This window comes from Ranitomeya imitator, chromosome 5 (assembly GCF_032444005.1).
Source record: "Ranitomeya imitator isolate aRanImi1 chromosome 5, aRanImi1.pri, whole genome shotgun sequence".
NCBI classification, from domain to species: Eukaryota; Metazoa; Chordata; class Amphibia; order Anura; family Dendrobatidae; genus Ranitomeya; species Ranitomeya imitator.
Window position 1 is genome coordinate 707,118,625 of NC_091286.1, and position 60,948 is coordinate 707,179,572.

Sequence of the window (60,948 nt, forward strand, 5' to 3'; positions counted from 1 at the left end):
AATTAGTTAGTATCACAAATAACATTTACATCCAGGTACCTTATAGATGGCGTTGACTCTGGAGCCGTTCTTCTTTTCTTCATCTTGTCCAGACCCCATGATGAGTTTTCTCAGCCACAGCCGTCTCTGCAGACTTCCATCTTTTCTGCTCTTTTGCAGAAAGTCTCCACATGACGCCCTTAAAGATACAAGTGTCATTATAATGCTCTGGAATAAAAAATTGCCCCTCACTATATTGTCTGCACAAAATATGACCCCCACACTGTCCCTCTTATGGTATATGCTCTTCACACTGACCTCTCCTTTCTATACCGGCCCCCTCTTCACACTGTCCTCTCACACTGTGTCCCCCCTATAGGGCCTAGTATTTATACTCCATATTTATACTCCATCCTCCCACCCTGTGTGCATGGCTCCCCCATCCTTCTCCCCTGCGTTCACGGCTCCCGTAATTCCTTCTCCCCTGCGTTCACGGCTCCCCCATCCTTCTCCCCTGCGTTCACAGCTCCCCCATCCTTCTCCCCTGCGTTCACAGCTCCCCCATCCTTCTCCCCTGCGTTCACGGCTCCCCCATCCTTCTCCCCTGCGTTCACAGCTCCCCCATCCTTCTCCCCTGCGTTCACGGCTCCCGTAATTCCTTCTCCCCTGCGTTCACGGCTCCCCCATCCTTCTCCCCTGCGTTCAAAGCTCCCCCATCCTTCTCCCCTGCGTGCTGGGCTCCCCCATCCTTCTCCCCTGCGTTCACGGCTCCCCCCATCCTTCTCCCCTGCGTTCATGGCTCCCCCATCCTTCTCCCCTGCGTGCTGGGCTCCCCCATCCTCCCCTGCGTTCACGGCTCCCCCATCCTTCTCCCCTGCGTTCACAGCTCCCCCATCCTTCTCCCCTGCGTTCACGGCTCCCCCATCCTTCTCCCCTGCGTTCACGGCTCCCCCATCCTTCTCCCCTGCGTTCACAGCTACCCCATCCTTCTCCCCTGCGTGATGGGCTCCCCCATCCTTCTCCCCTGCGTTCACGGCTCCCCCATCCTTCTCCCCTGCGTTCACGGCTCCCCCATCCTTCTCCCCTGCGTGCTGGGCTCCCCCATCCTTCTCCCCTGCGTGCTGGGCTCCCCCATCCTTCTCCCCTGCGTTCACGGCTCCCCCATCCTTCTCCCCTGCGTTCATGGTTCCCCCATCCTTTTCCCCTGCGTGCTGGGCTCCCCCATCCTTCTCCCCTGCGTTCACGGCTCCCCCATCCTTCTCCCCTGCGTTCACGGCTCCCCCATCCTTCTTCCCTGCGTTCACGGCTCCCCATCTTTCTCCCTTGCGTTCACGGCTCCCCCATCCTTCTCCCCTGCGTGCATGCCTCCCCTATCCTCCCACCCTGCGTGCATGGCTCCCCCATCCTTCTCCCCTGTGTGCATGGCTCCCCCATCCTTCTCCCCTGTGTGCATGGCTCCCCCATCCTTCTCCCCTGTGTGCATGGCTCCCCATCCTTTTTCCCTGTGTGCATGGCTCCCCATCCTTCTCCCCTGTGTGCATGGCTCCCCATCCTTCTCCCCTGTGTGCATGGCTCCCCATCCTTCTCCCCTGTGTGCATGGCTCCCCATCCTTTTTCCCTGTCATACTTACCTCTCACCGCGCGGCACAGAACAGAACTTCCTGGCATCTCTTCTGCAGCGTCTTCCTTCCTGTCTTCAGCGGTCACATGATAGCGCTAATTAAGGTCATGAATATACGCATATTCATGACCTTAAATGAGCGGTACCATGTGACCGCTGAAGACAGGACGCGCTGCCGGCACTGAGACGCAGTTGCAGCCACCGCTGGAGGAAGGTGAGTATTACGTCTTCAGGGAGGGGGGGCGGGAAGGAGGGAGGGAGGAGGGGGGGCAGGCAGGAGGGAGGGAGGAGGGGGGGTGGGCAGGAGGGAGGAGGGGAGGAGGGGGGGCGGGCAGGAGGGGGGGCGGGCACTTGACCCCGGAGTTTTATGAAAAAAAAAAACCTAGCAGCGCAAATCCAGTAGTCTGCCGCCCTCTCTCTTCTGCCTCCTGAGCCAAAGGGCTCAAATAGTCAAATCGCCAAATCGTAGCAGCGTCCCTGGCCGCCCTGCAGGGGCCCCCCAGAGCCTCCGGGCCCCGGTGCAGCTGCACCGGTTGAACCGGCGGTATGTCCGCCCATGCTCATAGGGCCATGGTCCGGGTCGGGCCACCGTGACATCCCAGCTGAGGGAACTGAAGGACCCGGTACCGAGTACCCCATTGCCCTTACGTGGGGGCGACCCATTTCTGGCGTCATGAACAGGATCTACTTAAGCCTGAGAATTCGGGTCATGTGTGCCTTAGGACTGTGTCAGAATCGTATTTGAACTGTTTGTGCTGAAAGAACTGTGTATTGCCATTTACCGCCAAAAATTCCTGCCAAAACCGCCGCCATTACAGCAGCATGCGGTGTGCAGGAGGAGTGGGGCGTGTCATCGTGGGCGTAGCCTGGAAGAACGGCGCGAAAGTGGAGCCAGCCCCTCACAGATACTACTACGTCAGAAAAATATGCCCATCAACCAAAGGAATCCACCTCCTAATCTGGGATGGTGGAGGAAGAAGAAACCGCCCTCCAGAAGAGGAGGAGGGGGAAAATACCTGCAGTGCTGTTCGCCAATCGGAAGCTGAAGAGGGCCCGCTGCCATGTATGAACCCGGAGGTCCTCGATGCGGAAGTCGAGGAGCTGTGCCGCCCACTCCAGAAATCCTGGTACCGCGCAGCTGCCAGCGTCCAGGAGCAGAAGCACAGCCAGCCGACGGAGCCGCCGCCTGCGGTGGAGGAGACTGGCACTGGAGACGCCGTGGCAGCTGGTAAGCGATCCGAATCTGCCCCGGCCACCGACGAGACCCTCCTAGGGCCCATCGACTCCCTGCTATCGCCACCTAGAGACTTGGAGCCCTTGTCACCAGAGGCTCCACATTGCCCAACAGCGCCCTCGTCTGGCCAGGTGAGGGAAACAACAACAGCCGCCATTCCTGAAAGAGCATCTGTTGTTCTGTGCTCTAGATGTGCTGGTGCCTTAGTGGAGCAAAGAACTGTGAGCACCCAGACCCCAATCCGGAGTGAAGACGCACTCTATGTAGTACCCGATGGTAGCCGCCAGTACTCAACAGGGCTACTCCCACCGGTACTACCGCCAGAACTTCAATAAACCTCGGAAACCCGAAAAATGTACATAGTTAACTGTTTCCTGCTTTTGCTGCTTTAAACCCAGTTAGGGTTAATTCTTAAAGGGATCCCTTAGTTTACCCGGGATCCCTATCTTGTTCCAGTTCATCATGATTTTAAAGGAACATTGGAATCATGGATGGTGAATGGTTCCGGAACTGTCCTCTGTAAATAGTTTGCACCTTCTTAAGGGTGCTCTCTACTTGTTTTACAAGCGAGAAGACTTTGCGAAGATACTGTTCCTCTGTTCCTGATGACGACGTGAAAGTTTCTCTTGTCTTAAAAATTATAACTGACTTGTTGGTTATTTGCACTACCTCAGAAAAGACTGATTTTTCCTCTTAAAGGGAATGTTTACTTGTTGCACTTTGATAATGTTTACATAGTAGATAGTATGTATCTAGATAGTGATAGAATGTTAATGACGTACTTTAGATAAAAGTAAGGTTTTAGGAAGAAAAATGCAGTAGGCCCGTAGGGGTAGACAGATAGTCCTGCATGTTAAGAAGAATAAAGAAAAGGTTAAAAAAAATTGCACATTAAGGGTTAATGATAGTATACCCTTAGAGGGTACTTGCACTTAGTAAGATAGAATACCTGTATGGGTAATTGTATTTCATAGTAAGTTAGTAACTGTTCTCTTTTATAATATGCATAATGTGAATATGTTCTTGTTTGTAACGTTCAAGTGTTCTCACCTCCCATAAAGGGAAGTACTGTTAATTTATTTGTTTAAAGCATTCCAAAATTTTGCATGTCTTTTGCTAACCTGTAATTGTTGTGTTCTTTTCCCAACCCGGGAGTGCTGGATTTAACGGGGGGGAGTGCAGCGCCCCAGAGTCCTGGTCGTTGCAGTAATGTCGTTCTTCCACCAGGGGGAGCGATGTTACGTCTGATGGCACCAAAGGAGTTCACCCTGCCAGGTATCACAGCCACACACACACTTCACACGCCAGCCACCGGGGGGAGCAAAAGGTTCTATCTACTAGGCCACTCCTCACACTTGGGTAAAACTGGGGGTTTGGTTAGGAAGTGAGTTCAGTTGGAGGTGAGTAGGAGTTCTGACTGGAGGGAGAAGGAGGAGAGGAGCAGACTGGACTCGGCCCAGGAAGGAAAGAAGGTCACGGAGCTGCGCCTGCACCTGATTGCGGCAGCCTCCAAGGAGAGGACAAGAAAGGAAGTGTGTCATAGTGAGTGAGCACCGAAGTCATGGCAACAGGAGAATAACACCAGTGGGAGACCAGCTAGAAGCAGGCTGCCTCCCACTGAGCGCAGATCCGGTAGCTGGAACACCGAGGGAGTAATAGACTCTATGCTTTACTTCAGAGACCGGCCGGACAGTCATCTTCAAGTTGGCTGCCCAACTTAAGAACCTAAGCAGACAAGGTGGCAACGTGGAGGAGGGGCGACGCTAGGGTCCCTATAAAATAGCCTCAGGCCACCACCGTCATACGGGTTGGTCCTATCCATCTGGGGGACCGAGAGAAGGTAACAAGAGTGAGGACCCTATGGGAGCTAATGCATGTAGGGACCTACTACGTTACTGTGCGCAAGGGGTAGGCTACTGATTTCCACCTGGATAAGGGGACTCTGGAATTGCCATCAGACCGGCTGGACTCTGCCTACCCTGTGATCCGGCACCCTGGACTGTGGATGCTGAAGCCTTCAGTAAAGGTAAAGAGACTGCACCCATTGTGTCCTCGTTATTCACCGCGCCTTGCACCATCCACCATCAACATCTACACTTTTGGGAAGCCCTGGGGATATACTTCACCTGTGGGAAAGTATACATCTAGCTGCCATTCCATCACCCCAGCGGACCCCTAAGCAGCGTCGGTCACCGTGACCAAATACCACAGGTGGCGTCACGAACACTACCGGGTCGGGCCACCGTGACATCCCAGCTGAGGGAACTGAAGGACCCGGTACCGAGTACCCCATTGCCCTTACGTGGAGGCGACCCATCAACATTAACAGAAATAAACACTTGAAATAGATCACTCTGTAATAACTCTATATAATATAGGAGTTTCACTTTTTGTATTGAAGAACTGAAATAAATTCACTTTTTGATGATATTTTAACTTTGTGAGAAGCCCCTGTATACACAGGGAGGGCCATTTATATGGATACACCTAAATAAAATGGGAATGGTTGGTGAGATCAGTATATGGGAGGGGGAAAACTTTTCAAGATGGGTGGTGACCATGGCGGCCATTTTGAAGTTGGGCATTTTGGATCCAAATTTATTTTTTTCAATGAGGTTCATGTGACACATCAAACTTATTGAGAATTTCACAAGAAAAACAATGGTGTGCTTGGTTGTAACGTAACTTTATTCTTTCATGAGTTATTTACAAGTTTATGACCACTTATAAAATGTGTTCAGAGTGCTGCCCATTGTGTTGCAACCCTCTTCTCCCACTCTTGACATACTGATAGCAACACCACAGAAGAAATGCTAGCACAGGCTTAAAGTATCCATTGTTTCAGATGCTGCACATCTTGCATCTTCACATCATAGACAATTGCCTTCAGATGACCCCAAAGATAAAAGTCTAAGGGGGTCAGATTAGGAGACCTTGGTGGCCATTCAATTGGTCCATGACAACCAATCCACTTTCCAGGTAACTGTCCATGTAGAAATGCTCAGACCTGACACCCATAATGTGGTGGTGCACGATCTTGGGTGTCAGGTCCATGCATTCCTACGTGAACAGTTTCTTGGAAAGTGGATTGGTTATTGTGGGCTAGTTGAATGGCCACCAAGGTCTCCTGACATGACCCCCTTTGACTTTTATCTTTGTCATCTGAAGGCAATTGTCTATGCTCTGAAGATGCGAGATGTGCAGCATCTGAAACAACGGATACTGGAAGCCTGGTGGAAGTCAAGCTCACCAGGACTGACCAATTTTGGACCCATGATGAGGGCAAATTTACTTGAAAGAGAGATACTACTTGGAATAGTCAATGGTCAAATGAATCAGGAGATCGATATCCGGTTGCCTGAACACCATCAAGACGTTATAATGAACATCAAGCATTTCAAAGAAGCTGTAAAACAAGGAAGCAGGTGTAAGGGGTTACAGAGAATGACCTATGCCCCAAACACTTCCCTGTTATCTAAGGTTCTAATTTGTATATAAATATATTGTAATGTACCTGATGCTGCTATATATGTTGTGTATATAGGGAGACTGCAGTACCAAGTTGGCCCACTATAGGGGGCACAATAGGATTAAATAGTAGAAGGATAGGAATAGAAGCTTAGTATAATAAATAGTTAACGTAGGAGGGGCCTACTGTGAGTAAGACAGGAATATTTCCTGATAGTAGCCAGTATGGCCAGAGCCCCAGACTGCTCAGGAGGGCCAGAGAGCCCAGACATTCCTGTAGGGCCCTAAAGCCCGGGGCAGCACAGTGGGCCCCATAAAGTTTGCAAGATAGGAGCCCAGTCGTCCAAGGCCAGAAGTTACAGCCAAAGTCACAGGAGCTCAGGTGGCTCTATCATGTGGCAGCTTACTACGTGGGCAGATGCCCTCATGACTGGTGTGAAGCAGACAGGGTAATCCTAAGAGTAGTGAAGATGGACATGAAGGATGCTGCGGTACCGGTCAAGACAGTACGATCCGGGAACTTGCTGAAGGACATGAGGGACAGCACAGGGGAAGTGAAGGATATAAGCTGTGTGGAACCCTATGTCGATGCTTCGAAAGCATCACCAAACCAGGGATTCAAGCTTCAGGAGGCTAATTTGCATATTCCAGGTGCCTTCTGGGAGAAGCGAAGTCTCCCTAAGCTAGAAGATCGTTGGGTACAGCCGGGACCAGCTGCTTCGAAAGCATCACCAAACCAGGGATTCAAGCTTCAGGAGGCTAATTTGCATATTCCAGGTGCCTTCTGGGAGAAGCGAAGTCTCCCTAAGCTAGAAGATCGTTGGGTACAGCCGGGACCAGCTGCTTCGAAAGCATCACCAAACCGAATTTTTGCCTGTAGGACATTATTGCAAGAGAGCTTGGCTGAGTAGATTACACAAGAAGGAAAACACACAGCAAGTCAGCAGGATCTAGGAGCAACATGGCAGATGTGACAACCTACATGGGGAGCTGCAGCATGTGCTACATGTTCACAGATCGACCAGAAGAAGAATCCAATTTCACCTTTATCTAAAAAACTAATTAAAGCTGCCAAAAAGGAAACAGAGAAGCACATTGCTAAGGAGAGTAAAACTAATCCCAAACTGTTCTTCAACTATATCAATAGTAAAAGAATAAAAACTGAAAATGTAGGCCCCTTAAAAAATAGTGAGGAAAGAATGGTTGTAGATGACGAGGAAAAAGCTAACATATTAAACACCTTCTTCTCCACGGTATTCACGGTGGAAAATGAAATGCTAGGTGAAATCCCAAGAAACAATGAAAACCCTATATTAAGGGTCACCAATCTAACCCAAGAAGAGGTGCGAAACCGGCTAAATAAGATTAAAATAGATAAATCTCCGGGTCCGGATGGCATACACCCACGAGTACTAAGAGAACTAAGTAATGTAATAGATAAACCATTATTTCTTATTTTTAGTGACTCTATAGCGACAGGGTCTGTTCCGCAGGACTGGCGCATAGCAAATGTGGTGCCAATATTCAAAAAGGGCTCTAAAAGTGAACCTGGAAATTTTAGGCCAGTAAGTCTAACCTCTATTGTTGGTAAAATATTTGAAGGGTTTCTGAGGGATGTTATTCTGGATTATCTCAATGAGAATAACTGTTTAACTCCATATCAGCATGGGTTTATGAGAAATCGCTCCTGTGAAACCAATCTAATCAGTTTTTATGAAGAGGTAAGCTATAGACTGGACCACGGTGAGTCATTGGACGTGGTATATCTCGATTTTTCCAAAGCGTTTGATACCGTGCCGCACAAGAGGTTGGTACACAAAATGAGAATGCTTGGTCTGGGGGAAAATGTGTGTAAATGGGTTAGTAACTGGCTTAGTGATAGAAAGCAGAGGGTGGTTATAAATGGTATAGTCTCTAACTGGGTCGCTGTGACCAGTGGGGTACCGCAGGGGTCAGTATTGGGACCTGTTCTCTTCAACATATTCATTAATGATCTGGTAGAAGGTTTACACAGTAAAATATCGATATTTGCAGATGATACAAAACTATGTAAAGCAGTTAATACAAGAGAAGATAGTATTCTGCTACAGATGGATCTGGATAAGTTGGAAACTTGGGCTGAAAGGTGGCAGATGAGGTTTAACAATGATAAATGTAAGGTTATACACATGGGAAGAGGGAATCAATATCACCATTACACACTGAACGGGAAACCACTGGGTAAATCTGACAGGGAGAAGGACTTGGGGATCCTAGTTAATGATAAACTTACCTGGAGCAGCCAGTGCCAGGCAGCAGCTGCCAAGGCAAACAGGATCATGGGGTGCATTAAAAGAGGTCTGGATACACATGATGAGAGCATTATACTGCCTCTGTACAAATCCCTAGTTAGACCGCACATGGAGTACTGTGTCCAGTTTTGGGCACCGGTGCTCAGGAAGGATATAATGGAACTAGAGAGAGTACAAAGGAGGGCAACAAAATTAATAAAGGGGATGGGAGAACTACAATACCCAGATAGATTAGCGAAATTAGGATTATTTAGTCTAGAAAAAAGACGACTGAGGGGCGATCTAATAACCATGTATAAGTATATAAGGGGACAATACAAATATCTCGCTGAGGATCTGTTTATACCAGGGAAGGTGACGGGCACAAGAGGGCATTCTTTGCGTCTGGAGGAGAGAAGGTTTTTCCACCAACATAGAAGAGGATTCTTTACTGTTAGGGCAGTGAGAATCTGGAATTGCTTGCCTGAGGAGGTGGTGATGGCGAACTCAGTCGAGGGGTTCAAGAGAGGCCTGGATGTCTTCCTGGAGCAGAACAATATTGTATCATACAATTATTAGGTTCTGTAGAAGGACGTAGATCTGGGTATTTATTATAATGGAATATAGGCTGAACTGGATGGACAAATGTCTTTTTTCGGCCTTACTAACTATGTTACTATGTTACTATGTTACCTGTCAGAAGTGTAGACTAGTGGCCCTTTTAGAAGAAAAGGTGCGGGGTCTGGAAGAAAGAATAGCAACTTTGAAACTCATCAAAGAGAATGAAGACTTTCTAGACAGAACAGAAGCATCTCTACTGGTCACAGAAGGTGCAAAAAGTGTCAGAGAACCTCCAAAAGCAGATGAGTGGAAGCATGTGACCAAAAGAAGCAAGAAGACCATGGAGAAATCACCAACCACACAACTGAAGAACCGATATCAAATCTTTGTAGAGGATGAAGATGGCACACCTAAGAATGAAGCAATACCAGCAAGCAAAAAAGAAAAGGGCACACAGCAACAAGTGACAGCAAAAAGTACAGCCAAGAAGCAACGAAGAGTGGTGGTGGTGGGAGACTCACTACTGAGAGGCACCGAAGCAGCCATCTGCAGACCGGACATAACTGCAAGAGAAGTATGCTGCCTTCCAGGTGCGATGATCAAGGATGTGACCGATAGGATACCAAAGCTCTTCAGCTCCAAGGACGTCCACCCATTTCTTCTGATACATGTTGGCACCAATGACACGGCAAGGAAGGACCTACCGACAATCTGCAAGGACTTTGAAGAGTTGGGGAAGAAAGTAAAGGAACTGGATGCACAGGTAGTTTTTTCTTCTATCCTTCCAGTAGACGGGCATGGCACCAGGAGATGGAACAGGATCCTTGATGCAAACAACTGGCTAAGACGATGGTGCAGACAACAAGGATTTGGATTCCTGGACCACGGTGTGAATTACTGGTATGATGGACTCCTCGCCAGAGACGGACTACACCTCAACAAACCTGGGAAACACACATTCGCCAGAAGACTCGCTACACTCATCAGGAGGGCGTTAAACTAGAAGAAGAGGGGACGGGAAGAAAAACATTAGACTCGAACAAAGACGACCCAGGAAAACATACTCAGAAGGGAGGTAAGAACATTTCTAAAACAATCCACAGTGAGGAGATTGGAACAAAACAAAATCCTCTAAACTGCATGCTCGCAAACGCCAGAAGCCTGACAAACAAGATGGAAGAACTAGAAGCAGAAATATCTACAGGTAACTTTGACATAGTGGGAATAACCGAGACATGGTTAGATGAAAGCTATGACTGGGCAGTTAACTTACAGGGTTACAGTCTGTTTAGAAAGGATCGTAAAAATCGGAGAGGAGGAGGGGTTTGTCTCTATGTAAAGTCTTGTCTAAAGTCCACTTTAAGGGAGGATATTAGCGAAGGGAATGAGGATGTCGAGTCCATATGGGTTGAAATTCATGGAGGGAAAAATGGTAACAAAATTCTCATTGGGGTCTGTTACAAACCCCCAAATATAACAGAAAGCATGGAAAGTCTACTTCTAAAGCAGATAGATGAAGCTGCAACCCATAATGAGGTCCTGGTTATGGGGGACTTTAACTACCCGGATATTAACTGGGAAACAGAAACCTGTGAAACCCATAAAGGCAACAGGTTTCTGTTAATAACCAAGAAAAATTATCTTTCACAATTGGTGCAGAATCCAACCAGAGGAGCAGCACTTTTAGACCTAATACTATCTAATAGACCTGACAGAATAACAAATCTGCAGGTGGTTGGGCATTTAGGAAATAGCGACCACAATATTGTGCAGTTTCACCTGTCTTTCACTAGGGGGACTTGTCAGGGAGTCACAAAAACATTGAACTTTAGGAAGGCAAAGTTTGAACAGCTTAGAGATGCCCTTAATCTGCTAGACTGGGACAATATCCTCAGAAATGAGAATACAGATAATAAATGGGAAATGTTTAAGAACATCCTAAATAGGCAGTGTAAGCGGTTTATACCTTGTGGGAATAAAAGGACTAGAAATAGGAAAAACCCAATGTGGCTAAACAAAGAAGTAAGACAGGCAATTAACAGTAAAAAGAAAGCATTTGCACTACTAAAGCAGGATGGCACCATTGAAGCTCTAAAAAACTATAGGGAGAAAAATACTTTATCTAAAAAACTAATTAAAGCTGCCAAAAAGGAAACAGAGAAGCACATTGCTAAGGAGAGTAAAACTAATCCCAAACTGTTCTTCAACTATATCAATAGTAAAAGAATAAAAACTGAAAATGTAGGCCCCTTAAAAAATAGTGAGGAAAGAATGGTTGTAGATGACGAGGAAAAAGCTAACATATTAAACACCTTCTTCTCCACGGTATTCACGGTGGAAAATGAAATGCTAGGTGAAATCCCAAGAAACAATGAAAACCCTATATTAAGGGTCACCAATCTAACCCAAGAAGAGGTGCGAAACCGGCTAAATAAGATTAAAATAGATAAATCTCCGGGTCCGGATGGCATACACCCACGAGTACTAAGAGAACTAAGTAATGTAATAGATAAACCATTATTTCTTATTTTTAGTGACTCTATAGCGACAGGGTCTGTTCCGCAGGACTGGCGCATAGCAAATGTGGTGCCAATATTCAAAAAGGGCTCTAAAAGTGAACCTGGAAATTATAGGCCAGTAAGTCTAACCTCTATTGTTGGTAAAATATTTGAAGGGTTTCTGAGGGATGTTATTCTGGATTATCTCAATGAGAATAACTGTTTAACTCCATATAAGCATGGGTTTATGAGAAATCGCTCCTGTCAAACCAATCTAATCAGTTTTTATGAAGAGGTAAGCTATAGACTGGACCACGGTGAGTCATTGGACGTGGTATATCTCGATTTTTCCAAAGCGTTTGATACCGTGCCGCACAAGAGGTTGGTACACAAAATGAGAATGCTTGGTCTGGGGGAAAATGTGTGTAAATGGGTTAGTAACTGGCTTAGTGATAGAAAGCAGAGGGTGGTTATAAATGGTATAGTCTCTAACTGGGTCGCTGTGACCAGTGGGGACCGCAGGGGTCAGTATTGGGACCTGTTCTCTTCAACATATTCATTAATGATCTGGTAGAAGGTTTACACAGTAAAATATCGATATTTGCAGATGATACAAAACTATGTAAAGCAGTTAATACAAGAGAAGATAGTATTCTGCTACAGATGGATCTGGATAAGTTGGAAACTTGGGCTGAAAGGTGGCAGATGAGGTTTAACAATGATAAATGTAAGGTTATACACATGGGAAGAGGGAATCAATATCACCATTACACACTGAACGGGAAACCACTGGGTAAATCTGACAGGGAGAAGGACTTGGGGATCCTAGTTAATGATAAACTTACCTGGAGCAGCCAGTGCCAGGCAGCAGCTGCCAAGGCAAACAGGATCATGGGGTGCATTAAAAGAGGTCTGGATACACATGATGAGAGCATTATACTGCCTCTGTACAAATCCCTAGTTAGACCGCACATGGAGTACTGTGTCCAGTTTTGGGCACCGGTGCTCAGGAAGGATATAATGGAACTAGAGAGAGTACAAAGGAGGGCAACAAAATTAATAAAGGGGATGGGAGAACTACAATACCCAGATAGATTAGCGAAATTAGGATTATTTAGTCTAGAAAAAAGACGACTGAGGGGCGATCTAATAACCATGTATAAGTATATAAGGGGACAATACAAATATCTCGCTGAGGATCTGTTTATACCAAGGAAGGTGACGGGCACAAGGGGGCATTCTTTGCGTCTGGAGGAGAGAAGGTTTTTCCACCAACATAGAAGAGGATTCTTTACTGTTAGGGCAGTGAGAATCTGGAATTGCTTGCCTGAGGAGGTGGTGATGGCGAACTCAGTCGAGGGGTTCAAGAGAGGCCTGGATGTCTTCCTGGAGCAGAACAATATTGTATCATACAATTATTAGGTTCTGTAGAAGGACGTAGATCTGGGTATTTATTATGATGGAATATAGGCTGAACTGGATGGACAAATGTCTTTTTTCGGCCTTACTAACTATGTTACTATGTTACTATGTTACTATGATGCTGTAATAAATTTGGACTTGCTGAGGAAGAAATCCAGTAAAGTTAATCATTTAAAGCTGGAACTGGATTCTATCTTTATTTGTGTGCAATCGTTGGGAGTGAGCCTGCAACAGACCAGAAGTGACCCTGATGGCTCGGAGAATAGAGAGACAGGTACGCTGACAAAGGGACACTGTTTTCATGTGGTGGGGGATCAGGGCGTGATTGAGAAATATATGTCAGCCATGATTACGGCCCTGGCACCCCTCACACAGGCATGAAACGGTCTATGGAGTGTCCAATGGTCGGACACGACGGAAAGGATACAATCAATTTGTTTGGTCAGTTTGCATCTTGCTAATTGATGAACAAACTATTAACACTTCTATATTTCAAAACTTTCTTCCTTTGCAGAACATTTTCAACACCTGACTAAACATTTGGATAATTCTGTATTTCTCTGTTACTTTTAGAAATAAATTAGACAGGAGCTAATTACTGCTCTCTGGAATTATCTCTTAACTTAAGACCAGAAGGAACAGCTGAGCCTCGACCTAAATCCAGACCACACTGAGATGTATGGAGCCGCGATGTATAAAAGGAGGGCAGATGTGATCTCTGATATTCGTCCTCCACCATGCTTCATGACCACGAGCTCTGCAGCCACCTGCTCCTGCTTTGTGTTACATTGGGGTGTATCGCCTTATCTGGGGGATCCATGCACAGACCTCTGCTCTCACCACACGCCAGGACAGCGCTGATACTTGTACTCATTCTGAGTGTCAAGCCATGTAGGTCCCGGAGTCCACCGTCAGCCTGTAAGCTGGACATGGTCACCACTATTGAGGACTATGAATATTTTCAGGATGGAGACATCATCATCGGAGGAGTTTTTACTGTCAATTTTTTCATGACTGCAATTGCCAAATATGAGATTATTCGTAATTATATCTGTTTGAGGTAAGAATTAATGTGTTGGGGTCGGTGATGAGGAGCTCGAAGGTCCACATATTCAGCATCGTCTGCATCATGTCTTTACGGTATGGTCAAAATTTAGATCCCTGCTCACCCGGTGCTTGTCCATGGAGCTTACCGGTCATGTCATCATCTACATCTGGAATTCTCTCCTTAGTGGGTTCCATGCAATGACGGATGCTGTCCACTGTCCATAGTCTTGGGGGGTCCTCATATTCTCAGCGTGGAGAACGAATAGTGGGTGCAAACAGCAGCTATCTGCTCATAGATCTCAGTCCAACCAGATAATGTGCTATTACTGTGACTCTGGGAATATTGGCCTCCTGGATAACGAGATCCAGCTTCATTTATGGTAATGGTCCCTTTTTAATTATTCCGTGAACTCAGCTCAGTGGATTGTAATTTATAGGCAACAATTTCTACAATGTTATGGCTAGGCATGACAATATGACTTCACTTCCACATCTTGTCTGCAGCAAAATTCAGATTAAATGTTGAATTTGCTGCAGGTTTTTCTTCAGATTTGCCACAGATTTTGCCTGAAGTACTGCAAAGAGTGAAAAATGCATAAAGATTTAGAAATATGCACCGCTGGTCAATTGCTGTGCAAAAAAAAAGGCAAGCAGATCGTTTGAAACTTTATTTCGTCGCTGGATCTCCCGCTGACATCGCTGAATCGGCGTGTGTGACGCCGATTCAGCGATGGCTTCACTGGTAACCAGGGTAAATATCGGGTTACTAAGCGCAGGGCCGCGCTTAGTAACCCAATGTTTACCCTGGTTACCAATGTAAAAGTTAAAAAAAAACACACTACATACTTACATTCCTGTCGCGTCCCCCGGCCTCAGCTTCCCTGCCCTGTGTAAGCGCGCTTGCCGGAAAGCAGAGCGGTGACGTCACCGCTGTGCTCTGCTTTACGGCCGGCCGGCGCTGACACTGGGGGACACAGGGAAGCTGACGCTGAGTAACGTAACAGGAATGTAAGTATGTAGTGGTTTTTTTTTACTTTTACATTGGTAACCAGGGTAAACATTGGGTTACTAAGCACGGCCCTGCGCTTAGTAACCCGATATTTACCCTGGTTACCAGTGAAGACATCGCTGGATCGGTGTCACACACGCCGATTCAGCGATGTCAGCGGGAGATCCAGCGACGAAATAAAGTTCTGGACTTTCCCCAGCGACCAATGATCTCCCAGCAGGGGCCTGATCGTTGGTCGCTGTCACACATAACGATTTCGTTAACAATATCGTTGCTACGTTACAAAAAGCAACAATATCGTTATGTGTGACGGTACATTAACTGTTGTAGGCCACAAAGTAGATAATATAGCATAGAACACAGGTCAATGCATTATAAGAACACAAGGTCTTCAGAAGGGGAGCCGACAGCGTTCCAGTCCTTACATGACCACAAACTGATCCGCGCTTAATTTCTGCTAAGTATTGTATGCCATTACTCCATGCATCACATTTATAACTCACATCATCCTCTCTCCTCTCCTCAGACCCGTGCCCCTGTATTACAGGTATCTTCTCACTTTCTTTTTCGCCATTGAGGAAATTAATCAAGATCAGACAATTTTACCCAATGTCTCACTGGGATATCACGTCTACGACTCGTGTGCTGATAACAAGAAAGCTGTGAAAAGTGTCCTACAGATTCTATCAGGACCCAAGATGACCGTCCCAAATTACTCCTGCACCGGACGGAGGAACGTAGCTGGTTTTATCGGAGATCAGGGCTCCTCAACTACAGTGTCCATGGCTCAGATCCTGGCATTGTACCGATACTCACAAGTAGGTGAAGTCCTTGTGTCCTTAACCTCACTGGAAAGCCAAGTTAGGATGCCTCTTTAGGTTTCAAGTGAGGCCGTACTGGGCCACCGGCCCTTCAAGAGGAGGCCGACATGACAAGGAGACGTGGGATAATAAGGAGCGTTTTGTGCAGAGGGTAAATAGGGGGTTAATGTGAATGCAGGGGTGATGAGGTCACTGATGGGGAGGGGACAGAGGGATTTGAAAAAGGCAGGCTTATAAAGGGGGGTAGCCATATCGGTGAGTCAACCAGTCAGGTACTCACCAGACAGAAACAGCTCCTAGCTCCTTCTTAGATGGCAGAAAGGAAGATAGAAGCCTTGCTTCAGACTCTGAGGGAGGCTGCGAGCACCCAGGGATCAGCATGGCTGAAAACCTCCATCAGCAGCCTACTTCAGGGGGCGGCGGCAGGAAGCTCTCAGGCTTCATCTGAAGGCAGACGGCCGGGGAGATCCAGGCCTCTGGCGCGCCTTAGCCCAGATGCCATCCACAGGGTCCAGCGCTGAATAAGGAGCCCCTTCGGAGACCCTCCGGTTCCTGATTCTGGCCACAGGCAGCTCGCGCCGCGCCAGAGAACCGGGAGGAATCCTGACAGACGGCGGGACCTGCAGCGGGGGGAAGCGTCCGCTTCCCCTACGGCGGTGAGTGCACCACAGCGGGAGTCGGGACCAGGGTCGGTGGGCACTTGTGTGGCGGCAAGGCCTGCTCAGCGAGGACGTGAGCAGGAGACTGGGAGGAGGTGGCCTTACCAATCAGCCCCTCAGCGTGGGAGCCATAGCGGGCGGCAGCCGGCCGGCCCAGGCAGGAGAGCGTGGTCAGCGACGGTGCCTCATGGCAGACAGCGGTACAGCGCAGGCCGTGGTGGGGTCGGCTCCCATGGCCTTCCTGAGAGGCGCACAGCAAGCAGCAGACGCGGGCAATGGTCTGGAATCACCTGCACAAGCACGGGGAGGCTCACACACGCCAGCACACAGGGTGACAGAAGTCACTAGCAGCGCAGCATCAGCCACATGGGTCCCTGGTCAGGCAGCCACAGCACCAGCTGAAAACGTCCGGCAGCCGGGATTTAAGGTTGACCCAGTGGCTACAGCAGGAGCAGAAGACCAATCCACGAGTGTGACTGGACGGCTACAACAGGATGCAGGATCTACGGCTGGTGGGGTCACAGCACCCAGGCAGCCAGGTGTGTTGTGAATTCCGCTCTTGGGCTCCCTCCGGTGGTTGTAAGTGGCATTTTTGTGAGTTCTGCTCTTGGGCTCCCTCCTGTGGTTTCAAGTGGTATGGCTGCTCCTTGGAGTTAGCTGTCAGCAGCTGCTTTCACTGATCGTCTTTTCGGCTCGGCTATTTATGCCTGGCTCTTTCTTCAGCCAGTGCCACTTGTAAATGGTTCTTGGTTGGATTCACATCTCTTTGGATTTCCCTGATATCCTGACCAGTTCAGCAAAGCTAAGTTCTTGCTTGCTCTTTTCTGTTCACAGATTGTGGACTTATCCGTTCTGTGCTTTCTATGTTTGTCCAGCGTTATCAGTATGAATTAATTCTTTCTTGCTGGAAGCTCTGGGAAGCAGATTTACCCTCCACACCTTTAGTCAGGTGTGGAGATTTTTAGTAAACTCTGCGTGGATTTTTGTAGTGTTTTATACTGACCGCACAGTATTCCATCCTTTCCTATCTATCAAGCTAGACTGGCCTCCTGTGCTCATCCTGGTTTCATTCTGTGTATGTCTTTTCCCTCTCCACTCACAGTCATTATTTGTGGGGGGCTAATCTATCCTTTGGGGATTTTCTCTGAGGCAAGATAGTTTTCCTGCTTCTATCTTTAGGGGTAGTTAGCTCTTAGGCGGTGACGAGATGCCTAGGGAGAGTTAGGAGCATCCCACGGCTACTTCTAGTGTTGTGTTGAGCTTAGGGACTGCGGTCAGTACAGTTACCACTTCCTTCAGAGCTCGCTCCATGTTGCTCCTAAACCACCGTATCATAACACAGGTGAGAGTGAGCATAATTTTCCTATTAATCCATGCTTTCCGGTAATTGAGAGTACGGGGCGCGAGTTGGTGTCTGGGGGGGTGAGCGGGGGCATGGGTTTATTGTTACACGGCCTTAGGGACTTAGTCTTTTTACTGGGGTCTGGGGGAGGTGCGAGGGTAGCTCCTCCGGTGGCAGCTTGGCTGGGGAATTCAGGGCTGTGATGCAATGTGGCTTGTGATGCTGGCAGGGCCCAGTCCATGACAGGAGGGGGAGGGGTAAGCATCAAAGAAAAATAGTAGGGCCGCACCCTATAGTTACATCGTCTCTATGACATCGGGGCGCACGTCCTCACCAGGGGGTCCATCCCAGATACGAGGTCCAGATCAAATTAAAGAAAGGGACAGCGCCACACCAGGAAGTGAAAAAGCAGCTCACATTTTATTCTGCCTACTGCGGCAACGTTTTGGTCCAAAGACCTTTTTCACTTCCTGGTGTGGCGCTGTCCCTTTCTTTAATTTGGATCAGGAGGGGGAGGGGTGTCCGGAGGCAACATAGTTATGGATGACGCGGCCAGTACTAGTTGTAGTACAGGGGCGGGTGGCGAAAAAGAAAAAGAGGACACGGTGCGCCTAGACGATGTTGCAAAAGGCGAAGTATATTTATGCTTCGAAGGGCCATTAAGGGCTCATTTAAAAAATGAAGTGAGAAAAAATATGGAAAGGGGAATATATAGAGATTTTTTCCTTGTTGCCGTTAGAGCGTTTCAACGTGGATAGGGTGAGGAGGGAAGATAATAAAAAAGAAGATGAAGAAAGGAGGAGGTACCGGTTAATCCCGAGAACTTTCTCAAATTGGTTGCAAGCATTCGCCATTTTGGCAAGTGTAATTGGTGAGAAGGCGCCCGAAAATTGTTCAGGCCTGTTTTGTTATATGGATGCAATTGGTGAGGCGTACAGGGTTTATGGGGGGCAAGGCTGGTTAAGATACGACGAACAGTTTCGTCAACAGAAAGCAGTGAGACCTAGCATTAGATGGGACCATAATGACATTGCATTATGGATGAGGGTGATGATTCCTTCTAGGTCAGGTCAGCCTTTTCAGGGGGGGCACTGAGGGTTCGAGACAGTCAGGACACTCAGTAGCTATGCAAAAAGGACTGTGTTTCTCTTTTAATGAAGGGAACTGTAGATTTGGGGGAAAATGTAAGTTCAGGCACGAATGCTCATCTTGTGGAGGAACGCGTGGGGCCTCAAAATGTTTTCGGGGAAACAAGCAGAAGGGAAGTGATACTTTTGAAAAAAAGGGGTGACTCCGGTTCGACTGGAAGAGATGGAACCTTATCTAAATAGGTACCCTGATTTAACGGTGGCACGGTTGTTGAGGGATGGTTTTAAGGACGGCTTTAGGATCCCATTTCTTGATCAAGAAGTTAGGTTGTCAAACAAGAATTTAAAATCGGCTCTGCAGTTTTCGGATGTGGTTTCAGAGAAGTTAAAAAAGGAGGTCAGCTTGGGCAGGAGGCCGGCCCCTTCAAATCGCCCCCCTTCAGTAACCTGAGGGTCTCACCACTTGGGGTTGTTCCGAAAAAAATGAGCCCAATAAATTTAGACTCATTCACCATTTATCATTCCCAAAAGGATCATCAGTGAATGACGGGATTGATCCTCAGATTTGTTGGGTTTTGTACACGTCATTCGACGCGGCTGTAGACTGGGTGAGACTGTGTGGAAAAGGAGCATTGCAAGCTAAAACAGACATTGGAGCAGCAATTCGTTTATTACCAGTGCACCCTGAGAGCATGCATTTGTTGGGTTGTTTTTGGGATAAGGGATATTTTGTTGACCGTTGTCTTCCCATGGATTGTTCACTTTCGTGTGCATACTTCGAGACTTTTAGTACGTTCTTAGAATGGGTGGTTAAAGATGTTTCGTGTTTGAATTCTTGTATCCATTATCTCGACGACTTCCTATTTATTGGTCCAGCTCAGGCAGCTGACTGTTCGATTTTACTGCATACCAGGGAAAGAATGGCTCAGAAATTTGGGATTCCCCTAGCGGCTGACAAGACCGTTGGGCCGGTGGTTTCACTCAGTTTTTTAGGGATCGAGATTGACACAATGGCCATGGAGTGCAGATTGCACGAAGAAAAGGTGACGGCCTTGAAGGCCGAAGTGGAGAGAGCAGCGAGTGCACGAAAATTAACTTTGAAGGAGGTACAGTCGTTATTAGGCAAACTAAATTTTGCGTGCAGGATTTTGCCGATGGGTCGTGTTTTTTGTCGACGGCTATCGTTGGCGACGTCGGGGGTAAAGTCCCCTATGCATTTTATCAGTTTGAAAAAGGAGATGAGAGATTATTTAAAAGTGTGGGAATGGTTTTTGGAGAATTATAATGGTCTTTCAATCTGGATTCGCCCAATTGTGGATGCTGACGTTTTGGGTCTGTTCATTAAGGTTGACAAAAGCCGCGGTTTTGGTTTGTATTTTCGCGGTGATTCAATGGTGACTATGTGGCCTCAGTCATGGACTGATCTGGGTTTGGCATCAAACGGCATTTTGATTCAGTTGTTTCCATTAATGGTAGCACTGGTTCGGTGGGGAGAAATGGTTCAAAACAGAAAAATCTGTTTTCTTTGTGAGCATGCAGGTGCAGTTGTGGCAATAAATACTCTGTCGGCGGCATCACCGCCAGTCGTGAGAGTACTGCGGCACATGGTGTTCTTAGGTTTGAAATTTCACTTATGGATCGTAGCGGACGTTGGTTGTGGCTCTTCTAACTCTGTTGCTGATCTTTTTTATTCACAGTGGGAACGACATTCGGAGTCGGACTCGCGGGGCACGGAGTGTCCAGCGGAATTATGGAACCTGCCTTGCGGACCGTGAGGCATCTTTTTTTCTAAGTCACTGTCAGACAGGTCTTGGAGGCAGTACGGCTAAGCATGGAATATTTGGGAGGCTTGGAGGGCATCAATCAGCACTGATATTGAGGATGAGAGTAAATTGTTGTTGTTGGGTCATGGCTGGGAGTCCAGCTGGTCAGGGTCAAAAGTGGAAAAGTTTGTGGCGGGGTTATCGTTTGGCTTTAAAGTCAGAGAAGTGTCAGATGTAACCAAATCCTTTTTGGTGCAGCAAGTGGTAAGAGGTATAAAGAGAGGTAAGAGGTCAGTAGACGACAGGCGGCCTGTTTCGTATGAAGTGTTGCTAGTTATTGGACAAAAATTATCGGTCATATGCTCTTCTGCTTGGGAAATCAATTTGTTTAATGCCGCATTTTCTTTGGCGTTTTTTGGCGCTTTCCGCTTAGGAGAGCTAATTAGTCCATCCTGGTCCATAAATGGGGGCTTGTTGAGAGAAGACGTGGATGTCTACGATGTTAGGTTGGTAGTGTTCTTTCGCTCCTCAAAAACAAATGTGAGTGGTAGAGGTTGTAAGGTGGTATTGTTCGAGGTTCGTGGTTCCCCTTATGTCCGGTGTTTTGTTTAAAACATTTTATGAAGCGCGGGAGGTCATTAAGCGAACCGTTGTTGGTTCATGACGACGGTTCTTTTTTGTCTAGGTTTCAATTTATAATGGTTTTCAGATGTTGTTTGAAGGAGGGGGGTTTACCAGCCACTGAATATAATGGCCATTCTTTCAGGATCGGGGCAGCAACAGAAGCTGCTAGGTTGGGTTTACAGGAGGATGTGATAAAGAAAATTGGATGCTGGGAATCTGAGAGATTCAGGTCTTATGTCTGGCCAAACCTGATTTGAGTTGTTTGCCTTCCCTCCCTTTTCTGTTTCAGACCATCATCAACGGTTAATTTGGATTATGGGACACTCGTTCGTCTTCTGGGCAGCACTGAGGGCAGCGGTGCGCCCGTCGGGACGCCAATTGGGCTTTCTGCAGGAATCGGCAACCTTACGGTGGATTGGTAAAAGAGAGATGGTTTGGGGTCAGTTTTTTGCCCGAATTTCACCGTTTTGTTCGTTTGGATCGGGTTCCTGACATAATTGTCATGCATTTAGGAGGGAATGATCTAGCTAAGAGGCCTTGCAGAGAGTTGATAAGAGAAATCAAGTTTGACATGCTGAGGTTGTGGGCGATGTTTACTAGAGTGGTGGTAGTTTGGTCCGATATTATCCCGAGGAAGGTCTGGCGTGGTGCAAGATCAGTTGCGGGGGTGAAAAAAGCGAGGATTAAGTTGAATAAAGCGGTTTCTCATTATATGGGAAGGAATGGCGCGGTGGTAGTTAGGCATGTGGATCTGGAATCCGGCGAGGGAGATTATTGGAGAGCGGACGGCGTACATTTGAATGCAGTGGGCATGGATATGTGGTGCTTGGCCATTCAGGAAGGCATCGAGACAGCTTTAAAAGTGTGGGGGGACATGAATGTTTAAGAGGTCAGAACATTCATGTTGGTGGCATAGGGGGAAGGTCCTCGAAGTTGATGGAAATGGTGGATTGGTAGGGGGGGGACCTCACGAGGTCCTGGACTCCCCTAAGGAATTTCGGTTGGACAGGGTCTGTTCAATCCTATGGAAGGGTTAATCAAGGGACCCGTCAATTGTTTAGTGGTTCGGACAGGTTGGTTATCATCTGCCCCCGAGCTGGTGCTTAACGGCTGGGGGTAAGACTTTCCTGGGGCCACGGTGGGCTGTTGGATACTTACGATTAGGCGTTTGGGGCTTCGAGGACCACGCCCCCCCTTTTGGACTTTATTGTTAAATCGTTTTGTTAAATGTTAATAAAATTTAATCCAATTTCAGTGTAAAGTTTTTTATTCAACAATGGTCACCGCAACAGGTACTTGAAAAAGAGTTTGGAGAAAGGGGGTTGGTTGGCGAGAAGGTTAAGTTAACATCTAAGCTACTGTGACTCACGGATACCCTAATGTCATGTAATGTGGTACAGGGAGGTATCTGTGGTTGAGGTACTTGTTTTTCACGCCCAGTGCGCTAGATGAAGATGGGGATCCTGGCTGGGTGTGTGGACTTTGTCAATGGGGGTACTATGCCCTTGCAAGCCACATGATGCCTGTGATTTGGGTTGTCCAGGACCAGATGGTGAGAAGTTCAATGAGTGAGACCACCAGTGAATAATAAGCAGTTTTTACTGAACAGTAACTTGGAGGGAATTATGCACAATTGATAGCTGGTGCGTAATCTTCACAAACATCTTTTACAACTTGGAACAGCTTCACACATGGTCTCTCTACCTCTTCCAGGCTTACTTGCTTCTGTCCTCAGATTTTTCAGCCTTCACCACAACCCAGCATGGTACTACAGTTCAGTAAGTGAGAGTCCTGTCCTAAACCCACGGTTACCTCTCTAATTTGAAAGCTCAGGGCCTTACTGCTAGGGGTCCAGTCCCAGAACCCACCTCCAGTGCATCACTCTGTCTTCGTGTCATTATCCCCTTAACCCCCAAGGGTGGTTTGCACGGTAATGACTGGGCCAATTTTTACAATTCTGACCACTGTCCTTTTATGAGGTTATAACTCTGGAACGCTTTAATGGATCCTGATGATTCTGACTTTGCTTTCTCGTGATATATTGTACTTCATGAAAGTGGTAAAATTTCTTTGATATAACCTGCGTTTAATTGTGAAAAAAACGGAAATTTGGCAAAAATTTTGCAAATGTTGTAATTTTCCAACTTTGAATTTTTATGCCCTTAAATCACAGAGATATGTCACACAAAATACTTAATAAGTAACATTTCCCACATGTCTACTTTACATCAGCACAATTTTGGAACCACATTTTTTTGTGTTAGGGAGTTATAAGGGTTAAAAGTTGACCAGCAATTTCTCATTTTTACAACACCATTTTTTTTTTAGGGACCACATCAAATTTGAAGTCACTTTGAGGTCTATATGATAGAAAATACCCATGTGTGACACCATTCTAAAAACTGCACCCCTCAAGGTGCTCAAAACCATATTCAAGAAGTTTATTAACCCTTCAGGTGTATCACAGGAATTTTTGGAATGTTTAAAAAAAATGAACATTTAACTTTTTTTCACAAAAAATTTAATTCAGCTCCAATTTGCTTTATTTTACCAAGGGTAACAGGAGAAATTGGACCCCAAAGGTTGTTGTACAATTTGTCACCGATACCCCATATGTGGGGGTAAACCACTGTTTGGGCGCATGGCAGAGCTCGGAAGGGAAGGAGCGCCATTTGACTTTTCAATGCAAAATTGAACTGAAATTGAGATAAGACCGCATGTTGCATTTGGAGAGACACTGATGTGCCTAAACAGTGAAAAAAAACAAAAATGACAGCATTTTGGAAAGTAGACCCCCTAAGAAACTTATCTAGAGGTGTGGTGAGCACTTTGACCCACCGAGAGCTTCACAGAAGTTTATAATGCCGTGCCGTAAAAATAAAAAATCATATTTTTTCACAAAATTATATTTCACCCCCAATTTTTTATTTTCCCAAGGGTAACAGAAGAAATTGGACCCCAAAGGTTGTTGTGCAATTTGTCCTGAGTACGCTGATACCCCATATGTGGGGGTAAACCACTGTTTGGGCGCATGACAGAGCTCGGAAGGGAAGGAGCGCCATTTGACTTTTCAATGCAAAATTGACTGGAATTGAGATAGGACACCATGTCGCGTTTGGAGAGCCCCTGATGTGCCTAAACATTGACACCCCCCACAAGTGACAGCATTTTGGAAAGAAGACCCCCTAAGGAACTTATCTAGATGTGTTGTGAGAACTTTGAACCTCCATTTGCTTCACTACAGTTTATAAGGCAGAGCCGTGAAAATAAAAATTCTTTTTTTTTCAACAAAAATTATTTTTAGCCCCCAGTTTAGTATTTTTTCAAGGGTAACAGGAAAAATTTGACCCCAAAAGTTGTTGTCCAATTTGTCCTGAGTACGCTGATACCCCATATGTGGGGGGGAACCACCGTTTGGGCACATGGGAGGGCTCGGAAGGGAAGGAGCGCCGTTTGGAATGCAGACTTAGATGCATTGGTCTGCAGGCATCACGTTGCATTTGCAGAGCCTCTGATGTACCTAAACAGTAGAAACCCCCCACAAGTGACCCCATTTTAGAAACTTGATCCCCCAAGGAACTTATCTAGATGTGTTGTGAGAACTTTGAACCCCCAAGTGTTTCACTACAGTTTATAACGCAGAGCCGTGAAAATAAAACAATCCTTTTTTTCCACAAAAACTATATTTTAGCCCCCAGTTTTGTATTTTCCCAAGGGTAAAATGAGAAATTGAACCCCAAAAGTTGTTGTCCAATTTGTCCTGAGTACGCTGATACCCCACATTATGGTGTAAACCCCTGTTTGGGCACACGGGAGAGCTCGGAAGGGAAGGAGCACTGTTTTACTTTTTCAACGCAGAATTGGCTGGAATTGAGATCGGACACCATGTCGCATTTGGAGAGCCCCTGATGTGCCTAAACAGTGGAAACCCCCCAATTCTAACTGAAACCCTAATCCAAACACACCCCTAACCCTAATCCCAAACCTAACCATAACCCTAACTACACCCCTTACCCTAATCCCAACCGTAAATGTAGCCCAAACCCTAACTGTAGCCCCAACCTAACCCTAACCCTAATGGGAAAATGGAAATAAATAATTTTTTTTAATTTTATTATTTTTCCCTAATTAAAGGGTGATGAAGGGCGGTTTGATTTACTTTTATAGCGGGTTTTTTGGCGGATTTTTATGATTGGCAGCTATCACACACTAAAAGACGCTTTTTATTGCAAAAAATAGTTTTTGCGTCTCCACATTTTGAGAGCTATAACTTTTCCATATTTTGGTCCAGAGTCATGTGAGGTCTTGTTTTTTGCGGGATGAGTTGACATTTTTATTGGTAACATTTTTCGGGCAAGTGACATTTTTTGATCGCTTTTTATTCCGATTTTTGTGAGGCAGAATGACCAAAAACCAGCTATTCATGAATTTCTTTTGGGGGAGGCGTTTATACCATTCCGCGTTTGGTAAAATGGATAAAGCACTTTTATTCTTCGGGTCAGTACGATTACAGCGATACCTCATTTATATCATTTTTTTATGTTTTGGTGCTCTTATACGATGAAAACTATTTTATATAAAAATAATTATTTTTGCATCGCTTTATTCTGAGGACTATAACTTTTTTATTTTTCACTGATGTTGCTGTATGGCAGCTCGTTTTTTGCGGGACAAGATGACGTTTTCAGCGGTACCATGGTTATTTATATCCGTCTTTTTGATCACGTGTTATTCCACTTTTTGTTTGGCAGTATGATAATAAAGCGTTGTTTTTTGCCTTGCTTTTTTTTACGGTGTTCACTGAAGGGGTTAACTAGTGGGACAGTTTTATAGGTCGGGTCATTACGATACGGCGATACTAATTTTGTGTACTATTATTGTTTTTTGTTTTTTTTTATTTAGGTAAAGAAATGTATTTATTGGAGCAATATTTTTTTTTCTTTATTTAGGATTTTTTTTTTTTTACACATGTAAATATATATTTTTTTAACTTTATAACATTGCTCCGGGGGGTGGGGGTGGGGAGGGGGATCACTATATATTATCAGATCACTGATCAGACACTTTGCAGTGCACTGTGTCGGATCAGCAATCTGACAGGCACTGCAGGGAGGCTTGCTGGCACCTGCTCTGAGCAGGCGCTTGCAAGCCACCTCCCTGCAGGACCCGAAAGGAGCCCCGTGGCCATTTTGGATCCGGGGCCTGCAGGGAGGAGGATGTAGGAGACCCTCTGAACAACGCGTTTTTCCGAGTGTCTCAGGGAAACACGCAGGGAGCCCCATCCCTGTGCGATGCTTCCCTATGCCGGAGGAACACTGCGATCATGCTTGATCGCAGTGTTCCGAGGGTTAATGTGCTGGGAGCGGTCCGCGACCGCTCCTGGTACATAGTGACGGATGTCAACTGTAATATTCCACTGACACCCGGTGGCGATCGGCCGCGTTCCCCCCGTGAGCGCGGCCTTTCGACTATGACGTACTATCCCGTCGATGGGAATTAAGTCCCTGGTCACCTCGACGGGATAGTACGTCATATGGGATTAAGGGGTTATAAAAGGCTGACTGGCACATCCAAAATAGTGTCAATAGCTGCATACCAGTAGGAGCTACCTCCATATTCAATATACATAAAAAGACTGCACTCTTTTGTGCTAAAGCATGTCAATGTGAAATATATGAAATATGAGTAGCAATATGGCTTCTGAATACTAAGAAAAAAATTAAACGCACATTATTTGACCAAATCATGCCTGCCCATCAACCAACGTCAAGAAGGTCTCAAAAAACTGATGGTTCCCTACGTGTATGAATACCTCTTTTATGCTGGTGTCTGATTTCCTGGGTGAATGTGGACACCTCTTTCAGCAAAGCCTGCATTTATGGGTAGGCAGGAACCTGCTGTAGTTAAAAACACCAAAGAGAATGAAGACTTTCTAGACAGAACAGAAGCATCTCTACTGGTCACAGAAGGTGCAAAAAGTGTCAGAGAACCTCCAAAAGCAGATGAGTGGAAGCATGTGACCAAAAGAAGCAAGAAGACCATGGAGAAATCACCAACCACACAACTGAAGAACCGATATCAAATCTTTGTAGAGGATGAAGATGGCACACCTAAGAATGAAGCAATACCAGCAAGCAAAAAAGAAAAGGGCACACAGCAACAAGTGACAGCAAAAAGTACAGCCAAGAAGCAACGAAGAGTGGTGGTGGTGGGAGACTCACTACTGAGAGGCACAGAAGCAGCCATCTGCAGACCGGACATAACTGCAAGAGAAGTATGCTGCCTTCCAGGTGCGATGATCAAGGATGTGACCGATAGGATACCAAAGCTCTTCAGCTCCAAGGACGTCCACCCATTTCTTCTGATACATGTTGGCACCAATGACACGGCAAGGAAGGACCTACCGACAATCTACAAGGACTTTGAAGAGTTGGGGAAGAAAGTAAAGGAACTGGATGCACAGGTAGTTTTTTCTTCTATCCTTCCAGTAGATGGGCATGGCACCAGGAGATGGAACAGGATCCTTGATGCAAACAACTGGCTAAGACGATGGTGCAGACAACAAGGATTTGGATTCCTGGACCACGGTGTGAATTACTGGTATGATGGACTCCTCGCCAGAGACGGACTACACCTCAACAAACCTGGGAAACACACATTCGCCAGAAGACTCGCTACACTCATCAGGAGGGCGTTAAACTAGAAGAAGAGGGGACGGGAAGAAAAACATTAGACTCGAACAAAGACAACCCAGGAAAACATACTCAGAAGGGAGGTAAGAACATTTCTAAAACAATCCACAGTGAGGAGATTGGAACAAAAAAAAATCCTCTAAACTGCATGCTCGCAAACGCCAGAAGCCTGACAAACAAGATGGAAGAACTAGAAGCAGAAATATCTACAGGTAACTTTGACATAGTGGGAATAACCGAGACATGGTTAGATGAAAGCTATGACTGGGCAGTTAACTTACAGGGTTACAGTCTGTTTAGAAAGGATCGTAAAAATCGGAGAGGAGGAGGGGTTTGTCTCTATGTAAAGTCTTGTCTAAAGTCCACTTTAAGGGAGGATATTAGCGAAGGGAATGAGGATGTCGAGTCCATATGGGTTGAATTTCATGGAGGGAAAAATGGTAACAAAATTCTCATTGGGGTCTGTTACAAACCCCCAAATATAACAGAAAGCATGGAAAGTCTACTTCTAAAGCAGATAGATGAAGCTGCAACCCATAATGAGGTCCTGGTTATGGGGGACTTTAACTACCCGGATATTAACTGGGAAACAGAAACCTGTGAAACCCATAAAGGCAACAGGTTTCTGCTAATAACCAAGAAAAATTATCTTTCACAATTGGTGCAGAATCCAACCAGAGGAGCAGCACTTTTAGACCTAATACTATCTAATAGACCTGACAGAATAACAAATCTGCAGGTGGTTGGGCATTTAGGAAATAGCGACCACAATATTGTGCAGTTTCACCTGTCTTTCACTAGGGGGACTTGTCAGGGAGTCACAAAAACATTGAACTTTAGGAAGGCAAAGTTTGAACAGCTTAGAGATGCCCTTAATCTGGTAGACTGGGACAATATCCTCAGAAATGAGAATACAGATAATAAATGGGAAATGTTTAAGAACATCCTAAATAGGCAGTGTAAGCGGTTTATACCTTGTGGGAATAAAAGGACTAGAAATAGGAAAAACCCAATGTGGCTAAACGAAGAAGTAAGACAGGCAATCAACAGTAAAAAGAAAGCATTTGCACTACTAAAGCAGGATGGCACCATTGAAGCTCTAAAAAACTATAGGGAGAAAAATACTTTATCTAAAAAACTAATTAAAGCTGCCAAAAAGGAAACAGAAAAGCACATTGCTAAGGAGAGTAAAACTAATCCCAAACTGTTCTTCAACTATATCAATAGTAAAAGAATAAAAACTGAAAATGTAGGCCCGTTAAAAAATAGTGAGGAAAGAATGGTTGTAGATGACGAGGAAAAAGCTAACATATTAAACACCTTCTTCTCCACGGTATTCACGGTGGAAAATGAAATGCTAGGTGAAATCCCAAGAAACAATGAAAACCCTATATTAAGGGTCACCAATCTAACCCAAGAAGAGGTGCGAAACCGGCTAAATAAGATTAAAATAGATAAATCTCCGGGTCCGGATGGCATACACCCACGAGTACTAAGAGAACTAAGTAATGTAATAGATAAACCATTATTTCTTATTTTTAGGGACTCTATAGCGACAGGGTCTGTTCCGCAGGACTGGCGCATAGCAAATGTGGTGCCAATATTCAAAAAGGGCTCTAAAAGTGAACCTGGAAATTATAGGCCAGTAAGTCTAACCTCTATTGTTGGTAAAATATTTGAAGGGTTTCTGAGGGATGTTATTCTGGATTATCTCAATGAGAATAACTGTTTAACTCCATATCAGCATGGGTTTATGAGAAATCGCTCCTGTCAAACCAATCTAATCAGTTTTTATGAAGAGGTAAGCTATAGACTGGACCACGGTGAGTCATTGGACGTGGTATATCTCGATTTTTCCAAAGCGTTTGATACCGTGCCGCACAAGAGGTTGGTACACAAAATGAGAATGCTTGGTCTGGGGGAAAATGTGTGTAAATGGGTTAGTAACTGGCTTAGGGATAGAAAGCAGAGGGTGGTTATAAATGGTATAGTCTCTAACTGGGTCGCTGTGACCAGTGGGGTACCGCAGGGGTCAGTATTGGGACCTGTTCTCTTCAACATATTCATTAATGATCTGGTAGAAGGTTTACACAGTAAAATATCGATATTTGCAGATGATACAAAACTATGTAAAGCAGTTAATACAAGAGAAGATAGTATTCTGCTACAGATGGATCTGGATAATTTGGAAACTTGGGCTGAAAGGTGGCAGATGAGGTTTAACAATGATAAATGTAAGGTTATACACATGGGAAGAGGGAATCAATATCACCATTACACACTGAACGGGAAACCACTGGGTAAATCTGACAGGGAGAAGGACTTGGGGATCCTAGTTAATGATAAACTTACCTGGAGCAGCCAGTGCCAGGCAGCAGCTGCCAAGGCAAACAGGATCATGGGGTGCATTAAAAGAGGTCTGGATACACATGATGAGAGCATTATACTGCCTCTGTACAAATCCCTAGTTAGACCGCACATGGAGTACTGTGTCCAGTTTTGGGCACCGGTGCTCAGGAAGGATATAATGGAACTAGAGAGAGTACAAAGGAGGGCAACAAAATTAATAAAGGGGATGGAAGAACTACAATACCCAGATAGATTAGCGAAATTAGGATTATTTAGTCTAGAAAAAAGACGACTGAGGGGCGATCTAATAACCATGTATAAGTATATAAGGGGACAATACAAATATCTCGCTGAGGATCTGTTTATACCAAGGAAGGTGACGGGCACAAGGGGGCATTCTTTGCGTCTGGAGGAGAGAAGGTTTTTCCACCAACATAGAAGAGGATTCTTTACTGTTAGGGCAGTGAGAATCTGGAATTGCTTGCCTGAGGAGGTGGTGATGGCGAACTCAGTCGAGGGGTTCAAGAGAGGCCTGGATGTCTTCCTGGAGCAGAACAATATTGTATCATACAATTATTAGGTTCTGTAAAAGGACGTAGATCTGGGGATTTATTATGATGAAATATAGGCTGAACTGGATGGACAAATGTCTTTTTTCGGCCTTACTAACTATGTTACTATGTTACTATGTTGAAGGGCAGAGTGCTCGGTCAGTAAGCTAACATGCAAATAACAAAAAAATGACTGGCACATCCAAACTAGTGTGAATAGGTGCATACCAGGAGCAGCTACCTCCATATACAATATACAAAAAAAGTCTGCACTCTATCATGCTAAAGCATGTTAGTATGAAATATATGATATATAAATAGCAATACAGCTTTTGAATATTAGGGGGAAAAAAGACGCTTTGCACAAAATTTGGCCAAATTATGTCTGCCCATCAATCAATGTCAAGGTGGTCTCAAAGACTGATGGCTCCCTATCTATATGAATACCTCTCTTATAGGCTGGTGTCTGAATTCCTGGGTGAATGTGGACACCTCTCTCAGCAATGCCTGTATTTATGGGTAGGTAGGAACCTGCTGTAATTCAAATCACCACAAGGTGAAGGGCGGAGTGCTCAGACAGAGAGCTAACATACAAGTGACCAAAAACTGACTGGCACATCTCAACTAGTGCGAATAGGTGCATACCAGGAGGAGCTACCTTCATATACAAGATACAAACAAAAGGCTGCACTCTATCATGCTAAAGTATGTCAATGTGAAATATATGAAATATAAATAGCAATATGGCTTCTGAATACTAGGAAAAAAATTAGATGCTTTGCACAAAATTTGGCCAAATCATGTCTGCCCATGAGTGTTGAGCGATACCTTCTGATATCCGGAAATATCAGATCGGATTGGATCGGACCGATACCCAAAAAATATCGGGTATCGCCGATTCCGATACCGGAAACCAATGCAAGTCAATGGGACACAAATATCGGAATTAAAATAAACCCTTTCTTTCCTTGTAGGTTAATTCTACATGAAGGAAAACAACTAAGAATAACGTAGAATGTATCAGGGGAGGTAGAGGAGACATTAAAGGCATAGAGGTTTAGCCAAATCAAATGGAATAGCAGGAATTAATTTTTTTTAAGACGTTTGGAGTAACAAAGATATTGACTATGTTAAGCTTTTTTATATTTTGTCAGATATTTATGTTTCACTACTTCCATGCTCTTCACCTTCTTTTTTACTTCTCCCACACTTTCTCCTTCATCAGCCTCAGCAGCAGCATCTTTTTCATCAACTTCTTCTTCACCTTATACATCTTCTTCTTCACCTTCTTCCTATTATTCTTTGTTTTACATTCTTCATATTCTTCTTATTCAACTATTATTCTTCATATTCTACCTCTTCATCTTCTTCATATTCTTCTTCTTCATCATATTCTTATTTATGACAGGCATTCCTGTAGTTGTTATCTATAAAAGTTTGAAGAGAACTATGATGCCATGGACTATAGCCCCCAACCTGGATCTGCCCCATCCACCTCCCCTATGCCATGGACTATAGCCCCCACAATGGACCTGCCCCATCCACCTCCCCTATGCCATGGACTATAGCCCCCAACCTGAACCTGCCCCATCCACCTCCCCTATGCCATGGACTATAGCCCCCAACCTGGATCTGCCCCATCCACCTCCCCTATGCCATGGACTATAGCCCCCAACCTGGATCTGCCCCATCCACCTCCCCCCACAGCTCCTACCCAACATCCCCTCAGTCCCTATCCCTATTGCCTCTATACACTTGCTTTGGCAAAACTGATGTGTATTTGGTCCTGCCAATAAAGCTTCTTTGAATCTTGAATCTTGAATCTTGAAGATTACACCTTCCGTTCTGCCTGTCACAAAAGATGTACAACAGGATTTGTCCGCGTTCAGTTTGCCTGCAGCAGCAGGTTTTTTCCAGGAGCACCACGAGGAGGAACGGAATCACCCCCATACACTGCTTAGTCTTCTTCTGCTTATATTTAGATAATATTTTTTGCTCTGATTTTTAGTCTTATGCTTAATGTTCTTCTGCTTTTTGTTCTTCAGCTTCTTGTTCTTCTACTTCTTGGTCTTCTGTCTCTTGTTCTTCTGTATCTTGGAGGTTGTCGTCTTGTTATTTGTCCTTTTGGTCATCTTCTTCAGGGTCATCTTCTTGGTCTTCTTCGGGGTGGTCTCCAGGGTCATCGTCTCCAGGGTCATTGTCTCCGGGGTCATTGTCTCCGGGGTTGTTGTCTTCTTCGGGGTGGTCTCCAGGGTCGTCATCTCCGGGGTCGTCATCTCTGGGGTCGTCGTCTTCTTTGGGGTGGTCTTCAGGGTCATCATCTCCGGGGCCGTCGTCTCCGGGGTCGTCGTCTTTAGGGTGGTCGTCAGAGAGATCCAGAGTGATTACCAAAAACCATTTCAAAAAGCTTGAACTTGGAAATGTAGCAGAAGGTACAAGAAGGCTGAGGAACTGCCGAGAAACAGCTGACAGTACTGGAACCCAGATGGGTATCTGAAGGTACAAGAGCCAATGGAACTACCGAGGACCAGTTGACGGTACTGGAACTCGGTTACTAAGCAGGAGGTACCCATGCCAGAAAGCACTACCAAGGACCACCAGACGTTGGTGGAACTCGGATACCGAGAAGGAGGCACCTAAGCCAAAGGCTCTGCCTGGAACCAGCTGATGGTACTGGAACCCAGGGGGACCTATTCAAGATTGCCTTCTAAAGAACCAGCTAATGGTGCTGGAACTCAGATAGGCAGCAGAAGGTCCACATGATTAAAAAATTGCAAGGCCGCGAGCCGGCCAGAGTTACCGGAAAACCACAGTCCTACAGAGGGAGCTTGTCCTATTGGCACTACAGAATCAGCCTTGATTGCCAGTTCCCGCAGCCCACATAGGAAGCACCTAAACTGCAGACACCATAGAGTCGGCTAACCCGACCGCAACTCGACAGGACAACGTATTGGAGGCAAAGTGACCTTGACACTACCCGGAAACAGCTGGCATGCTGGAACCAGGTTGGGCAGAAGGAAGTACCCGTGTCAAAGACACTTCTGAGCAGCAACTGGCTGTGTTGGAGCCCAGGGATTACAGAAGAAACAGAGTGTAGGCTGAGTCCTAATTGGAGCAAGTTTAATATCTGTAGTAGTGTGAATGTGGAGGGAGCAGGAGAAATTGCTGCACACACAGCAGAGGATCAGCTGACGTTACTGAACCCCAATAACACTGGAGCATGTGTTGACTGTGCAGACGGCACTTCTGAGCAGCAACTGGCGGTGTTGGAGCCCAGGAATTACAGGAGAAACAGAGTGTAGACTGAGGTCTAATTGGAGCAAGTTTAATATCTGTAGTAGTGTGAATGTGGAGGGAGCAGGAGAAATTGCCGCACATACAGCAGGGGATCAGCTGACGTTACTGAACCCCAATAACACTGGAGCATGTGTTGACTGTGCAGACGGCACTTCTGAGCAGCAACTGGCGATGTTGGAGCCCAGGGATTAGAGGAGAAACAGAGTGTAGGCTGAGCCCTAATTGGAGCAACTTTAATATCGGTTGTAGTGTGAGTGTGGACGGAGCAGGAGAAATTGCCGGATACACAGCAGGGGATCAGCTGACATTACTGAACCCCAATAGCACTGGAGCATGTGTTGACTGTGCATACAGCACTTCTGAGCAGCAACTGGCAGTGTTGAAGCCCAGGGTCAATGCTAGAAACAGAGTGTAGGCTGAGGCCTATTTGGAGCAAGTTTAATATCTTCTGTTGTAGTGTGAATGTGGAGGAAGCAGGAGATATTGCCGCACACACAGCAGGGGATCAGCTGATGTTACTGAACCCTAATAACACGGCAGCAAGTGTTGACTGTGCAGATGGCACTTCTGAGCAGCAACTGGCAGTGTTGGAGCCCAGGGTCAATGCTAGAAACAGAGTGTAGGCTGATGCCTAATTGGAGCAAGTTTAATATCTGTTGTAGTGTGAGTGTGGATGGAGCAGGAGAAATTTCCGGATACACAGCAGGGGATCAGCTGACATTACTGAACCCCAATAGCACTGAAGCATGTGTTGACTGCATACGGCACTTCTGAGCAGCAACTGGCAGTGTTGGAGCCCAGGGTCAATGCTAGAAACAGAGTGTAGGCTGAGGCCTATTTGGAGCAAGTTTAATATCTTCTGTTGCAGTGTGAGTGTGGACGGAGCAGGAGAAATTGCCGGATACACAGCAGGGGATCAGCTGACGTTACTGAACCCCAATAATACGGCAGCAAGTGTTGACTGTGCAAACGGCACTTCTGAGCAGCAACTGGCAGTGTTGGAGCCCAGGGTCAATGCTAGAAACAGAGTGTAGCCAGAGGCCTAATTGGAGCAACTTTAATATCGGTTGTAGTGTGAGTGTGGATGGAGCAGGAGAAATTGCCGGATACACAGCAGGGGATCAGCTGACGTTACTGAACCCCAATAACATGGCAGCAAGTGTTGACTGTGCAGACGGCACTTCTGAGCAGCAACTGGCGGTGTTGGAACCCAGGGATTACAGTTCAGGTGGTAGAAACATGAACACAACAGGCGACCTGGATACTGTTGCCAACCAATTATTTAATCTGGAAGAGGAGTGGCAAATTCCTGCGAGATCCAGGCCTTGTTCATTTTCAGAAAAGTAAGCCGGTCAACGTTATCGGAGGATAGTTGCATGCAACGGTCTGTTAGTACACCACCTGCGGCACTAAAGGCGTGTTCTGATAATACACCCGCAGCAGGGCAAGCCAGCACCTCCAATGCATACTGGCTAAGCTCTGCCATGTATCCAGCTTAGAGACCCAAAACTTGAAGGGGGAAGAGCCGTGTGGGAGAACACTGAGAGGGCAAGACATGTAGTCTGTCACCATCTGACGGAAATGTTGCCTCCTGCTGACTGGAGCCGTCTGTGATGGTGTAGACATTTGTGGCGGGGACACAAAACTTTGCCACATTTGGGCCATACTGGTCTTGCCTTGTGCTGAGGTGCTGCTTCTGCTCCCTCTTTGTGCAGAGCTTCCTCCACTGCCTCGATGCACTGAGCAGATTTGTAAAGCACTAGCAGCACTGCTGTGGGTTGAAATTGAGAACATTATGGAATGCACAAGTGTGTCTTGGTACTCCCGCACTTTACACTCCCGGTTCAACAGTGTTATGAGGCTTTGTAAGTTGTCCCGGTAGCGAGGATCTAGGAGGGTGTACACCCAATAATCAGCCGTGTTGGGAATGTGGGCAATGCGGCGGTTGTTTCTCAGGCTCAGCAGCATGAAATCAACCATGTGCTGCAGACTGCCAACTGGCCAAGATACGCTGTCCCCTGCTTGAGGTGTCATCTCTGATTGCTCTGCATCACCCCACCCTCACTCTACATACTGACTACTAGAGCATTATGTAACTCCCTCCTCTGGACAGATGTCTTCCTCCTCCATTGACTCCTCCTCTCCTCCTCACAAAGTGTCCCCTGCCTAAGCCTTTGTGAGGAACCACGTTGCGCAGACTGTCCAGAAGCAGATGGCATTTGTGACTCCTCATCCTCCACCTCTTCCACAACCTCCTCCCTCAATGCTTGCAGTGTTTTTTCAAGCAGGCAGATAAGGGGGATAGTCATGCTGACTAGTGCATCATCTGCACTCGCCATCCGCGTGGAATCATTGAAGGCACGCAAAACGTGGCAGATGTCCTTCATAAATGCCCACTCAGTGGTGGTGAAATGTGAACGTCGCACAGTGCAACTTGTTTGCGCCTGATGCAGCTGGTACTCCATTACTGCTGGCTGCTGCTCACACAACCTCTCCAACATATGTAACGTTGAATTCCTCCTGGTGGGTAGGTCACATATGATGCGATGTTCCGGAAGGCGGAATCTTGCCATGCTGGAACGCCGCAAGTGAGCGCACTCTAGGCAGACCTTGTGCAGCTGTGCATCAAGATCTGGATAGTCCCTCAAAAAACACGACCAAGTTGAGCACATGTGCAAGACATGGGATGTGAGTGAGGTTGCCTAGGCCTGGAGCTGTCACCAGATTTCAGCCATTGTCACACACTACCATGCCTGGCTGGAGATTCGCTGGCACAAACCACACAACACTCTCCTGCTTGATGGCATTCCAGAGCTCCTGCGCTGTGTGGCTTCGATTCCCCAAAGAAATTAATTTCAATACGGCCTGTTGATGTTTGGCCACGGCTGTGCTCATATCGGTCGTTACAGATAAGTGTTCACGGGTCCATGTGGAGGTAGACCTTGACGGCTCCTGCAGCGCTGATTCATGGGAACTGGAGTATGAGGAGGAGTCAATGCATACAGACTGGATTCCTGCAACACTTGGAGTTGGCAGAACACGTACAGCGCCACTCTCAAGATCTGTACCCGGTTCTACAACATTTACCCAATGGGCAGTGAGGGAAAGGAATCGTCCCTGTCCATGGTTACTGGTCCACGCATCGGTGGTCAGGTGGACCTTGCTACTGACAGCGTTCAGTAGCGCAAGTTTAATTTTTCCCTCCACATGCTTTTGCAGGGCAAGGACAGCTTGCCTGCTGAAATAAAAGCGGCTGGGCATGTTGTATTGTGGGACTGCCAATGCCATCAAGTTATGGAAGGTGTCAGTCTCCACCAGCCTGAATCAGAGCATTTCAAGGGACAGTAGTTTTGCAATGCCAGCATTCAGAGCCTGTGCTCGGTGGGGGTTTGCCGAGTATGGCAGCCTTTTTTCCCATGCCTGTGCTACCGATGGCTGTAGACTGGGCTAGGAGTGTGAGGATGACTGGGAACGTGGTGCTGTGGGTGGAATTACACTGTGTCTCTGTACAGTGCCAGAGGTACTTCCATGGCGATCCTGTGAGGAAACCGAACCAGCTGTGTGTGAGCTGAAGGAAGAGGCTACAACACGAGCTGAAGAGGTGGTAGGTGGTGCTGTAGGTTGGCCTAGGTCTTCAGTGTGTTTTTGTAACTCCACCACGTACTTGGTCCGCACATGTTTCCACATATTTCTGGCATTGAGGTTGCTGACACTTTTCCCTCTTTTCACTTTCTGATTACACAGCTTGCATTTGACAAAGCAAATGTCATCTGCAACAGGGTCAAAAAAGGACCAGGCACTGCAAGTCTTGGGAGTGCCCGTTTTGGGTTTTGGAAGAGGCATGCTCCTAATGGGTGCCGAAGTGGAGGCTACAGGCAACCCAGTCTGCCCCCTCCCTCTCCCTCCTTTTTGGGCCGTTCGGGGAATCTCTTCCTCAGAGCTGCTCCCACCACCTTCCTGTACCTCACGCCATCAAGGACCTCATCATCTACACTACCCTCTTCCAACAACTGCTTCTCCTGGGTAGTCTCGGCAGCACAGTACACACCAGAAAGTTGCACCTGAGTCTCATCATCAGATTCATACTGAGGTGTGCTGACCGTAGGCACTGGCCCACCCGCCTCTTCAGATTCAGAGAGATAAAGCAGTTGTGCATCACTGCACACTGCCTCTTCTTCAATTTCTCGAATGCTGCTTGGCTCGCCCCCTCTTTCCAAGCCAAGAGATTCAGAGAACAGAAGTAGAGATGGCTCCTGTCCAGGCTCTCTGACTGCCTGGGCAATTTGGCAGGTGGTGAAGAGACATATGGGTGCTCTTCAGTGCCCTGGACCTGAGAGGATGTGGCACTAATTGAAGTTGATGCGTTAGCTGCCATCCATCCGACAATGGCTTCAATTTGTTCATCCCGCAGCAGTGGGGTACGGCGAGCTCCTACAAAGCGGTGCATAAAGGACTGCTCCCTGGTAAAACTGGGGGATGTTGAGTCACTGGTGCCTGCAGCAGGCACAGAATCCTCACGTCCTCTCCCTGCAGAAACTCCATGCCCACGACCACGTTCCTTACTCCCTGCCTTCTTCATCTTGGTAGACTGATAAAGATAGGCAGAAAAGTACTAAGGGTTTAGTGTGCTTATTCCTGAACAGCTGCTAACAGGTATAAGAAACACTAATTTTATAAAGTGTGGACTAGACTTTAATATGAGCTAATGTGGCATACACAACTGTAAAGTGGAGTGTTTTGTGAACTTTATTTAGGTTTTTTTTTACAAAAAAATAATGGATGTGCCCAAAGATGTCAAACCGATAGTATCACAAACGTTTTGTAGCTATTACAATGCAGGAAGGTAACCTACAATGCAATAGATGAGGCTCCAAAAAATAGGCTCATACTAATCTGGCTGGGGCTGCAGGGCACAAGGCTGCAGAAAGGCTCCTCTATCTACTACTGTATAGTGTTTGCACGCAGTCTAGCTGGATACGGATGGAAATACACTAATAGGATAAATCAGGAAAAATGGGCAGCAGCACTAATGAAAAAAAGGACAATGTAACAGTATGAGGCAGTGACGCACGCTGAGCGGACTACAACCAGATGTGGCTGCAGAACAGACTACAGCATGAGCTGCACTCACACACAGAAACCTCGCAGACCACCGTGAACAGAGCTGCAAGGCTGCAGAAAAGCTCCTCTATCTACTCCTATATAGTGTTTGCATGCAATTTAGTTGGATACAGTTGGAAACACACTAATAGGAGAAATCAGGAAAAATGTGCAGCAGCACAAATGCAAAAAAGGACAATGTAAGAGTATGAGGCAATGACGCACGCTAAGTGGACTACAACCAGATGTGGCTGCAGAACACACTGCAGCGTCAGCTGCACTCACACACAAAGAGACCTTGCAGACAGCCGTGAACAGTGCTGCAAGGCAAAAAAAAGCTTCTCACACAGCGGTTGCTACAGTAGCCTGGGTAAAAGCACAATGAAGCAAATCGCTGTCTCAAACTGTCCCTCAGTCAGAACAGCAGCGTCCTGTCCCTAACTGAATTCACAGCAGAGTGAACCCAAAATGGCGGTGGCAGCTTTTATAGTGCATCATGACATCATTTCAGCAGCCAATCACAGCCATGCCAGTAGTTACATGCATAACAGGATGTGCACACACTTCTTAGGATTCCTCATTGGCTGAATTAAATCAAACTGGCTCATAGCATCATGGGAACTTCCGATTCCGGTATTCGATATTGCAAAAGTATCGGAACTCAGTATCGGAACTCCAATACTGCAAATATCGGCCGATACCCGATATTTGCAGTATCCGAATGCTCAACACTACTGCCCATCAACCAACGTCAAGGTGGTCTCAAAAAAATTTAGGAAATATTTGCTCATCTCTACTCTGGTGTCATGGATCAGGGGTGATCTTAGGCCAGCATATGGCTATCATATGTGCAGGGGGCTTATCTTAGTTATCCCACCATTGCTACAATGTGATGAAAACACAAACAAGGCTATTGACCTATCAATTTACCGCAGGGGCTTATTTTAGTTATCCCACTGCTGCTACAGTATATCACGAACTGCAGGGATTTATGTATATCCCGCTTTCCAGTTCCGCTTCGGAACTTGCAACTCTCCGGTGCCCCCCTTTCCCTCAGGTCAGTCAGGGAACTACACCTAGGATAATTAGTCGCCAGATGAGCCGCTTCACTGTTGACTGGCTAGCAGGCACTCTGCAGCGAGGGAATTATAAATGCTCAGGCCGCAGCCAGACAATAGCTTATAAAACCCCGTTCCGTCGCTGCCAGCTGAACCCACCTACCCAGAACACACTTCGCTGCCACCAGCTCAGATTTCTCACACCGAGGGGTTCGAGCCAACCCAAATTAGTAGCATAATTAACTTCAGGCTCGTGAAAAATTAGCATAGAACATGGAGAAGACGACACTAGTAAATTTTATATTTTACTCCGAAAAGGTAGGCAGTGTTTATAAAAGGTATATAAAGATGTTACAATATTAGACAATTTAAAATAAACAGGGATTAAAGAATATGAAACTCACATTCTGGTTATATCATTTCAGCTAACCATGCTGGTGGGCGGAGCCAGATGTCCCAGTTCATCAGGGAGTCTTTCTGTAGTGAAGTCCCAGGCAAGAATGAAGGCCTGGCTGAGTGCAGTGACTTATACTTGCAGGTTTGTGACATCACTAAAGGGCTGGTTTACCTGCACCCTCCCCTAGCTGCCAGGGTGCACATTTTGGTAAGAAACTTTTAACACTGAGAGAACCCAGCAAAGTCACAGCCCACACATCATTCATCTTATATTAAAATTAGCTATTCAAAGAGTCTAGACTCGGGCTAGCTGTTCAACACAGTTCAGGAGAAATCCATTTCTCAGGTTCTTTTGGAGCTAACGTTAATCGACAGGAGTTGCAGTGAAGCTCTATTAACGGATGATCTGAATATGTTTCTGGCATATCTCTATCATACACGGCCGGCGCGTTATGGCTTATTCAATGTCTCCCCCCTTTTCAGCAACCACATGGGTTTGGAGACAAAAGAGACTTGCATGGCTAATTAACATTCCTAGCTTGGAGGAAGAGGAGGAGGGGGGTCAGAGCCTTTCACACTGGAGGTTAAAGTTACAGGCTGTGTGTGAAGAAGCTAGGGAGAGCAGAAGGTTCTAGAAAGGCATGTAAAATAATAATAATTAATAAAAACCCATTCATCGTTTTTCCATTATCGTCACATCTGGACCTCGCCATCCACTTCCTCAGCTCCCACTCACATCAGGGACACCCAAGTCACGCGGCTCTGCTGACTAGTCAGGCCTTAGGTTGGCTTTCACTGCTGGCCAAGCCCTCTCTGACCTCCTGAAAGGAAACGGTCTCTGTTCACTTTAGCCCCTGTGCTACTCTCAGCTATTAACTGTAACTCTCCCTACTGTCGGGCAGAAAGCAACACTGTCACCAATAACACATGTCACAATACACATTACAACAATACGCGTGTCCTCAAGGTAAAACGTGAGCAGTATGTCCATCTCCTTACACTCCTCTGTCACCGTGATTTTAATTAGTTTTGATCTACAGGTCACTTTATGTTTTATCTTTCCTTGGAAAAGTCCTTTTTTGTTTTTCTTTTTCTGATGGCAGAATGTGGAAGTCTGAAATACCATAAACTAGAACATTATGGCTAAAAGTGGAGAAAACATTTCTATTACAGGAATTTGAATTTTTTTCTGGGAAAAAAATGTGATGTGTAGTGCAAACCGTTCCATCTGTACAGCTTTGGAGCTCCAAATGGAGGTAGTCTTCTAGGTCCCTCTGTGCAAATAGCATCTGTCAAGGTATTAGATAGTGCGTAGCCAAAACCCTGATAGACACCAGATAGACAGGGCTCCACAACCTCCTAGTGTCATGCCCCCCATTCACAATAGATTGCTGTTGGCTAAACGATGGTTAGGCTGAACATTCGGCTGGCAGCTAGCTCTCCCGAGAACTCCATACACAGGAACGCTTGCCCAGCAAAGCTCTATATAGAAGATCTCCGGCAGCAGATTATCTTAATGAGGATAAAAGGATTGTCAGTCCAGATCTTCACCTCCTACAACATCATCTTTTGGGGGGAGTTGGGAGGCCCCAAGTACATTACTCAGTGGGTTCAGCAGACATTAGTCTAATGTGTATAGGGCATTTAGCCTCAGCTTCCGCTCAATTGGAAGAACTCGGAAGGGCAGAATTTTGTATCAGGGATATGAGCAGTCATGGCAGGCTACAACAGATCTGAGCATCACTGCTGGTGTATCACTGAGAGCAGCTATATAAGTAGTGGGGAGGATGGCGGTGTTGAGGCAATCAAGCGGTGTCTTCAGATATGGCCGTTATTCCTAGCCGCTAGAGAGGAGAAAATCTGAAGACATTCTCATTCAACAGATTTGCTTGAATTAAGTCAGGATCTTTTATTATTTGATCGAAATCAAATTTGTCCCAATTGTAGGTTAAAAAAAAGAGGTTTATAATGCCCGGGGGTTTCCCTACCTCACAGTACAAAATACTGCTTATGAATACAGTACAAAATACTGCTTATGAATAAAATGTCATGGTCACTTCTCCCCTCACTTGTATCTGCCTCTCACTCCCAAAGCTCCAGCTCAGGTCTTCTCTTCACACTTCGCTAGCACTTCTAGTGCCATCTAGGCCTCGACTTACATCATGATATCACAATGTCATGACAAAGATCTGATCAGTGACATAAGTGCGAGAAAACAGTGAAATTAAGAACAGAGCTGGAACTAAGGAAGCAAGTGGTGGACCGGAGTGGAGCTGGGTGACAGGAACAGGTGATGAGTAGTGATGAGCGAGTATACTAGTTGCTCGGGTTTTCCTGAGCACGCTCAGGTGGTTTTTGCTCGGAGATTTAGTTTTTATCACCGCAGCTGAATGATTTACAGCTACTAGCCAGTCTGAGTACATGTGGGGGTTGCCTGGTTGCTAGGGAATCCCCACGTGTATTCAATCTGGCTAGTAGCCTTAAATCATTTAGCTGCGGCAATGAAAACTAAATCTCCGAGCAGTCACAAATACTCGGAGACCACCCAAGCGTGCTGGAAAAAACCCGAGCAACAAGTACACTCGCTCATCACTAGTGATGAGCAATGGGTTTCTGAGCCTTTAGTGTCCTTCAAGATTTCAGGAGCAACGAGGACACTGGGAACACTTTTTGTTATTTAGAACTACATTGTGGAATCCAGGACTCCGATGAGATGGGAATATATTAGACATCTCTTCTGGTATCAGATCTGTGATTTACCAATTGGTGGAGATAAATAAATATGCCAAAACTCAGATTGGCTCAAATTTGGCCTGGAAATTAGATTTGTTCTGAATTGTCCTCAATTGCTGTTAGAAAAAAAAACATTTATTAAGCTCCAAGATGTCTTGACCCCAAATCATTATATACAGATGAGCCAAGAGGGGGCTAAAAAGTCATACTCACCTACCCTGTCACCTGTCTTGGCTGCAGCAGATAACGGCCGGTCCTCCACTGGCTTCATGCACCCAATCCACTTCAGGGCTGGTCTCCTCTTTACTCTGTGCTTCTGGCATTGCCGTCATGTCGTGGGGCGATACACGTTACAACGTCATATCATCATAACATGTGTTGAGGCCAAACTGGGACCAGAAGTGCTAGAGAAGTAAGTAGGAGTCTGGCTCTAGAGCGGAGCAGATGCCTCTGAAGCCAGCAGGGAGCAGGGACAGGTTAGATGAATATGATATTTTAGTGTTTATTAACCACTTCCAGGCTTATATGAGTCCTGGTAAATAGTTTTACGCTAATCAAACTCCCAAAATTCATGTTGACTGGAATCCACAAGACTTGGGAAATTTTAAACTAATCTGATATATTTAGAATTGACTCGTTCCTATTTATCAGTTATTGTAAGTAAAAGCTGCTCTTCTGCGTCTTCGGTTCTTGTAAGGAGTGGGGGTGATGGTGGAAGGCTTGATGGAGTTAATTTACTGGTTGAATTCTCCGATTAGACGATACAGTTATTATTGTGTATGTCCGGTGCAAATAAAATTGAGACAATGATAAATTATATGCAGAACTCCAAGTCTCCTCCATGATACACTCATACCATATTATCACTATATTTTGTAGATCAGCTATGGGGCGACTAGTTCTGTTTTGAGTGACCGAAATCGCTACCCATCTTTTTATAGAACAATTGAAAGTTTCTGGAACAGTTACATGGTTCTGTCAAAGTTGATCAGGCTCTTCCGATGGACGTGGGTTGGGATTGTATTAACAGATGACGAGAGCGGTAATGAGGAGATTCAGGTCTTAACCCAATATCTGACCATGAATGGAGTCTGTGTGGCTTACACCATAAAAGTAAAATTTGCGAACCTAATTGTTCTAGATTATATTGAAAGAAAAGATATGGAGGAGATCAGAAATTCATTAGCCCAGGTTATAATTGTGTGTGGGACATATTCTCCATATCTTGCAGAACGGTTCCAGGCAATAAAAGATGTTCTCCATGATAAGACTCTGGTCTTCGGTCCTTCATTTGCCGTGTTAGGATTTATTATGGAGCATCATGCAGAAATATTTAATGGGAGTTTGGCTCTTGAACCTTTTGCGCTGCCTCTTCCAGATATGAGAAGCTTCTACCAACGTTTCCAGACCATAAGTCATCCACAAGACATGCTACTGGCTCACATCTGGTTGCTAAATCTGCACTGTTTAACAAGACATTCTAAGTTTAATACTTACCATCAATTAATGTACGAGAAATCTCTCCACAACTGTACGGGGACAGCTCGGGTCACAGATTTTTATAGCTTTCATAGCAGAGGACTCTCTGATCGAGTGTATAAAGCTGTGTGGTTACTGGCTCAGGCTCTGAACGCATCTACGGCCAGATGGTCTACTGATAAGACGCCTCTTCTCCAAAGATACACACAGGTATTTAAAGAACTTTGAATGTTTTGTTTTTGGTCTGTTTTTGTATATTTTGTTAGCAGAATAGCTCAGTCCACAATTCATCAGTTATATATGGAAGTGGGAAAAAACATTAAATCTCCACCCATGATGACTGAAAAAAACTTTTTAAGGGAAGCCCGTCAGTAATACTACCTGTGTGTGTGGTAAGCCGGTACCTGATCTACTGCTGCTGAATGAGACAGTTGTGGTGTGGCAGTAGATTTGTTCCAATGTGTCACAATTAGTTTGGGTGCTGTGAGTCAGAAGATGCAATACATTCCATTGTGCTTTGCTGCCATCTACTGGCCACTGTGTATATGAAAGCTAAGTGATTACTCTCCTCACAAGCTGCCATAGAAACGGCTGGCAGGAGCCTCCCAGCTCAGAACTTTCACACTTCCTGAGGCAACTCCCAGCTCAGGACTCTCACACTTCCGGAGGTGACTTCAAGTTATGGGTGGTTCAATTTGCCTGATGAAGCATACACTACTGCTCCCAGCATATTTTCCGTGCCAGTCCACGCTGAGGGGACATCTTTCTCCACATAGTCTCTCCTCCACAAAAGAGTGAAGTCTCATCCAGTCAGGAGAGATAACGCTGCACATGTGCTGGTTATCCTGTTTGCTTCTAGGCAGGACCAGATCCAAGTGGCTGCCATGCTACCGACTTTGTTTAACCTACCCCTTGCGATAGGGAACGGTAGGCTCAAAACCGTGAGTACTTCCACACTTTAGTGTATTTCCACAGAGAGCCAAGCTGTGAAGGTCCCTCCATCAGTGTAATATTTCTTGGACTGCGCATAGCACTTTCTCTAATAGCAAATTAAGAGAACTCTGCTCCAGCCGCCCTGGGAGGCCATAACCTCGCTTGTCTCATGAGGAGAGAATCATTACTTTCATATGCACAATGAACTGTGAACTTTGCCTTTAATTAACCCCCTTCATGACCAGAGGTATTTTTGGTTTTGCGTTTTCGTTTTTTGCTCCCCTTCTTCCCAGAGCCATAAGATTTTTTATTTTTTTATGTCAATATGGCCATGTGAGGGCTTGTTTTTTGCAAGACAAATTGTACTTTTGAATTGGTTTTAACATATTGTGTCCTGGAAAATGGGAAAGAAATTCAAAGTGCGGTGAAATTGCAAAAAAAAAAGAGCAATCCCACAATTGTTTTTTGTTTTGCTTTATTACTATGTTCACTTAATGCTAAATCTGAGCTGCCATTATGATTCTCCAGGTCATTACGAGTTCATAGACACCAAACATGTCTACGTTCTTTTTTATTTAAGTGGTGAAAAACAAAAATGCAAAGTTTGTTTTTAAAAACAAATACGCCATTTTCCGAGCTCTGTAGCGTCTCCATTTTTCGTGATCTCGGGTCGGGTGAGGGCTTATTTTTTGTGAGCCAAGCTGACGTTTTTAATTTTACCATTTTGGTGCAGATACGTTCTTTTGATTGCCCGTTATTCCATTTTAATGCAATTTTGCGGCGGCCAAACAAACGTAATTCTGGAGTTTTAACTTTTGTTCTCGCTACGCCGTTTAGCGTTAGGTTAATCCTTTTTATTCTCATTGATAGATCGGGCGATTCTGAAAACGGTGTTACCAAATATGTGTATGTTTGACTTTTTTTATTGTTTTATTTTCAGTGGGGAGAAAGGGGGGTGATTTGAACTTTTATATTCTTTTTATTTTTTTTTATATTTTTAAAAGCACTTTGTTTTACTTTTAGCATGCTTCATTAGTGTCCATGGGAGACTAGAAGCTGCCATAACCTGATCGGCTCTGCTACATGCAGGTGAAGATCAGATCGCCTGTATGTAGCAGAATCCCTCACTTGCTATGAGTGCCGACCACCGGTTGGTGCTCATAGCAATCCAGCAGTGACAACCATAGAGGTTTCCAGGAGACTTCGGGTTGTCATGCCAACCCATTGGTGACCCGCGATCACATGACGGGGGTCACCGATGGGAAAATTTCCAGCACGATTGCCGGAAATGCATGTTAAATGCTGCTATCAGCGTTTGACAGCTGCATTTAATGGGTTAACAGCCATGGGAGAATCGCGAATCCTCCCATGGGTGTTAGCACCAAATGTCAGCTGTTCAAAACAGCTGACATGTGCCAGAAAAGGTGCGGGCTCACCACTGGAGCCTGCACCAAACAGGAGGAGGTGTCCAATGATGTTGGACGTCATTGGTCATTAAGGGGTTAAGAGAGACACTAAACCGCATTATTTCTTTCAGTAAAATTGTTATGTTTACAAGTCCACCTTCGTGTCTGGCTGCTTGAGATTGCACAAATACATGGGTGCTCCAAAACCTGCCCCCTTACACCACCGCTACAGGAGTGCCCCCGGGGGGTCCTATAGTATCCACAAGTGCCACCTCCCTATAGTGACAATTGTTGTGGACACGAGGGAAGTGTTGAGGGATCCAACGACCCACTTCAGCTACCATGACATCATTATCTGCTACACGGACCCAGCTGGTCCTTCTACAACATCTGGAACCTCCCCAGTGGCCCACCACATGTGCAAGCAGAGCTAGTGCAGGATGGGGCAGGATAAAGCATTATGAAGGATGCCTATAACAATTAAATACTCTACGCTACAAAATATGATTTTTATCGATATGTAAATTAGGTCCACAAGTGCGCTGGTGGGAGTATCAGTGCACTTGCAGTCTATAGATCTTCTTCATTTCTCAGTGCCGGCACCATCCATGTTTCTTAACTGACGCTAGAGAGCAAAGGCTCCACCTGCACAGTTAATAAAGAAGGAAGCCATAGATAGAAGATTACTTTCAACAATGGGAACAACATATAGTGGAGAATTTCTAGCATCCATCATAGATAAGGAAAATGTGCCAATAATCTGTGTTTCTGGTATCCCATATAATAGATCCAAGTACAGACAGAAAGTATTTGCAGGTTTTTTATTCAGTCAACTCGTTTTGAAGTGCTACAGACTTCTTCATCAAGGACAAGAAAACCATCTTGTAAAGACGGAAGTTCTCCAGGACCTTCATCAGTAATCTGGAGAAATATGGATGACTACTACCAGGAGATCACTAGCTAAAAGTCCAAACAAAAAACTTCTATTGCTTAGATATGTGGCTCAGCAGATCAGGAGGAGCTCTGCCTCCATATGTAGAGGATGAGATCTGCACGTTCTTCAGAAGGAAAGTAAATGCTGAAGAAACTTCTGATTCATATTAATAATTTGTCATTGAGGAATGCTCAAAGGGTTTTGTCATGTCCGTATCGTCAGGATGGCACCACTTCTCGCTGCCGGCTTCCTGGAGATAGACAGTTCAGGCGACATGGATGAGCTGTAGGCCTGAACTGTGGGGTCTCAGATGTTACAAAGCATGGGAGAAGTGCAGGGTCTCTGAGGATGGCCGATCCAGCAATCTCACCACCTGAGGAGCACAGGTTGTGTAGCGAGGAGCTTGCCAGCACGTGCTCCTTGTGATGAATGAGCCCTTCAGAATTAAAAAACCACCATTCCTAAGAAAGAACTTTTAATTTGCGGTAAATTTAAATTTTTTCAAGCACTTTGCAATATTACCCATTTAATAAGATAACACGTCCCCACTAAGACAGTCTGTCGAGGTTTCTCGAGGATTGGATTGTTGGATTGTGAAACTTGAATCGAGCTTAGAAAAGAGTGCCCTAGATAATAACCCCATGACTAACTTTATAACAGTGATTTCCCAGCCATGGCTTTGCTGTTCTCCTGTGTTTTATGGGTTTTTATCTTCGATGTCTTCCAGCTCCATCAATATCTGGGAAATCAAAGAGATTTTTACGGAAATCCTTACTTTGATAGAAATGGAGATTTCATTGACCGATATTCTGCTGTCAACTGGATTGGTTTCAAGAACGGGACTCAGATATTTCGATATATTGGTCACACAGAAGCTGAGCCCGATTCATTTATTATCGATGTGAAGAGGGTGCTATGGAAGACCAGCAGCAATCAGGTGAGGACATGGGTGTCATGACGTAAAGCTCTTCATCCTGATCAGGAATCTGGTGGGATTTCATAAAAATATAACGAGATTTCGATGATCACATGTTTCCACCTGCCAGAGTTGAATGCCCAACACCTCTGTCCTTTTGGAGCACACCTGTCCTCATCCAGACTCCTCTGTAGACAGTGCAAGGGGTTGCAGATTGTTCTGCAGCTGAGGGAAAAGCAATTGTTTGTAAATCATCTGATATGGCGAGTGTGAAAGCGTTTGTGAGGGATTTGTGTCTAAGTGGGATTTGGCTTTAGTGTGTGACTTGTGATTCAGTGACTTTGGACTCAGGGAGTCATTTGGTCTGAATCATTGTTTGTTTTTACTTGTTTCTATACTTATTATTATTTCTGTCTTGTGCAGTCCCCATTAGTAATATGTGCTCCATTGTTGACAATGCCATCCAGGGTACATCTTGTCGCATGTATGGAATCTTTGACCGGCTGTGTGAGGGTGCATACTGCTGAGCGAGATGTTTTCTATGTTGGAAGCCCAAGTGCTGGATCAAAAACACTGAGATCCATAGACAATCCGGAAAGGAGTTTGCTGCTCAATGCGCAGGCGCTCGCTGGGGTAGATGTGAGGGAGGATCGTAGTATGGAGCTTCAGGGCAGTGAGGAAGCTAGCTGGGTGACAGAAGAGTGCCAGGGAGGCTGGTCCTGATCTGGCAGATGAGGGGGATTCAAGACAGGATTATGATCGCTGCAGCAAGAAACGTCCTCTGAAAGCTGGAAGAGCGTCCGAGGGGCTGATTCACATGTCTTACAGTTATGAAAAAATATGCAGATTCTTCCCCTATTAGTTTTGAAGATGAAAATGTGTGTCCCATAAATATTGAATCTATACAAACCCCAATATTCATAGCTTTCCACCGATGCCCGAGTGTCTAGTTGCAGATGTCCAGTTTCCTCTGAAGTTACCTCTAAAGGTGTGAGATTTCTCTTCCCTTCCTCTTAAATCTATAAAATCTCAGTCTTTCTGGCTTCTTCTTACAATAGGTATCCTGTTTTAATTACCTATATACTACAGGGAGTCTCTGACATCAAAAAGAACTGAACTGGTTAGTTCTTTGTATGTTAATTAGCTCTTCTTACTACACCATATGTTCAATGTGATTCTACTTCCAAAAGCGTTTTAGATGGAAATCTCTTTCTCCTTCTGGAGAATCTGCGTGTGAGGGGTGAATGTCCCCTCCCTGGAGATGCCTTATGCAGTTTAAGTATAATTATGAGCTAAATGGTAAAACAATGGATACACCTGTCACTGAAAAAACTTGGGTGTATAGGGGGACGGAAAACTCAACTTTAGTGGCCCGACAGCTTCAGCTTATGCACATAAAATAATGTGATGCATTAAAAGAGGCAGAGATGCTGATGACGAGAACTCAGTAGCTTTCCTTGTATACAAGTCACCTGTGTGGCCCCACTTAGAATACTGTGTACAATTTTCTGGTGTATAAGAAGGACATAACTGAACTACAGCGGGTGCAACCAAGGTTATTAAGGCAATGTGTGGACTTCAATTCCAAGAGAGGTTATTAAACTTATGGTTATTCAGTTTGGAAAAATGTACACTTAGGGGAAATCTTTCAATAGTACAAATATGTAAGAGGGTGGTGCTGTTATGGACAGTAAGGAACACACTGTCACGTTAAGAGGCTGCACCCCCTTGTCTGGCGTGATGGAATGTTCTGCTTCTCCCCTGCAATAATCGTTGTAATGAGCTAATCTATGCAGAGTGCAGGTGTGGAGATGGAGCAGCGTGTGTGAGCTGAGGCTGCTGCAGAGAGGACTTTTTGTGCTGATAGCTGAAAGAGAGAAGAACTGTGTCCTGTTATAGCTTCAAGGGAGCCATGAAGATACAGAGAAAGGGCTTTACAGTTTCCAGGAGCATCCCTAGGATCCAGAAGCAAGGAGAAGACCACGTTTCACAGAGTTGACAGAAAGCCGTGCGCACCACCGTATTAGACTGCTGGGGGCCCCCTGGGGCTGGACCTGATTCTCCAACATCACCGTGAGTTTATTCCTGTTTGGTGCACCTGTTAGGGCCTAGTGTAGGCTTCAATAGTCAGTACAAGGGAGCCGTGTGGCCTGCTTAGTAAAGGCCAGGGAGGGTATACGTAGAGTAGCATCATCACTTGTTTGTTGTTTACATTTGCTTGTTAGACATATTTTGAGTCTGTAATAGTTGGAGCACCGTGCTATTTTACGGTAAAGATAAAGTTTATTACTCTTGTAAATTGTCTGTTGCCATTGTAAACCCCTGTTTGCATCTTCCTCATTCCCTTCATTCCTTGCCTCCCAATAAATCTACCCTTTGTTGTTTGCACCTCATCTTGTGTACAGTAGTCTTCCTGCACCGTGGTGGTCCCCCGGCAATCGCTTCAAGTGGCGCTGCGAGCAGGGTACTGTCACCAAGATGGAGGCAGCAGACAGCAATGGCGGGAATGCAAATGTTAATGGAGATGCTGTGGGCATTGGTTGAACCCCTGCAAGGACACTCCCTATGGGCACCATATATAGTGTGCTACCAAAGTTTGACGGCAAGAATATGCCACTGTCCGACTGGGTGGACTGTCCAGGCTGCAAAGCACCCTGAAGATTTATAACATCAGCCCAGACCTTGAAGTGGACATTTCGTTAACTGCCCTAGAGGGAGAAGCCCGTAGAAACGTCTGCCTACAACCCGCAGTACCCTGAAGGAGCTAGTGAAGTTCCTGAAAGAGATCTATGGTGAGACTGCTAGCGCCGGACACCTTTGCACCAAATTTTTCTCTAGGCTGCAGCGGGAAGAAGAAGGAACTTCTCAGTATGAAACAGCACTGCAAGAAGTGTTAGCAGAGATGCAGAGAAAGGAGGCAGATGGATTTGGCGGCATGGGCTCTAAAGACCGGATACTCCGGGAGCAATTCATTCTGGGACAGCACAGCACATCCTTGAAGCGATGGCCGGGGGACCACCACGGTGCAGGAAGTCTACTGTACACAAGATGAAGAGCAAGCAACAAAGGGTAGATTTATTGGAAGGCAAGGAAGGAAGGGAATGAGGAAGATGCAAACAGGGGTTTACAATAGCAACAGACAATTTACAAGAGTAATAAACTTTATCTTTTCAGTAAAACAGCATGGTGCTCCAACTATTACAGACTCAAAATATGTCTAACAAGCAAATGTAAACAATAAACAGGTGATGATGCTACTCTACGTATAACCTCCCTGGCATTTACTAAGCAGGCTACACAGCTCCCGTGTACTGACTATTGAAGCCTACACTAGGCCCTAACAGGTGCACCAAACAGGAACAGACACACGGTGATGTTGGAGAATCAGGTCCAGTCCCAGGGGGCCCCCAGCAGTCCAATACAGTGGTGCGCACGGCTTTCTGTCAGCCCTGTGAAACGTGGTCTTCTCCTTGATTCTGGATCCTAGTGATGCTCCTGGAAACTGTAAATCCCTTTCTCTGTATCTTCGTGGCTCTCTTGCAGCTATATCAGGACACAGTTCTTCTCTCTTTGAGCTATCAGCACAAAAAGTCCTCTCTGCAGAAGCCTCAGCTCACACACGCTGCTCCAGCTCCACACCTGCACTCTGCACAGACTAGCTCATTACGATTATTGCAGGAGAGAAGCAGAACATTCCATCACGCCAGACAAGGAGGTGCAGCCTCTTAAAGTGACAGCGTGTTCCTTACTGTCCATAACAGCACCACCCTCTTACAAATATATGAGGGAACTGTACAGAGATCTTTCTAATGATCTATTTACAACTGACCTGTGACGGGGACAAGGAGCTTTTATGTCTGGAGGAAAGAAGGAGTAATGATGATCACAGAGGCAAATTCTTTACTGTTAGAGCAGTGAGACTATGGAACTGATGTTGTAATGGTTAATTCACTAGTAAAATTCAACTATAATTTGTACCTTATACAGTGGGGAAAAAAGTATTTAGTCTGCCCCCAATTATGCAAGTTCTCCCACTTATAAAGATGAGAGAGGCCTGTAATTGACATCATAGTTTGACCACAACTAGGAGAGTCACAATGAGAAACCAAATCCAGAAAATCACTTGTCTGATATGGTAAGATTTATTTTGCAAATTATGGTGGAAAATAAGTATTTGGTCATTACCAAAAGTTCATCTCAATATTTTGTTATATATCCTTTGTTGGCAATGACCAAGGTCAAACGTTTTCTGTAAGTCTTCACAAGGTTGGCACACACTGTTGGTGGTATGTTGGCCCATTCCTCCATGCAGATCTCCTCTAGAGCAGTGATGTTTGAGCCTGTCGCTGAGCAACACAGACTTTCAACTCCCTCCAAAGGTTTTCTATGGGGTTGAGATCTGGAGACTGGCTAGGCCACTCCTGGACCTTCAGATGCTTCTTGCGAAGCCACTCCTTCGTTGCCCTGGCGATGTGCTTGGGATCATTATCATGCTGAAAGACCCACCCACGTTTCATCTTCAATGCCCTTGCTGATGGAAGGGGGTTTGCACTCAAAATCTCACAATACATGGCACCATTCATTCTTTCATGTACACGGATCAGTCTTCCTGGTCCCTTTGCAGAGAAACAGCCCCAGAGCATGATATTCTGTGCCCCAACATGTCCGGTTATCCACCACATTTGGATCCTTCAAATGTAACCTGAAAACCCATCTCTTCAAAAAAGCTTACAACCTGTAATGACCGTGCAGCGCCCCAGGGTCCTGGTCGTTGCAGGAATGTCATTCTTCCACCAGGGGGAGTGATGTTACGTCTAAAGGCGATAAAGGAGATCACTTTACCAGGTATCACAAAACACACAACACACTTCACACTCCAGTCCACCAGGGGGAGCTAAGCTCCTATTAGGGCACTCCTCACAATTAGATAAAACTGGTGGCTTGGATAGGAAGTTAGGCAGAAGCTGACTGGGCTTCACCCAGGCAGCACCTGTCAGGCAGACAGGGAGAAGGAGGAACATCTAAGAGCTGCAGACAGAAAGGTCCCTGACGGGGGAGGGATCCTGTCAGAGGCCTAGATAGAAGGCCACGGAGCTGCGCCTGCCCCACGTGCGGCAGCATCCTAAGAAAGGACACAAAAGGAATTGCGTTGCTGAGAGTGAGAAACTAAGTCATAGCAAAAGGAGAGGAATCCAGAAGGAGTTCTGCCCTGCAACAGGCTGCCTCCTTCTGAGGCGCAGAAGCCGGTAGCCGGAACACCGAGGGAGTCATCGTCTCCAAGCCTGGCTCCAGAGACCGGCAGGACAGCTAGTTCCATATTAGTTGCCCGACCCATACCCAGTAGGCACGGTGGCAACTGTGGAGGCCGGGGCGTGCTAGAGTCCCTGTAAAAAGCCTCAGGCCACCAGTCATATGGGTTGTTCCTATCCATCAGGGGGACAGAGAGAAAGACATAACATCTAGAACATCTACAACAGTTGTGAGGACCTTATGAGAAGCTCAGCAGTAAGGTACTACAACATCCAGGCGCTAGAGGAAGGCTACTGATTTCCACCTTGATAAGTGAACTCTGCATTTGCCTTCACACCGGCCGGACTCTGCCTGCCCTGTGATCTGATGCTCTGGACTGTGGATGCTGAAGCCTTCAGTAAAGGTAAAGAGACTGCAATCTTGTGTCCTCATTCTTCGCTGCGCATCACACCATCCACCATCTACACACTGGGAAGCCCTGGGGACATACTTCACCTGTGGGGAGGTATACCATCTAGCTGTCATAACATCACCCCAGCGGACCCCTAAGCAGCATCGGTCACCCTGACCGAAAACCACAGGTGGCGTCACGAACATATCCCTTTAAAGACCTTTCCATTCTTTTATCAATGGACCTCCCGAGGGCCACGGACCGGGTCAGCCACCGTGACATCCCCCTTTGAGAACCAAAGGGCCCGGTGCTGAGTTCCCCTAGCCCTTAGGGGTGATCCAACCACACGGCCACCTCAACACCATCGGAGCTACTGCAACCCCCGACCTACTGTCTCCTTAATATAAGCTCACAAGGGCAGGGTCTTCTTCCCTCTATTAGTCTGTCATTGTTAGTTTTGTTTACTGTAAGTCATATTTGTATTTTGGTGTAGCCCCGTACAGCACCATGGAATTAATGGTGCTATATAAATAAATAATAGTAATAATAATGTTCCCACCCCCATGCTTCACAGTAGGTATGGTGTTCTTTGGATGCAACTCAGCATTCTGTCTCCTCCAAACATGATGAGTTTTGTTTCTACCAAACAGTTCTACTTTGGTTTCATCAGACCATATGACATTCTCACAATACTCTTCTGGAAAATCCAAATGCTCTCTAGCACACTGTAGATGGGCCCGGACATGTACTGGCTTAAGCAGTGGGACACGTCTGGCACTGCAGGATCTGAGTCCATGGTGGCGTAGTGTGTTACTTATGGTAGGCCTTGTTACATTGGTCCCAGCTCTGTGCAGGTCATTCACTAGGTTCCCCCGTGTGGTTTTGGGATTTTTGCGCACAGTTCTTGTGATAATTTTGACCCCACAGGGTGAGATCATGCGTGGAGCCCCAGATCAAGGGAGATTATCAGTGGTCTTGTATGTCTTCCATTTTCTTATTATTGCTCCCACAGTTGATTTCATCACACCAAACTGCTTGCCTATTGCAGATTCAGTCTTCCCAGCCTGGTGCAGGGCTACAATTTTGTTTCTGGTGTCCTTCGACAGCTCTTTGGTCTTCACCATAGTGGAGTTTGGAGTGTGACTGAGGTTGTGGACAAGTGTCTTTTATACTGATAACAAGTTAAAACAGGCACCATTACAACAGGTAATGAGTGGAGGACAGAGGAGCCTCTTAAAGAAGAAGTTACAGGTATGTGAGAGACAGAAATCTTCCATGTTTTAGGTGACCAAATACTTATTTTCTACCATAATTTGCAAAATAAATCTTGCCAAATCAGACAAAGTGATTTTCTGGATTTCTATTCTCATTTTGACTCTCAAAGTTATGGTCTACCTACGATGTCAATTACAGGCCTCTCTCATCTTTTTAAGTGGGTCAATTTGCACAATTGGTGGCTGACTAAATCCTTTTTTCCTCACTGTAACTCTCATTTTGGTCCACCATCAATAAAGGGCTCTTTTTTTCCTGATGGCTTATTGTGCATCTCAAGTCTTCCAGATAATGTAGAAAACAGCTTCATTCTTCACGTTAACTCAAAAGCAATTGAATATAAAAACATGTTTAATGTCTTCAGGTCCCCGAGTCTCTATGTTCAGATCACTGTTTACCAGGAACCCGGAAAGTCTCCAATTCCAGGATCTATTCCTGCTGCTATGATTGTGTCCAGTGCTCCCCAGGAGAAATCTCCAACACAACAGGTATGAAAACACTAGAAATGATTATTGTGGAGTAAGGATTCACTGACAACACATCAGATCCCGAATATTCATTATTGTTTGTGTTTCGTATTCTTCTGATTTCCAGACAGTGAAACCTGCTTGAAATGTTCAGACCTTGATTGGCCCAATGAGAAGAAGGATCGTTGTGTTCCGAAGCTGCAGGAATTTCTCTCTTATACAGATGACACAATCGTCCTGGTTATTTCCTTGGTTTCTACTACATTTTCTTTCTTTACATTCACAATTATTATAATTTTTATTTTGTATCAAGACTCGGCCATCGTGAAGGCCAATAACCGGAGCCTGAGCTTCCTTCTCCTGGTCTGCATCATGCTGAGCTTCCTCTGTGTCTTCTTGTTCCTTGGACGTCCAGTGGATCTCACATGCGTGCTACGTCAGGTCTCATTTGGAATCCTCTTCTCAGTGGCTGTTTCTTCCGTCTTGGCCAAAACTATCATGGTTTGCATTGCATTCAAAGCCACCAAGCCTGGTAGTTCCTGGAAACTCTGGATTGGGAGGAAGTGGTCCAATTCTCTGGTGATATTCTGCTCTTCCATCCAAGTGATGATCTGTATGGGTTGGTTGATTCTAGCACCTCCATTCTCAGAGCTGGACACACTCTCTTATCAGGGAAAGATCACTGTGCAGTGTAATGAAGGTTCTGTTATTGGCTTCTACTCCGTCCTTGGGTATATGGGGGTATTAGCTGCTGTTAGTTTTCTCATCGCTTTTTTAGCTCGGACATTACCGGACAGTTTTAATGAGGCGAAGTACATCACCTTCAGCATGCTGGTGTTCTGCAGCGTCTGGATCGCCATGATCCCAGCTTATCTGAGCACCAAAGGGAAATACATGGTGGCTGTAGAGATCTTCGCCATACTGACCTCCAGTGCTGGGCTTTTAGGTTGTATTTTCTTCCCAAAATGTTACATTATCCTATGGAGACCAGAGCTTAACTCAAGAACACATTTACTGGGGAAAAGCAGTAAAGTTCACTTTTAATGCCTTATCTCATGATTTATGATTATTTTATAGGACTGGATGATATTAGGACACACTGATCTGTGACTCGCAGGGTCAATTATGCTTCTAGATTCAAGACTTTGCTATGATCTCATTAAACAGGATTGTTCTAAACTTCCGATATTTTCCTTCCTTGAACATGAGTGGTCAATCTTCATCCATCAGAGCTTAGTAATATGTTGTATATTGACTGATTCTCGAGGTTCTCACCACATGTGACTGCCATGTACCGAGGACAGTCCTCCCCAACCTACTCATATATCTAGTGTGGTTAATGGGGCATCAGTTGTACTGTGTCGGTGCCTAGACTTCCTCCTGCTGGGCTTTATTCCTACAGCTGAACTTATAGAAAACATCAGATGGAAGCCATGTAGTGTGAACCTCCAGGTGAATGTGGATCAGAACACCGGTGATCTCCAGAGAGAAGCTCCGTGCATTTATTCCCTGCGACATATTCGATAGGAGACCTCTGATATCTGACCACCAGATAATAGCAGGGGCAATCATTCTACGTTGGGAGCTGCTATGTTATTTACTATCATCAGGTTTATATTCAAAAATGGAAGAAATCTGGAACACAAATAAGCACGAGCTATTGTACTTGATTCTGAATAGATCAGATTACTTTACAATTTCGCAAAATTCACGGATTTGTGGCAATTCCAAACAAATTATTGACTGATGAGGTTAAATAAAAAATCGCTCTGTCCTGCCCTTGCTCCTCGACCATCGTCTGCAGGATCCTAGGCCCCCGTTCCACCTCCTCTTTACTGTCTGTGCCTTATAACACTACCAGCCTTTGAACCAACAAAATGAGAAATGCCGCAGATGACTGTTCTGGGTTTTTTTTCAACTGCCACAGAATCCTTGGCCATTTGCCATGTTATCCGTGATTTCCGAGCATACTAAAATCATCTCTCTGAGAAACCAGAAATTCACTCTAGATCAGCACTCATTAAAGTGATGAGCTCTGCCATCTTCAAAAAACATAAATCCCTGCTCCCCACATGTGCTACTAGAATGATAGGAGAGCGGGCACTTCTGCATATTTCCATAACTTCAGGAAGCACTTACAATCTAGAAATGTCAGTGGCTGGATGAAAGATGCAAGAGTCTGTCTGGATCCCAGAAACTCACTCAGCTTTTAGGCACACACACTGATTACAAGCAAACAGGTCACAGGTGAGGATGTTACCTCTAGTAGCCATTCACACCCATTTGTGCCAACTTCTGTGCATGTTATCAGGCCAAAATCACCAGGGGATGTGAACTTCTGATCAGGGTCATTTGGATGTTTTGGGTTGTCATTATGATCTAAAGAGAGAAAACACAGAAGTCTGACAATAAATGGCTTCACCCAACTACCATGAGTGGAGAAAAGGTTTTGGTGTTATCAGTCATATTCTCTGAATAAAGGCCAAGAAAGCAAAAATTCTGCCGGGGTTTGTAGACTCACAGCTGTAAGTATTTGGGTGAGAGTGAGGCATTTTAAAACAGACCAATTCGGTCAAGTGGTTTGGATACCATTAAAGAAGGTTGACGGTTTGGTGTGCCCTTTTCGGATGGTCATGTCGTATTTGTCTATCTGGCGTTCAGGAAGAAATTTCCTTTTGCATCATGATGGGTCACCATTGACACATTTTCAGATTCATGCTATCTTAAACTATCTTAAACTATTGGGGTTGTGAAGGAACAAATTATGAAAGATTCTCCATTTTGTGCTTTGACTCCATTTTGTTGTTGGTTAAAGATAAATTCTGTTATTTACTTAGGTAGAAGGTTACAGCTGCTATGAAATAACTGTCCTGTTTCTCACGAAGATAATATTTTGTTACTCAGCTAGTCTATGGTTCATAATTGCTATAAAGACCTTGAGTATTCTAACTCAAGTGAGCCAGATAAGAGACTCGTGGGGGTATCGCTATACAAGACTGAGGCATCTGTTAATATGTTTTTCTATGCCAAAAAGACATGACCATATCTGTAGTTCCCATTTTTCCTGTATCCTCATGGGTTAAGTTTTTCCTGTATTCTTATAGGTTAAGAACTGTGAGCGTGTTCTTATGCTGATTGGTTGAAGTATAATTTCTATGACTATGAAAAGTCAGACAATAAAACGGGGGCACAGAGATCTGCTCGATCCCCCACACAGAGGCACGAGTCTCCGTCTGGTCATTTTCAGTTGCCGGCAACGCCCTGTAAATTAATCTGGAAATCACTAAGTCAACCGTGAAGGATCACTTTAGATCCTCCCTCAACAGCTTGGCGCCCGAAAACGTGGGGCCCCAACCAGGAACGCCTCTGCCCCCTGGAGGACAACCAGACAAAGGACCCTCGGAGCGGACACAGGCACTGGAAAATTGGGACTGATCATCCCCCACAACAACCACGGTAAGTTGGTAGTTATACTGTCCAGACTGACCGTTTGGTGTGGTTTTCCTGTGTTTGTTGCTGCAAAGAGGATCTGAGGTTTGTCCCCGATGGTGGGGTGATTTTTGGGTGGAATCATATAGAGGTGTAGTTCCGTTGGGAGCCCTGTGCTCGAACCGTACCTCATAAGGGACGGACACCCCGGATTGACCAGTGATGTAATTCTCTTTATAGTCAAAATATCCTGAATTCCTGATCATTGTTAGAATCAGGCGCGGTGAGGTGATCGAAGATTGGGTAGGATACGTAACTCAGGAATATATAGAAGTATACAGTATATATATATATCCAGAGGTATTCGGAGGGAATGTCTAAGACGCCCTCCTCCTTTCACTGAGTACCGCGTTTTTGGGTTGTCCCAGTGGGGGACAGGTAAACCTTGTGGAATAGACAATATACGGCCGCTCTGGTACTATGCACGACAAAGTAAGGATATTTAGCTCTAAAGGAGAATCAGGTTTCCATGGAAGTAAGAGAAGACTTTGAATTTGTGTGTTGAATCTGATATTGTTAGCCCAAAGATGGAGAAAATATTCTCAATCATTGGTTTTTCTAAGGTGGTCTGGTTTTTTATATGAATTATGTAATGAAGGTTTTGTAGAAATTAATTAAGTCTGAGAACTGCTGAATTCCGTCTCTGTGTGAAATTTGGGATGGGAGGGGTCAAACATCTGCGCTATTGCTTTCTTTTGTGTTGAGGAATGCTGTGATGTTCTTATCAGTTCTGTGTTTCTGGTATGGAGGGGGCGAGTCGCTGCGTCCTCTCGGAATTTTCTATCCTTGTGTAATACGTACTGGAAGATCTGTGCTTTATTTAAAGCAA

At 45.5% G+C, this 60,948-nt stretch overlaps 1 protein-coding gene across 1 annotated transcript; it reads left to right on the forward strand.

The window, feature by feature from the left end:
- Positions 1–2,665: 2,665 nt before the first annotated feature.
- On the forward strand, positions 2,666–57,784 carry LOC138637969 (vomeronasal type-2 receptor 26-like). Its single transcript, XM_069726890.1, has 8 exons — positions 2,666–2,965; positions 6,003–6,259; positions 13,949–14,113; positions 15,636–15,927; positions 44,462–45,090; positions 52,089–52,167; positions 56,528–56,651; positions 56,758–57,784. The coding sequence occupies exons 1-8, from the start codon at positions 2,666–2,668 to the stop codon at positions 57,672–57,674; spliced, it is 2,763 nt and encodes a 920-aa protein (XP_069582991.1). The 3' UTR covers positions 57,675–57,784.
- Positions 57,785–60,948: the final 3,164 nt, after the last annotated feature.

Bases quoted from the DNA above. Each gene is read 5' to 3' on its own strand.
- LOC138637969 (XM_069726890.1), top strand. From the start codon at position 2,666: ATGAACCCGGAGGTCCTCGATGCGGAAGTCGAGGAGCTGTGCCGCCCA. The intron at 45,091-52,088 runs GTACGAGAAATC...ATTTTTCTCTAG, and splicing joins AATACTTACCATCAATTAAT to GCTGCAGCGGGAAGAAGAAG. The intron at 56,652-56,757 runs GTATGAAAACAC...TCTGATTTCCAG, and splicing joins AGAAATCTCCAACACAACAG to ACAGTGAAACCTGCTTGAAA.